Source organism: Aquarana catesbeiana, linkage group LG10 (genome assembly GCF_042186555.1).
Source record: "Aquarana catesbeiana isolate 2022-GZ linkage group LG10, ASM4218655v1, whole genome shotgun sequence".
Classification (NCBI taxonomy): Eukaryota; Metazoa; Chordata; class Amphibia; order Anura; family Ranidae; genus Aquarana; species Aquarana catesbeiana.
In genome coordinates, this window is record NC_133333.1 from 57,996,679 (window position 1) to 58,068,767 (window position 72,089).

The window sequence follows — 72,089 nt, forward strand, 5'->3', positions numbered from 1 at the left end:
CACCACTGCCTTGCTAAAGAAGCTGAAGGTAAAGGTGATGAACTGGCCAAGCATGTCTCCAGACTTAAACCCTACTGAGCATCTGTGGGGCATCCTCAAACGGAAGGTGGAGGAGCGCAAGGTCTCTAACATCCACCAGCTCTGTGATGTCGTCATGGAGGAGTGGAAGAGGACTCCAGTGGCAACCTGTGAAGCTCTGGTGAACTCCATGCCCAAGAGGGTTAAGGCAGTGCTGGAAAATAATGGTAAATAATAAATTAGAGGTCCGCACTTAGGAGATTAAAGGGTTGCAGCCTCCCCCTAATTGGTTCCAACTGGGACCTATTTGAGTATAAAAAGGGAAAAATTGGGATATGGCGCTACCCTGTAGTGATGCAATTTATAAGTTTAAATTAAAATAAAAAGATAGAAAGTAAACAAATGGTGCACAACCCAGTGCATCTATACACTCTAAGGTGCAAATCTATATGAATAAACAGGTTTTTGAGTAAGTGGTATATAAGTGCATGAAAATATTATAAGCATACAATACGGGACATTCAGGTCACAGGACATTCCATAAGACGTAGAGAGAAGATTGCAGGTTTTGGCGGCAGAGGAGGAGAGGACTGATTGGTGGTGCTAAGATATGGAGGGGTCCAGGTCTGGAGCGTATGCCAGGAGCTCTGATCGCTGGTGCAAGCTTGCGGAGGAGCGGAGTACAAAGCGGGACATCCAAGGATCCAAGGGGACATCCATCCAAAGCCACCCACACTATGCCTATTACCCCTGTAGGGGTGACTACTTCTGGTGAGTGGGGAAACACTGGGGGAGCACCTGGAGTCACCAGTTTCTATGAGCACAGAAGTCACCGTTCTTTATCATTTATTTTTTCTCTGGATTGCACATGTTAGGAAGATACCCTTGTAATCCTGGCTTGGACTTTTTAATACACTTTATATGAGCTAATTAGTGGTTTAACTATATAATTGTATACATACACGCATTTTTTGGCATAAATTTTGTATTTGTTTCACAGTTAAGCTCACCAGGAGCAGAGGGAATTGGACTAAATGCATACATTGATTACACACTCAAGCATTTTCTGTCACCGCTGTTTGTAATAAGGGTGGATGCACTGAAAATTTTTTTTGTGATTTAGCGTTTTTTGTGACTTAGCGTATTGTATGCTTATAATATTTTCATGCACTTATATACCACTTACTCAAAAACCTGTTTATTCATATAGATTTGCACCTTAGAGTGTGTATAGATGCACTGGGTTGTGCACTATTTGTTTACTTTCTATCTTTTTATTTTAATTTAAATTTATAAATTGCGTCACTACAGGGTAGCGCCATATCCCCATTTTTCCTTTTTATACTGGAAAATAATGGTGGCCACACAAAATATTGACACTTTGGGCCCAATTTGGAGATTTTCACTTAGGGTTGTACTCACTTTTGTTGCCAGCGGTTTAAACATTAATGGCTGTGTGTTGAGTTATTTTGAGGGGGACAGCAAATTTACACTGTTATACAAGCTGTACACTCACTACTTTACATTGTAGCAAAGTGTCATTTCTTCAGTGTTTTTACATGAAAAGATAGAGGAAAAGATTTACACAAATGTGAGGGGTGTACTCACTTTTGTGAGATACTGCATATCTTATACTTTGCCCATTATTCCTCAACAGCTAGTAGATAACAAGAGCTATGCTATAAAATTCTCACAAGGTGGTACACAGTTCTTACATTATTACAAAAAATGTATCCGGAGAGGGCGAACACTTGCTGGCAGTGTGGAGAGTCAGAGGGCAATATGCTCCAAATCTTTTGGTCATGTCGGAAGTTAGTGTATTTCTGGTCTAGAGTGCGAGACACTATAGGACAGTTAACAGATAATGACTTGGGGTCTGACCCAGCAAGATATCTTCTTAATTTCTCTGACTTTTCAAAACATAAATATCGGAACTTGCTCATCACTCATCTTTTGAACGCGGCAACGGCCTGTATCCCGGCTATCTGGAGACAGGAGTCACCCCCTTTGATCTCACTATGGTTCAAAAAAATAGCAGATATATATGCCATGGAAAAAGGTACTGCAATCATGCAAGGTAATGAGGAGAAATTTAATAAAAAATGTAAGCCATGGTCTATTTTTGTATGTACTAGGGAATATGGCTGTGCGCTTGGGGAGCGATGCAGGTGGGGTCTTAGGGGGAAGGAAGAGAGTGAGATAATTTAATTATCCCTGTAGAAAATTCTTTCTCCTCCTTTTTTTTTCTTTTCTTTCTCTCCCCTCTCCTTATTGTTTTTCCTGGTAAATAGTATTTGTCTATAAGTGAGAGGTGGTGGAGGTGGTGGTGGTGGTGGTGGTGGGGGGGGGGTTAGGAGGGGAGAGTAGAGAGAAAATAAAAATATACATATGAATGATGGAATGGATATACAAGTGAGAGGAACCATTTTTTCTTCCCTTCCCTGTATGTCTTTTGTTTTTGTTTTTGATTTTGTCTTTGTTTTTGTTTTTGTTTTTGATTTTGTTTTTGTCTTTGTTTTTGTTTTTGATTACATATATGGGTCTGTATGTTAGATAATAAGCTACATATATCTATGGAAAATAGAATTACTGTGCATTAAGTTATATTTTGTGATATGCTAGCAACAAAATGTCTTTGTTTATATGCTATAAAAAAATTTTTCTTGAAAAAAATAAAATATAGAATTTAAAGAAAAAGAAATGAAACAAAAGCAATGAAACTAATACGAATCGTTGCGCCTGTGGATACGAATTGGACTGTAGAGTGTGAAATAAAATTAAATGAAACCGATATGAATCGTCGTGCCGCTGATGTGACCGGACTCGAATTGGACTGTAGAGTGTGTGAATTGAAATGAAACTAATGCAATAAAACTGATACAAATCGTTGTGCCGCTGATGCAGCTGGACTCGAATTAGACTGTAGAGTGTGAAATGAAATGAATTGAGACCGATATGAATTGCCGTGCCGCTGATGTGACTGGTCTCGAATTTTGGACTGTAAAGTGTGGAATGAAATAAATGAAACTGATAGGAATCTTTGTACCGCTGATGCAACTGGACTTGAATTGGGCTGTAGAGTGTATGAAATAAAATTTAACGAACATGGGGCGAAAAACCGATACGAATCGGTGCCGCAATTTGCGACTAGACTCGGATCGGACTGTAAAGTGTATAAAATTAACTGAAATAACGAGAAGTGAAGTGAATGAAATCAAACCTGATATGAATCGTAGCGCCGCTATAGTGACTGGATTCAAACTGGACTGTAGAGTATATGAAATGAAATATAATGAAAGGATGAAATGAAACCGATACAAACCACGGTGTCGCTAATGCGACTGGATTCGAATCGGACTGTCGAGTATATGAAATTTAATTAAATGATTGAAATGAAACCGATACGGCTCGTTGTGTCGCTGATGCTACTGGATTCAAACCAGACTGTAGAGTATGAACTGAAATTAAAAGAAATGATTGAAATGAACCGATACGAATCATTGTGTCGCTGATGCGATTGAATCCGAACCGAACTGTAGACTGTATGAGATGAAACCGATACGAATAGTTGTGCCGCTGACACAACTGGATTCGAATCGAGCTGTGGTAGAGTGTTTAGGGTTGGCCCATCACCCCTCCAAAACCAAACACCTACCAACCACCTAACCCCCGAGGCTAATCAAATGCAGACAAGGCACCAGGTGGGTCTAATTACCACCTTGATCAGCCACAGAGCCTGTGAATCAATACCTGCTCGGTTCCCAACCCCATAGACTATGAATCCTGTAACCAGCGAAGCTTGGGCCGGGTGATGTCGGCCAACGACCAACAGCGGCTCGGTGGCTTTGATCTACGAACAAATCGTATGTACATATATGGGGGATAAACAAGGCAGAGGGAACCTACAAATTCACTAGGCCTGTGCGAATGATGTCGGGACACGACCAGCAACGACTCGGAGGCAGCTAGCTACGAAAGGGATGCGGGATAGGAAACTTAATGAAACGCAACTTGTGTATGATATGAAAAGGTTCGAATCCTACCTGCAACAACGAGCGAGAACCGCCGATGAAGACTACGAATGGAGACGCCGCAACACACTGAAAATTGAATGCACAGAACCATGAGGTGAGCTGGGAAGAGCCGACCTAGAGATGTGAGGTTTCGTGCACCGGAACCGACAAAAACCACAGGTGAGTGGTCTGCTTAAATACCCCCCAGACTCCTCCTATAAATTCAGGCCACCATGCCGGCCTTCTTATATGTTAGAACAGTGTTTCTCAACTCCAGTCCTCAAGGATCCCCAATGGGTCATGTTTTCAGGACTTTTCTCAGATGAAAGGGCTGTGGTCATTACTAAGGCAGTGAAACTGATCAAAATACCTGTGCAAAATAATGGAAAGTTTAAAAACATGACCTGTTGGGGCGCCTTGAGGACTGGAGTTGATAAATCATGTGTTAGAAGGCTGGCCTGAGGCTGGATTTGTGGGAGGAGTTTGGGGGGAATATATCCCTCCTCCTCTGGCAGGTCCTGCGTCGACTCGTCTTCCTGGTTCCTGTGGTAACAGTCGGCAAGCATCATTTCCGGTGCGACTAGTTGATATCACTTCCGGTTTTTCATGCAAACAGGGGAAATCGTCTGTTGTGAGACCTCGCTTCCCCCGCTCTCATCGCAATGTTTCAGGTATCTTTGGGAGGGCCGGCTACAGGCGGGGGCCACCCGCAGTCTGGCCTGTTGGGCCGGGCTCACAGTGGAACCTTCATTTCACAATTACATCGCCGTTAAATGGCCAGGGGGGGGCGCAGCTGGCCAGTCGGGTTTGCGTGGGGGTGTTTCATGGGGGCGGGGGGAGTCTTAGGTGGGTGGTCAGACCATGGGGCTGATTCAGAAATCAGATATTGGGGGGGGTGCTGCAGGTTAGTTTATTTATGTAGGTTGCCATTTCTAGTTATTTCAGGGGTGTTTCTTTAGCCTGAGGATTTATTTACCATGGGCGTTAAGACAGCAAAGTTGTTTGTGTGCTAGTGATCAGCTCAGGCTTCATAGCCCCCCCGATGCTTTATACCCTTCATTGCTTCTGCTGATGGGTGGGGGGGTGCTGTTATCATCTCGGTGGGGATTATGGATTACACAGGGATATATTCATTATTTGTTTGTTGTCATCATCATGGTTATCTGTCCGCAATGAAATGTGCTAGACTAGTGTTTGGGGAATCATCCAGTTATGCTGTCTGCCATGCGGTTTTCATCGTGGGTTAATTTCTTCTGTTCTGTGGCTTGGCAAGATCGCGGGCTGGTCTTCAGGGGTTTTGTGTCACCATTAGGGTTGGGGGAAAGGGGGAGGGCAAGCTTGCTAGATGTTGCGTTGGGTCTTGTAGTTCCACAGGCTGCTTATCATGTGGCCATGGTTGGTGGATGTAGGGGCTCAGTCTGCATAGAACCATTTGCCTCAACTGTGGGGGGAGTTCCCTTCATCCTGCACCTCGCTATGTTGGCTGGTGCATGGGTTGGTTCTTTCTCAGCCATGCACGATGGGCATTTCATGGTATTCCATCATTGAGTATCCAGTACTGCGCGTCACTCGGTATCCTTTCCATCCGCTTTCATTTTATGTTCATTGTACTTTGTCGTTCGGTTGCTTTCACTGCATGTACATGTGATATTGTTTCAGGTGGATTTCAGAGTTCGGGTAGAGTCGGCAATGTGCGTGTGTATGCCTCTTCTTTCATGGTTTCAGTTAGATTTAGTCACATTTCAGGATCTGTCACATCTACAGATTCATACGGGGTGAGGTTTTGTTTTTAAGTGATTGTTGGACCACAATCTTCTTGTCCGTATACCATAGGTCATACGATGCACTCTCATTCATTATGTTCATATATACCCACCACGGACTGTGGGTATCGTAGCCCTGAGTGTTCATTTTCAATTGCCTGTCTTTGCACTGCAGGTTTCTGGGGCTCACTCATTCCATACACTTTAGGTAGGTTTGGTCACTGGTTGCATTTCACGCGCTGTTGGTCCGTCATCAACACACTCACACCTTTGTAAGACACGTTCTTCGTCATGTTCATTGTCATGTTGGAAGGTAAACCTTTGGCCCAGTCTGAGGTCCCGAGCACGCTGGAGAAGGTTTTCTTCCAGGATATCCCTGTATCTTTCCCTCAATTGCAACCAGTCGTCCTGTCCCTGCAGCTGAAAAACACCCCCACAGCATGATGCTGCCACCACCATGCTTCACTGTTGGGACTGTATTGCACAGGTGATGAGCATTGCCTGGTTTTCTCCACACATACCGCTTAGAATTAAGGCCAAAAAGTTCTATCTTGGTCTCATCAGACCAGAGAATATTATTTCTCACCATCTTGGAGTCCTTCAGGTGTTTTTTAGCAAACGCCATGCAGGCTTTCATGTGTCTTGCACTGAGGAGAGGCTTCTGTCGGGCCACTCTACCATAAAGCCCCAACTGGTGGAGGGCTGCAGTGATGGTTGACTTTCTACAACTTTCTCCCATCTCTCAACTGCATCTCTGGAGCTCAGCCACAGTGATCTTTGGGTTCTTCTTTACCTCTCTCACCAAGGCTCTTCTCCCCCGATAGCTCAGTTTGGCCGGATGGCCAGCTCTAGGAAGGGTTCTGGTCGTCCCAAACGTCTTCCATTTAAGGATTATGGAGGCCACTGTGCTCTTAGGAACCTTAAGTGCAGCAGAAATTTTTTGTAACCTTGGCCAGATCTGTGCCTTGCCACAATTCTGTCTCTGAGCTCTTCAGGCAGTTCCTTTGACCTCATGATTCTCATTTGCTCTGACATGCACTGTGAGCTGTAAGGTCTTATATAGACAGGTGTGTGGCTTTCCTAATCAAGTCCAATCAGTATAATCAAATACAGCTGGACTCAAATGAAGGTATAGAACCATCTCAAGGATGATCAGAAGAAATGGACAACACCTGAGTTAAATATATGAGTGTCACAGTAAAGGGTTCAGTTTTTCTTTTTTAATAAATCTGCAAAAATGTCAACAATTCTGTGTTTTTCTGTCAATATGGGGTGCTGTGTTTACATTAATGAGGAAAAAAATGAACTTAAATGATTTTAGCAAATGGTTGCAATATAAAAGAGTGAAAAATGTAAGGGGGTCTGAATACTTTCCGTCCCCACTATATACCGTATTTATCAGCGTATAACACGCACAGGAGTATAACACATCAATGCCCATCTGCAGCCTCACAAGTGCCATCAATGCAGCCTCATCAGTCCACATCAATGCAGCCTTACCATTGCCATTAATGTAGCAGCCTCACCATTGCCATCAATGTAGCAGCCTCACCATTGACATTAATGCAGCAGCCTCACCATTGCCATCAATGCAGAAGCCTCACCATTGCCATCAATGCAGAAGCCTCACCATTGCCTTCAATGCAGCAGCCTCACCATTGCCATCAGTGCAGCAGCCTCACCATTGCCATCAGTGCAGCCTGATCAATGCCCATCTGCAGCCTAGAGGGGACAGGGAAGGGGCCGGGACCAGCACCGACAGATTACATACAGTGAGAATGTCCTATGATAGACAGAACAGTGGTCCAATGGCGGCCCAGGAGACGGGACTTCCTATTACAGAGGCCGCCAAGTAAACAGGAGATTCTCACTGTATGTAATCTGACGGCGCTGGTCCCGCCCCCCTCTCCGTCCCCTCCGAGGCAGCTAAAATTGAGGTATCGGCATATAACACGCACACGCTATTTGCACCCAATTTTCAGGGTGAAAAAGTGTGTGTTATACGCCAATAAATACAATATATATATATATATATATATATATATATATATATATATATATATATATATATATATATATATATATATATATGTGTGTATGTGTGTATGTAAATATATATATATATCATACTTACCAACTGTCCCGGATTCCCGGGATTTGAACTCTTTTCCCGAGTTTATTGTCTCCTGGGAAATATCCCGAGAAATCAGTTTTTTTACGAATTTCCACCACCGCCGCTAGAGGTCCGCGGCCGGCGGAGACATTGTCTCCGCCGGCCGCCATTTTTAAGGAGACCAGGAACGGCTGGGCGGCTAGACGAAGCACCTGCGTCGCCGCCCACCCTGCGCCCCGCTCCGCCTCGCCCCTCCTACCCGCCCCGCTGCCGGTCTGCTACAGAAAGGTAAGGGGGGGCACTGCTGGGGACACCTAATGTTGGGGGGGCACCGCTGGGGACACCTGATGTTAGGAGGGGGCACCGCTGGGGACATCTGATGTAAGGGGGGGCTCCGCTGGAGAATCCTGATGTGAGGGGGGCTCCGATGAGGACTCCTGATGTGAGGGGGCTCCGCTGGGGACACCTGATGTGAGGGGGGCTCCGCTGGGGACACCTGATGTAAAGGGGGGCTCCGCTGGGGACTCCTGATGTGAGGGGGGCTCCGCTGGGGACTCCTGATGTGAGAGGGGGCTCCGCTGAGGACTCCTGATGTGAGAGGGGGCTCCGCTGAGGACTCCTGATGTGAGGGAGGGCTCCGCTGGGGACATCTGATGTAAGGGGGGCTTCGCTGGGGACACCTGATGTTAGGGGGGGCACCGCTGGGGACATCTGATATAAGGAGGGGCTCCGCTGGGGACTCCTGATGTGAGGGGGGGCTCCGCTGAGGACTCCTGATGTGAGGGGGCTCCGTTGAGGACTCCTTATGTGAGGGGGGGCTCCGCTGAGGACTCCTGATGTGAGCGGGGGCTCCGCTGGGAACATCTGATGTAAGGGGGGCTCCACTGGGGACTCCTGATGTAAGGGGGGGCTCCGCTGGGGACTCCTGATGTGAGGGGGGCTCCGTTGGGGACTCCTGATGTGAGGGGGGCTCCGTTGGGGACTCCTGATGTGTGGGGGGGCTCCGCTGGGTACTCCTGATTTGAGGGGGGCTCCGCTGGGGACTCCTGATGTGAGGGGGGCTCCGCTGGGGACACCTGATGTGAGGGGGGCTCCGCTGGGGACACCTGATGTAAAGGGGGGCTCCGCTGGGGACACCTGATGTGAGGGGGGCTTCACTGGGGACTCCTGATGTGAGGGGGGCTCCGCTGAGGACTCCTGATGTGGGGGGGACACCTGATGTGAGGGGGGCTCCGCTGGGGACTCCTGATGTGAGGGGGCTCTGCTGAGGACTCCTGATGTGAGGGGGTTCCGCTGAGATCTCCTGATGTGAGGGGGGCTCCGCTGGCGACATCTGATGTAAGGGGGGGCTTCGCTGGGGACACCTGATGTTAGGGGGGGCACCGCTGGGGACATCTTATATGAGGAGGGGCTCCACTGGGGACTCCTGATGTGAGGGGGGCTCCGCTGAGGACTTCTGATGTGAGGGGGCTCCGTTGAGGACTCCTTATGTGAGTGGGGGCTCCGATGAGGACTCCTGATGTGAGCGGGGGCTCCACTGGGAACATCTGATGTAAGGGGGGCTCCGCTGGGGACTCCTGATGTAAGGGGGGGCTCCGCTAGGGACTCCTGATGTGAGGGGGGCTCCGTTGGGGACTCCTGTTGTGAGGGGGGCTCCGTTGGGGACTCCTGATGTGTGTGGGGGCTCCGCTGGGTACTCCTGATTTGAGGGGGGCTCCGCTGGGGACTCCTGATGTGAGGGGGGCTCCGCTGGGGACACCTGATGTGAGGGGGGCTCCGCTGGGAACACCTGATGTAAAGGGGGGCTCCGCTGGGGACACCTGATGTGAGGGGGGCTTCCCTGGGGACTCCTAATGTGAGGGGGGCTCCGCTGAGGACTCCTGATGTGAGGGGGGGCTCCGCTGAGGACTCCTGATGTGGGGGGGACACCTGATGTGAGGGGTGGCTCCGCTGGGGACACCTGATGTGAGGGGGGCTCTGCTGGGGACACCTGATGTGAGGGGGGCTCCACTGGGGACTCCTGATGTGAGGGGGGCTCCGCTGGGGACTCCTGATGTGAGGGGGCTCCGCTGAGGACTCCTGATGTGAGGGGGGCTCCGCTGAGATCTCCTGATGAGAGGGGGGCTCCGCTGGGGACATCTGATGTAAGGGGGGCACCCCTGGGGACACCTGATGTAAGGGGGGGCTCCGCAGGGGACATCTGATGTAAAAGGGGGCTCCGCTGGGGGCACCTGATGTAAGGGGAACTCTGCTGGGGACATCTGATGTAAGGGGGCTCCGCTGGGGACATCTAATGTAAGGGGGGCTCCGCTGGGGGCACCTGATGTAAGGGGGGGTTCCGCTGGGGACATCTGATGCAAGGGGGGCTCCGCTGGGGGCACCTGATGCAAGGAAGGACTCTGCTGGGGGCACCTGATGAAAGGACGGACTCTGCTGGGACACCTGATGCAAGGACAGACGGCTGGTGGCAGGCGACGTGGCAGGTGACACGCTCAGGGATCCCACTGATTCAACATTATGGTGAGTTGAATGATTTCATTTTATATTACAATGTAATAATATAAATAATGCACTTCAATCATCCTGACACCATAACAGCCATGGTGCCGGGATGATTGAAGTGCTAACACCAGGTGTTTGGAGTATCTTTATCCGCTGATTGTTAAACTTTCTAGAATACACATATTTCTATTGTTGTGTAGGATCTGGGGCTGCTGTCCCTCCATCCCTCTCCCCCCCTTTCCCTCTCCATCCCTCATTCATCTCAGACTCTAACCACACCCTCTTTGAGCCATGCCCATTTAAGACACGCCCACTATTTCACATAAACCACGCCCATTGCTCGCCGCGGCTTTGCACGCCGCATTTTTACTTTCCCCCTGTGCCACGTCCACAAATGCATGCCCCGCCCCCTAATTATAACAAGACTCCGCCTACAGCCAAAAAAGTGTCCCCTAAAAATGTTTTTACAATGTTGCCAACTATGTTATATATATATATATATATATATATATATATATATATATATATATATATATATATACATATACAGACACCACACACACGTGTGTGTGTGTGTGTGTGTGTATGTAAGTGGATCCTCTGTTTTCATCTGATGTTAGTTTTCTTTCTGACTTAGGTCTGTTAGGAGTTATACATATTTTCTAGAGAGCAAGACTAAGAAATCTGATGAGAAATCTGGATTGTGCCTTTGTAATGAGCTACCCTTCCAATATACAGTTGCACGAGTAATTATAAATGGATGAGAAGCTTGATTCCAACCCTCTCTTCACATGAAGTTTTATTGCCCTAGTTTCTTGTCTGTTGCCATTCCAATGTCTGAGCCTGCATTCAGTCTCACCTTTGCTATTTATGTGTGTTTTCCATGAGCTGAAACTTGGACAATCTTTAAAATAACAGGACATGAAAATAGCTGCCTGTGGCTCGAGAAATTGCAGGCCTCAGAGCATGAGATCAGAATTTAGCTTGATGGGTGGCAGCTCACTGTAGGATTGACAAGACTCAACAGTATAGCGCTGTGAAAATGTATTTACTAATTTGGTGTTTGAACAGACCAATGAGATATTTTAACCTAAAGATTTTTCATTCTCATAGGCACAGTAGTAATACATGTACAAAATGCACAGATGTATTATTTCATATGTTTTTGAATCTGGGCAAGTCTTAACCATGATGCCCTGATTTGGTCACCTGTTCATATTATAATGTAGTGGAGGAGGGGAGTGGATTTTTTACAGACCAGAAGATTTTCCCCCTTAGACCCCTTTCACGCTAGAGCTGCCTGCCGCGTTAGCGGTAAAGCGCCGGTTTTAGCGACGCTTTACCGTAATTTTAGTGGCGGTTTTCGGCCGCTAGCAGGGCGCTTTTAACACCCGCTAGTGGCCGAAGAAAGGGTTAATAGCGGCCATGTAGCGCCGCTGCTGAAGCGCTTTGCAGGTGCTTCGGCAGCGGTGCCCATTCATTTCAATGGGCAGGGGCATTGGAGGAGCGGTGTATACACTGTTCCTCCACCGCCCAAAAGACGCTGCTTACAGGACTTTTTTTTTAACGAGCATTGAGAGATGTTTTACAGGCGCTATTTTTAGCACTAAAACACCTGAAAAATGCCTTCAGTGCGAAAGGGGTATAAATGACAAGGCCAGTTTTTGTGATAATGCACTGCGTCGCTTTAACTGACAATTGACGTCATGTGACGCTGTACCCAAACAAAATTCACATCCTTTTTTTTTCCACAAATAGAGCTTTCCTTTGGTGGTATTTGATCACCACTTTGGTTTTTATTTTTTGCGCTATAAACAAAAAAAAGCGACAATTTTGAAAAAAATAACAATTTAGTTTAGGCCAATATGTACTCTACATATTTTTGGTAAAAAAAAAACAGAAATCGCAATAAGCATATATTGATTGGTTTGCACAAAAGTTATAGCGTCTACAAAATAGGGGATAGATTTATGGCATTTTTATTTATTTATTTATTTTTTTATCAGTAATGGCAGTGATCTGCTATTTTTAGCGGGGCTGTGACATTGTGGTGGACAGATCAGACACTTTTGACACTTTTTTGGGACTATTGACATTTATACAGCAATCAGTGCTATAAAAATGCACTGATTACTGTGTAAATGTCACTGGCAGGGAAGGGGTTAACACTAGGGGGTGATCAAGGGGTTAAATATGTTCCCTGGGAGGTGTTTCTAACTGTGTGGGGGATGGGACTGACTTGAGAGATCGCTGTTCTTAATCACTAGGAATAGCAGATCTCTCTCTCCTCCCCTGTCAGAACGGGGATCTGTCTGTTTACTTTGACAGATCCCCGTTCTGGCTATTTCTCGCGATCGCAGGTGGCCGGCGGACATTGCAGCCGCCGGCCACGCGCATCGGGTCCCCCGCCGTGCAGCGGGCGCGTGCCTGTTATGACTTTTAACCACTTGCCAACCAGGTCAATTCTGACATTTCTCTCCTACATGTAAAAATCATCATTTTTTGCTAGAAAATTACATAGAACCACCAAACATTATTTATGTTTTTTTAGCAGAGACCCAGGAGAATTCAATGGCTGTCATTGCAACTTTTTATCTCGCACAGTATTTGCACAGCAATTTTTCAAACCCGTTTTTTTGGAAAAAAAAAAGTTTCATGCTTTAAAAAAATAAAACAGTAAAGTTAGCCCAATCTTTTTGCATAATGTGAAAGATGAAGTTACGCCGAGTAAATAGATACCTAACATGTCACGCTTCAAAATTGCACACGCTTGTGGAATGGCGCCAAACATCGGTACTTAAAAATCCCCATAGGCGACGCTTTAATTTTTTTTTTTACTGGTCACATGTTTAGAGTTATAGAGGAGGTCTAGGGCTAGAATTATTGCTTTTGCTCTAACATTCGCGGTGACACCTTACATGTGTGATTTGAACACCGTTTTCATATGTGGGCGGGGCTTACGAGTGAGTTTGCTTCTGCGTGTGAGCACACGGGTACAGGGGCACTTGAAATTTTATTTTAATTTTTTTTATTGTTAATCTTACTTTAATTTTTTAGTTTGACACTTTTGAAAAAAAATTTGTTTTGGTCACTTTTATTCCTATTACAAGGAATGTAAACATGTAATAGGAATATGGCATGATCGTTCCTCTTTACAGTGAGATATGGGGTCAATAAGACCCCATATCTCACCTCTAGGCTGGGACAGCTGAAAAAAAAAAAAAACAAACAAAAAAAACTATTTCAGCTTCCCAGCCGAGGTGGCGCCGTTTGTTTGAATGCAGAGGCGTGACGTCATGACATTGCACCCAGCCTCCGAACGATCATAGAGACTCCGGTGACCATCTGGTCCACCGGAAATCTCTATGGTAAACATCCAGGGCCATGGATCCATTCTCCCACTCACCGATGGCAGCAGTCGATAGAAGCACCGGAGGGCGGTGGGAGGGGCGGTGGGAGGCCCTTTTGCCGCCCATAAGAATGATCAAGCGGTGGAATATGATCACTATGATCATTCTTATGGTATAGGGAATCGCCGGCTGAAAAAAACGATATCTGAATGATGCTTGTAGCTGCAGGCATCATTCAGATATACCCCCACAAAGTCAAGGATGTCATATGACGGCCAGTGGTGGGCAATTGGTTTAAAGGAGCCGACGTACACCTACAGCGGTTTGTGGGAACAAACTGCAGTATAATGACGGCGGCTGGTCGGCAAGTAGTTAAAATTCACAATTTCCACTAATTCACACGAGTGGCCAGAGAGCGATAAAAGCATTTGGTTGAGCCCAGTTTTACTACCCTCTAACCACCCACTAAGGAAGGGCATGCAGCCTTTCAGGGCTGTACACATGCCATGGCTGTGATGCTTTGCCCCATGTCGCATTCTAAATGTGGTAGATTTAGTGTAGCACCCTGGTGTTTAGGCAGGGTTGCTAACAATTCTAGTTTGCCAGGTAGTAATTGTCCTGGCTAATTGTTAGGAGATCCACTAATTTCCCCCTAATTCTGGAATTGCTGCACTTTTCTCTTGTCACTAGGTGGCATTGTAGCTGGTGACGTTAGATAGACAAGGGGATAGCAAGGACAGATTATGAATGGATGAGGTGTCTCAGCCAATGGATAAGAGTTTCTTTAAGCCCCTTGGCCTGATGGGAGAGCCTATTTATTTGGGTGGAGTCAGGTGATCGGGGTTCTGTGCCACCTGGATGGCTGTCAGGGTGGATGTGTGGTATGTCGCCCTGGGCTGCTAGGCCAGAAGCCTGAGGCCCGGGGGCGTTGCTAGGTCTGCCAAAGATCTGGGGCTAGAGCCCATAACAGCGGTCACCAACAGGCCTGGGGGTGGGCATGCCGGTGGTAAGCAATTTTTCGCGGGCAAAGCCTGATATTGGCATTTCAATCATCATGGTACCATAGTTGATATATTGTCAGGGTGATTGAAGCGCCTTGTTTCTATTGTTATATTCTAATATATAATGAAGTGGTTCAACTCACCATAATGCAGAATCAGTGGGAGCCCTGGGCGTGTCACTTGCCACATTTCCTGCCACCAGATGCAACATGTCACTTGCCACCGTCGCCTGTCACCAGATGCAGCTTTTTAACTTGCCACCGTCACTTGCCACATCACCACCAGATGCAGCATGTCACTTGCCACCGTCGCCTGTCACCAGATGCAGCTTTTTAACTTGCCACCGTCACTTGCCACATCACCTGCCACCATTTGCAGATTGTCACGTCACTTGCCACCATTTGCAGATTTCCACTTGCCACATCACCTGCCACCACTTGCAGATTGTCACTTTAATATAATTAAACAATATTTACACAATATATCTGACTTGAGATTTTTTGATTTCGACTGAGATCTGTACCCACATATGTGACTGAGGAAAATAGAAACCTAACTGTTAGCCACCTTTACCATATATAAATTTCATATGCAGGAAGAAAATAAAGCAAGAATCATTTGCTTCAGTTTTTTTTTTTTAATTTAAAATAAAATTGCCAACATAATACTTAAGAAAGGAGATCTATGAATAAACATATGTAAACAATGGTCTTACATTTGCATATGTTGTACACCCCAGTCAAGAGATTATGATGATATTTATTTATATATATATATATATATATATATATATATATATATATATATATATATATATATATATATAAATAAAATATGTTAACAATATCACACAAATGTAATAAAACAATTCTCAGAAAAACGTTTTCATAAAAAGGTGTTTTCGGTTCCAAAGTTAAGCAAATGTCAATACTTAGACATAACATTAAACACACACATAAAATAAATATATTTTAATATCTTTAAACAGTCTGGTATAGGGGTAGGCAACCTTTTGAGGACAGTGTGCCGAAAAATGTTTTTGAAAAAATTGAGAGTGCCGATTTTCTAACAAAAAATGTCAACTTCACACTCTCTATCATGAATATGTTTTATAAAGTAAATGCTGTAAACTACTTTAGTAGTGAGAAATTAACATTCTGCACTCTCATGCCTCAGATCAGCCCCAATTCATGCAGCTTCACACCTCAGATCACTATCCCCCTGCAAATGTGTCCCACCACTGTATCACCCTGCTCATCTGTCTGACCACTGTAACCCCCTGCTCATTTGCCCCAACACTGAACCCCTCTGCTAATCTGGCCCAACACTGAACCCCCCTGCTCATTTGGCCCAACACTGAACTCCCCCTGCTCATCTGGCCCAACACTTAACCCCCCCGCTCATCTGGCCCAACACTGAACCCTCCTGCTTATCTGGCCCAACACTGAACTCCCCCTGCTCATCTGGCCCAACACTGAACCCCCCCTGCTCATCTGGCCCAAACTGAACCCTCCTGCTTATCTGGCCCAACACTGTACCCCCCTGCTCTTCTGTCCCACTGCTGAACCCCCTTCTCAACTCTTCCACCCCTGTACCTCCCCTGCACATCTGCCCCTCTGCTGTACCCTCCTGCTAATCTGTCCCACCTCTGAACCCCTCCTGCTCATCTGCTCCACTGCTGTACCCTGTTCTCATCTATGATATGCACAGTAGTGAAAGGAAGTAGAGATGAGACACATCTACCTGTCCTGGCACACTCATCCTGCTGATACAACTCTCGCATCCAGCCCGCGTGCTTGTATGTGATGTATGTGATGTCACATACAAGCATCTGGAATGGATATGCAATGATGAGCTCAGGTCAGGGGCATTTTCTGAAAGCAGTGGGCCTGTGTGCAGGATCATAAGTTGGGCCCCCGCAGCTGAGAAAAAGTGCGGCGCTCTGCACCACAGGAAAAGTTGGGTGTGATTTTCATTGCACTGAATACTGGCTGTGGCTTAAAGGGACACACAGTGCAGGGGGTTCAGAAGTAAGTGAAGCAAAGGTTCAGGAATAATTTCAACAAAGTTCCCAGAAGCTCAACAGTATTTCCACAAACTGTCACCTAATTGTGGTTTTCTCAATCACAGTGAAATCCCTTCTTTCTGAGATTGGTAGTGGCAACCAAGTGAGTCATCTTCCTCCAGATGGTGGGTGGGGCTAGCAGGACTGTGATTGGCTTTAGCAGTGGCCAATGACAGTCCTCCTTCTCCTGGAAACAGGGACCACCACCCCCCTAGCAGAACTGCACCCAATCTCTTCCCCATCACAAAAGCTAACGATCGCAGCTACAGCAAAAATTAGAGAACCAAACAATGTTTCCTATCTTTTACAATGTGTGGGGACACAGTGCCTCCCCCTCAGTGCAGATGCAGCATGGAGAATTCTGAAATTGGAATGCATTAGTGTCTCACTGACACTTCCCTGCACTGCTCTGCTGATGGGGAGAGAGTTGAGTGCCGGCAAAATAGACTTTGAGTGCCGCTTGCGTCACCAGCGCCGGGGGTTGCCTACCCCTGGTCTGGTACAAACAACTTAAAGCGGAGGGCCACCCTGGAAAAAAAAATGCCACCAAAATTCCTAAAAAAATTTAAAAAAAAACATTTGGAAAAAAAATGTTATACTTTCCTAAACCCTTGTTGCTAGGCAGTCTTCCTAATCTGCCTCTTCCTATTCCGCAGCATGTTCTTCTCCTCGGTGAGCGGCCCCGTTGTCTTCTGGGAACTGTGTGTGTTCCCAGAACACCACGGGGCCATTCACAGATCGCTGCGCCGTTCGCGCGTGCGCAGCAGGAAACTGGCAGTGAAGCCGCAAGGCTCCACTGCCTGTTTCCCTTACCTAGGATGGCGGTGCCAGGACCTGAGAGCTGAGGGACGGGTCGGCCTCGGGCGGCCGACAACGCGGGCACCCAGGACAGGTAAGTCTACTTATATAAAGTCAGCAGTTACAGTGTTTGTAGCTGCTGACTTTAAAATTTTTTTCTAGCTGGCCGGAATCCCGCTTTAATTTGTAGTGCAATTTAAATTCTTGAGGTAACATGTAAACAAAAAAATAGTGCAAAATAATGAGTATCGTCATCAGAAACAAATTTAGGTGAAGGGCTCTATCACCTAGACATTGTTTTTACTGTGAATGAAGAGGAAAACAATTATTGTAAATTATACAGTGCCTTGCAAAAGTATTCACCCCCTTGGCTTTTTACCTATTTTGTTACATTACAGCCTTTAGTTCAATGTTTTTTAATCTGAATTATATGTAATGGATCAGAGCACAATAGTCTAAGTTGGTGAAATAAAATTAGAAAAATATATACATAAAACTATTTTTCAGAAATAAAAAAAATGATAAATTGGCATGTGTGTATGTATTCACCCCCTTTCTTATGAAGCCCATAAAAAGCTCTGGTGCAACCATAGGAGGGTAGGTGCAGTGTCTTATGTAGCTACAAAAGTCTCTGACCCACTCTTGCATCATGTCCATAGTCTCTGACCCTCTCTTGCATCATGTACGCAGTCTCTGACTCTCGCTTGCATCCTGTCCGCAGTCTCTGACCCTCTCTTGTATCATGTCCGCAGTCTCTGACCCTCTCTTGTATCACGTCTGCAGTCTCTGACCCTCTCTTGTGTCACGTCTGCAGTCTCTGACCCTCTTTTGTATCATGTCCGCAGTCTCTGACCCTCTCTTGTATCACGTCTGCAGTCTCTGACCCTCTCTTGTGTCACGTCTGCAGTCTCTGACCCTCTCTTGTCCGCAGTCTCTCACCCTCTCTTGTATCATGTCTGCAGTCTCTGACCCTCTCTAGTATCATGTCTGCAGTCTCTGACCCTCTCTAGTATCATGTCTGCAGTCTTTGACCCTCTCTAGTATCATGTCTGTAGTATCTAACAATCGCCTGTAGTAGGTCTGCCGTCTCTGATCATCTCTTGTATCATGTCTGCAGTCTCTGATCCTCTCTTGTAGTATTTTGGGGTCAGTCATTCTGGAGCTTCTCTTTAAGTTGTCTGCTGTGTTTACACTTTGCTACATTGCATGCAGCAAAGTGTAAACACAGCAGACAACTTAAAGAGAAGCTCCAGACTGACTGACCCCAAAATACTACAAAAGAGGATCAGAGACTGCAGACATGATACAAGAGATGGACAGAGACTTTTTTAGCTACACAAGACAATGCACCTACCCTCCTATGGGTTCCTCTTACAAATCCTTGCACAAAGACTACCACTGCTGGCAGCTGTTTACTTAAAGTGGTGTAGGAGATCTATAACAGCTCACAACATTTGGATCCTTGCACAAAGACTACTGTTCATCTGACTATGTATGTAGTATATTATACAGGGGTAGGTAGGCTCCCAGCACCACACAGCCAACCCTTTATCCCACTTTTCATGGTCACAAACGATAAGACTTTGGTGCTTTCCTTCACATGCCCAGTCCACTCTTTAAGCCACAAGAGATAAGATGGTGCTGTGCTGTCCACAGGAGACAGCCAATTCTTTATACTATAATAAGATGGTGGTTGGTCCCAAAGTACCTGATGATGATGTCCGCAGCAGCAGCCTGTGAGGAGGACTGGAGGACAGAGGACAACTGCGGCCGTCTGGCAGCCTGTTGTAAAGAGGACGGAGGCAGCCTGTGGAAGGCTCTGGGGACCGGGTCATGACTCATCGGGAGTTGGGAACACTCACCCCACGTGTCTCACAGCAGCCAGCTCAACACGGTGACGCCGTGTGGCTGGGGATGACGTCAGTGGGGGGCGAGAACAGAGGCATGGCCAATGCCCATGGCTCCTTCGGCTGCTTTTGGTTCAGTTCAGACTCAGAGGCAGGGCATATAGCAGCGCACGAGTGACGTCATCAAAAATCGAATGTGCCAGTCGTAGCATTGATGCTGCATCCTGGGTGGTCGAATCGTGATGCATCAATGCTACAATTAATTTCAACACTCCTAGGGACAATGTTGTTGAGAAGTACAAGTCAGGGTTAGGTTATAAGAAAAATATCCAAACCTTTGATGATCCCTAAGAGCACCATCAAATCTATCATAACCAAATTTAAAGAGCATGGCACAACAGCAAACCTGTCAATAGACGGCCGCACACCAAAACTCCCTGACCGGGCAAGGAGGGCATTAATCAGAGAGGCAGCACAGAGAACTAAGGTAACCCTGGATGAGCTGCAGAGTTCCACAGCAGAGACTGGAGTATCTATACATAAGACGAAAATAAGCCGTACGCTTCATTGATTTGGGCTTTATGGCAGAGTGGCCAGCAAAAAACAAAATGGCACTTTTTGAGTTTGTGAAAAGGCATGTGGGAGACTCCCAAAATGTATGGAGGTAGGTGCTCTGGTCTGATGAGACTAAAATTGAACTTTTTGGCCATCAAAGAAAATGCTATGTCTAGTGCGAACCCAACCCAACACATCACCCAAAGGACACCATCCCCACAGTGAAACATGGTGGTGGCAGCCTAGTAACTGTTAGTGCATGTCTTCTTGTTTGTTTACGGCCAAAACGATCAATTATATCTTCCTCCTTTTCCTATTGAAAATACTGCAAGATTGTTTAATCTGGCCTGTCCCATTGTACATCTCAACCAATTGTGAAGTCGCTTGAGCGCACTGAAAGATCTCTCACAACTGCAACTACTCACAGGAATAGATAGAACAATTTGAATATTTTTTTTTACAGTTGGGAACATTAAAGGATCTAACTGTTGATAGACTTGATCCATTGACATTTGTTCACCATCCAGTTGTTTCCGTGCAAAGAAATTTTTGGCAACAAGCACTTCCTCTCTTTTTTAGTTGAATTTTGTAATGCCTAGCAATCTCAGCTAAATCCGGATCATACAAAAAGTTTGGGGAAAGTGGACTGCAGGCCTGAATCCCTCTTATCAGTTCTTTTTTGATGCTAGAAAATCTATGGTCTAGTTCAGATAGCATGCTATCTACACATGAAAAAAATATCTTAGTTCTGAAGTCATCTTTGGAACTAACATATTCACGAGAAAAACTAGGTTCAGTCACATAGTCTTCCATGTGCTTTTGTTTTTTCCTTTGCACAACCACTTCTTCACCTTCAGTGTTGACACTAGCCAATAAGATTTCAGCTTTCTGAAGCAGCTCTGAGGCTTTTTCAGTTGTGTGCTTGGGTTTTAAAGTACTGCAAACTGCCTCTTTAAGGTCAACTGCTTTGGCTAAATCTAGATTCTCTTTTTGGAGTGTTTTATGGAATCCCTCTGTTGTGCTCAATAAAGTTTGGAACATAAAAAGACAAAAAATTACAGAGATTTTCTTTAAATTTGACAACAGACCAAATGCAGTACTTGATTTTATCTCTGAAAGGCACTTGTAGACAGGAACAAAATTGGTAATCAGTGCATTCACAGAGCGTATCTGGCAAGACCAGCGGGTATCTGATAGCTGAACTAGTTCACCTGGTTTCAAGCCTAATGTGGATTGCACATCTTTGAACTTTTGATAGTGAATTAGAGATGTGCTAAAAAATGTATAGAGATTTTCCATTGAATGGAAAAAATCCTTGGCTTCTTTTATTGCTTTGCAAGTATGGCACAATACAAGATTGAGTTCGTGAGCATAGCAGTGCACATATATAGTAAGTTTGTGCAACGCATTAAAGACTATCTAGCCCAGGGGTCTCAAACTGGCGGCCCTCCAGCTGTTGCGAAACCACAAGTCCCATCATGCCTCTGCCTGTGGGAGTCATGCTTGTAACTGTCAGCCTTGCAATGCCTCATGGGACTTGTAGTTACCCAACATCTGGAGGGCCACCAGTTTGAGACCTAGCCCATAATCTTTCAAACACTCCTGCAAAGATTCAGTGATTGAATTCACACAGAAATCTTTCAATTCCTTCAAAGAAAGAAAATGTTCTTTTATTGCACCATTTTCGGGTAAAACGTAGCGGATACATATGGCTAATTGTTCTTTTTGATGATCTCTTGCCTCATCTGCCATTACCAAATAAAGACCAGAAGCCTTTAATTCACTGACTATCTTACTGCTAACTTCCTCAGAGCAGCACTGAATAATTGCATTCTGAGATGAAGGAGAAGTATAGGTAGCGTTTGCAGGTGGTGAATAATTTTTGAGGAAGCTGTCAAATTTAGAAATCAAATTTAAACATTCCTTAAAATTTCCCCTATTCTGACTATTTTCTGATTCATCTTGACCTCTAAATGAAAATCCTTGTTTACTAAGGAACGTTGCAACAGCCACAAGACGTTTAAGATAATCTCTCCTTTCCTGAATTTGAACCTCACTACCTGTTTGGATCCTCTCAAGCACATTACCACGGAGTATACTATCTTTGTATGCATTATAAAATAAGGGATGGGGTAGGGGAAAGGGAGGGGGGAGGAGCAGGCGACACCTGGTGGTGGTCGAGTAAGTAACGTGACCAGCTAGATCATACGCCTAATCGGTGTCTGTTGCTGTAACCATATGCATACATGAAAAAGAAAAGGAGGTACCCGGTGTAGAGGAGCCGAGTAAGGGGTTACTTTAGCAACAAGTATTGATCAGACCAGAAAATTCAAAATGGTTCAAAAGTATGAACAAGAATTTATTGAATATGTAGCTTTACAAATATCAAATATTGAGGAGTGAATAGTTAAAAAGTAGTATCAAAAAAACTACTAATCAAGTCCAGGATTGGACCTTGAAACAATTATCATGAGCTAATTAAACAAACAGGACAAAACATAAAACAATACAAAACAAAACAACCTCAGACACCGTCCGGACGCATTGAGTTGGCAAGCAGTCATTTAGGTAAGTGCAAGTTGAATTTGAAGGTTGGGGAATGAGGGCCCCCGAATCCTAAATAAGACCGATTGATTGCTTGCAAATCCAATGGATATGGGGAAAAAAGGGGGATGGGAAGGAGGGAGCGGAGGGATGCGAGCTGCTCGGTGGGCTGGATGGACACAGCCTGAGTGGACTGCGGTGGTAATAGTTGGCTGCCTAAGAGAGTCAATAAGGAGGGTATTCAAAAAGTCACAAACAAAATAATGGAATATCAGGTGGTATTGATGTTAAGAATACTAGAGTTCCTCGGTGGCAAGATATTAGCTGAAATTTCAATAGGTCAAAAAAGATTACTCATGTGTGGAAGATAACACTGACAATCGGAAATGGATCATAAAGAGGATGTATGATAATGGAATCACCAGACTTTACCATTTGAAGTCTTCAACCGGGTGGGATAATTCCTAATAGACTGAGTCAGTTGGTGCAGAGAACGCTTCATATGCAGGGGAAAAACAAATCACTCACGTACTCATCTGCTCAGCTGTAGAATGGCTGGATACACAGTATCATCATAGGCTGCAGGGGTGGCGGGAAATCCGAAGCTCCAGTGACTTACTCCCTCCATGATCAGATGCCGTGATGAAAGGTAAGTAAAGTGTGCAGGTTGTTTAGGAGTGCATCCCGGTAGAAATTGAAATATTTGAAATATCAATCTGCTATAGACTTCAGATGGTTCGGTGTGATCGTACAGCCTTAGCTCGTCAGAGCATAGCTCACAGCGCTCGCCTCGCTTCCCATACACCGGCGTCCATGACAGGCCTGCGTTGATGACGTCAACGCGTTTCGCTGGGTCTAATGGCGTAGCTTCATCTTGGACAATACTTGGGCTGGTAACCACGCTCCCTTATATCATTACGATTGCGTTCGGTCACCTCCCAAGTGTGTTTGGATATTAAGGGGACAGTTGTCCATGAATAAAAAAGATCATGTTTTGTAATTTCTTCACAATCAAAAGAGTTTTTTACAACTACTTGACACATAAAGATCATGATACACATGAGAAAGAAAATCAATAGTCTCATTAGTATGTCAAGTAAGTTGAGAGAGTCCTAATGATAACTTTGGGTATGTTTGTGGAAAAAGGGACAAAGGGGAAGGACAAAAAACGAGGACAAACAACGCTAGTAATATACATATTAAACATAACAGGAAGTATGAGAAACATTAGTAATCAAGGCCTTTTGCATATGTATATGTGTGCATGTGCATACCTATTAAGCACATGCATAGATGCGTATATAGGCAGGGAGTGGGTGCCTAAAATGAATAGGTCTGTTAACCCACCAGATCACAATCACCCTAACAAAGAGGAAGGTATTTCAAAAGAAATAAAAACCGCAAGCTTTGAAAGGAGTTTTAAGTAGGTAAAAAGGCCTGCAGGTTTAGTTCTGTGTTCAATCCGACAGGTGTAAGGGACTTTAATGGATACACCCACCACTTTTCTTTCTGCAGGAGCATACGATCAAAGTCACCACATTTAGAGGGTAGTTTTAGGGCATAAATGCTCTTCACTTTCATACCCTGGGAGCTCCCTCCGTGGTATTGGGCAAAGTGTTTGGCGAGGGGCTTTTCTGGAATTTTGCTTTTATCATTAATTTCACGCAAATGTTCACCTATGCGGATCCTTAACTGTCTTTTTGTTTTGCCCACGTATATTTTAGGGCATGGACATGTTATCATGTAGACTACACGTGAAGTGGAACAATTAATTAAATCCCGTATTTCACATGTTTCCCTTCCATGTGCATCCGTGAAAGTTGAAGTCCTATACACCAATGGACAGATCTGGCATTTATTACAAGGGAACATACCTAGTGACCATGGATAGTTGGATAGCCATGAGTTGTCTTGTTTACGGATGAATTCTGATTGAATCAGCATGTCACCCAAGTTTTTGGCACGACGTGCTACCAACTTGGGTGAGCTGCCCACGATCTTGGCCAACCCAGGTGAGTTGGTCAAAACACCCCAATGTTTCTCTAAAATTGATCGGACGGTGTTCCACTGGGATCCAAAAGTGGTTATTATTCGTATTGGATCATTGGTATTAGAGTTGGGTCTTGTTGGAACACCGGATGGCTCAATTGATAACAATCTTTGGCGGTCACGGGCTGCTGCTTTCTTTTTAGCTTTTTTAATTTGTCGATGCGAGTAACCACGCTCTCGGAATCGAGCGTAAAGATCCAGGCTCTCGCGTCTCTAGTTACTTGCTTTTGAGCAGTTTCTTTTAATGCGTAGAAACTGTCTCACTGGTATACCATTTTTAATCCAATAAGGATGATGGCTAGTTGCGCAGAGGAAGGTGTTCGCTGCAGTGGCCTTGCGAAAGGTGAAGGTACAGAATTGACCATTTTCCAAAGTTATTTGCAAATCTAGGAAAGACAATCTTGTCTAGTCAAACGTATAGGTTAAGTGGATATTGTATTGGTTGATGTTAAGCTCATGAATGAACTGTAACAGCTCAGTTTGTGTACCCCTCCAAATCATGAAGACATCGTCGATGTACCGCAACCACGTGTGAACGTGGTCACGGCACATCGACGAAAAGAAAACAACCTCCTCCTCCCACAGACCCGAATGCAGGCAAGCATAGGATGGCACCCATGCCACCCCCCATGGAGGTGCCCCGAATTTGTTGGTAATAGGTGGTTAAGAACTGGAAAAAATTGTTGAGTAGCATAAATTCCAACAAGTCAATCAGGAATTCATTTTGTGGTCCTGATTCTGGGTATGTAGTGTTCAGAAAAGTCTCAACAGCTTTTATTCCACAAGAGTGGGGTATCGAGGTATACAGTGACTCAACATCAATACCAACGAGCCAAATTTCACCAAGTTGATCTAGATCCTTAAGCTCTGAGAACTTTGCTAAGACATGTCGAGTGTCCTGTACAAAGGATTCTAGACTGCCAACCATGCCCTTCAAAAGGGAGTCCAAGTACCTACCAATTTTTTCAAAAGGGCCTTGACAGGCGGAGACAATAGGTCTTCCGGGTGGATTTATTACATTTTTATGTAACTTAGGAATTATATAGAAGGTGGGTACATTGAACTCCCGAACGGAAAGATGTTGAAATTCACAAATGGTTAGCAGTCCCTCGTCCTTGGCAAATGTAAGTCTGATTTAATTCCTGAATCACTGCAGGGAAAGGATTGTAGTTAAGTTGACGATAAGTACTCTCATCGGACAGCAATCGTTTTGCTATTCTCTCATAGTGTTGTTCATTTAGCAAGACCACATTGCCCCCTTTGTCACTATTTTTTACTACTATGTTTTTCTTTTTTTTTATTTCATTGAGGGCATTTCTTTCACCGGAGGTTAAATTGTCAGTGGTCTTTTTAGACCAATTGATTTTTTCCAGATCAGATTGAACCATCTCCAAAAAGAGGTTTAGCCACCTATTTTTAGATAATGGGGGCATTTTTTGAGATTTAATTTTTAAATCGACCTGCCGTCTTGTCGAAATTGAGGGTTCCTCGCTAGGTCCTAAATTTTCCTCTAATAATGAGTTCAGTATGTCCAGGACCTTTTGGTCATCCACGTCCAAAGTGACAGTGGCTATTAGCACTTCACCTTTCTCTTCGTGCAGGGAACGTAAAAAGACCTTCCTTAGGAAGAGTACAATGTCCTTATACACAGTGAACTCTTCCATTTCTGCTGTCGGGGAGAAGGACATACCCTTTTTAAGGAGGCTAACGTGGTCCGGACTAAGGTCAATGTTGGATAGATTTACCACCTTCAGGTCATCAGGTCTCTGAAGGTCGCACATAGAGAGTGGCACAGTCAGTGTCTCTTTTGGCTCCTCGTGTATGTTCGTTCACTGGTCGATTTTGGTTGTTTCTTGTTTTGAGGTCCAGTTTTGGTCTTTGTTTTTGGAGGTGGGGCTTGTGTAGTTACTGGCTCCACCCCCTCTTGATCTAAAAAAATGACTGCCTTAGTCGTCTCGTCGTCTGAGTCACTATGTGATTTATTTTGACATTGTCTTGACTGTTGACGTTGCCCCCCCCCCGTGATTTGCTCCGTCCTCGTCGGATGGTCAGGTCAAACACCTCGTCTCTTTCAAAGTCAGCTATGTCACGTTTGAATTTGCTTTGTTTTGTTATTTTAAGGTTTAGTTGTGTCTTTTCAATTTCTTTTTTCAAAATATAATTTTGTTTAGTAAATTCCTCTAAATGTTTTAATGCCTCTAAGCCTCGAGCACTTTCCTCTATTTGGACCTGTATTGTTATCAATTGAGCTTTTTCCTCCTCAACAATTAGCCTCATCACGGCTAAGCCGTGATTAATACAAAGTTCTTTCCACTTGGGTAGGAAACTTTCTGTATGTAAATGTTCAGCTGGTATAGTCCTATCACGTAATCCTCTTGGTACTATTCTATGTGAGATATATGTTTCCAGAGAGGACACGTCCCATTTTCTGTTAAGATGCCTAATCAGGAGTTTTTTATGCTCTTTAAATTTGTTCCTGATTTTGTCATCCTGATTAAAGGCTTGGGGGGGTGTCACTCTGGAATGCAGTCCTAATCTCAAGGTCGATGTCCTCTCCCAACATAAAGGCCATTCCCCCAAAGCTCACACTGGGGACAAATTAAAGATACTACTTTAAGTTTATGTAATGGTGTGCTTGCTGGAAGTGACCATAAGGGGATCACAATAAACGTATTATAAAATAAGGGATGGGGTAGGGGAGGGGGGAGGAGCAGGAGACACCCGGTGGTAGTCGAGTAAGTAACATGATCAACTAGATCATACACCTAATCGGTGTCTGTTGCTGTAACCATATGCATACATGGAAAAGAAAAGGGGTACCCGGTGTAGAGGAGCTGAGTAAGGGGTTATTTTAGCAACAAGTATTGATCAGACCAGAAAATTCAAAATGGTTCAAAAGTATAAACAAGAATTTATTAAATAAGTAGCTTTACAAATATCAAAAATTGAGGAGTGAATAGTTAAAATGTAGTATCAAAAAAACTACTAATCAAGTCCAGGATTGGACCTTGAAACAATTATCGTGAGCTAATTAAACAAACAGGACAAAACATAAAACAATACAAAACAAAACAACGTCATACACCCTCCGGACGCATTGAGTTAGCAAGCAGTCATTTAGGTAAGTGTAAGTTGAATTTGAAGGTTGGGGAATGAGGGCCCCCGAATCCTAAATAAGACCGATTAATTGCTTGCAAATCCAACAGATATGGGGAAAAAAGGGGGATGGGAAGGAGGGAGCGGAGGGATGCGAGCTGCTCGGTGGGCTGGATGGACACAGCCTGAGTGGACTGCGGTGGTAATAGTTGGCTGCCTAAGAGAGTCAATAAGGAGGGTATTCAAAAAGTCACAAACAAAATAATGGAATATCAGGTGCAGACCATGCAAGCATACCAGACTTATGAGCTGAAGATTTTTCGTGCTCCTTAAATGAACCTAGAGCTCTTTTCCAGTTTTTGTATCCACTTTTGCACATAAGTGAATCTAAGTGTGACCTACCTTGTTTTGTACCAAACTTTCTGCAGGTAAAACAGAATAAGGCATTTTTTTGTATTGAATACTCCAACCAGCTGTATTTTTCTAACCAATGAAACAAAAATGAACGTTTTTGTGTGCCAAAATAGTCATAAGGATATTGTGCTAGTTTAGGCTGTACTGGCCCCTTTTCAACATCCCCTAAATCAGTAGCCTCACATACTAAACTCAGATTTACAGAGCTACTCCCTGCTCTTTCTGGCAGTTCTTCACGGCTTCCTAGACATGATGACCTTGAACCTTCCTCAGCATCTAAGGGATCATCATCAAAATCATTAATTTGTTCAGAGGTAAGAGATTCTTCTTCCTGCTGATACTGCTCTGACGGTGATGATTCTGCTGCTGAAACCTTGGTGAGGAAAATTTTTTGAATATCCATGACCTATAAAAATTAACATCAAAAAGATCCCGTAACTATTCGCTTCCCAATCAGCATTTTAATTTGCTATAGAACATTTGCTATAGACTGTGTGCCATTGTCCCCTTCCCACCCCCTCTATATATTTTAATCCCAGGACATGTGTTTGGTCAGACATGGTACAGGAGAGAGGCCAGACAGAGGCTGCGAAGGGGTCTGGTCTTACCTGGCCGATGCAGCCGTGATGTGAAGACTGGCGCATGCCACCGCTGAGACGAGCGCTTTGTCGCCCTGGGACAAATGGCGCCGCCCAGCACCTTTACGTCACTGCGCATGCGCCAGCCTTCCGAAAATGGCCGAGCATGTACGAGCTTTCCAGAGACCGCCTAGCCTTGGAATGGCACATGCCCACAAAATTTCCGGTAGGCCAGTCCAGTCCTGATTCCAGTACATTGGCGATCATCCCACACCCCAAATATTTCTGAATGGCTTAAATGCATCTGTAAAATCATGGAGATGGAAGATTTGATTCATAATGCTAGTGATTCCACAGCCAAATTATCACACATTTGGGCATGCTGGAATCATTTCCAAACCACGGACAGATACAAAGCTTTGATAGAACAGAATCCAGTTGGAGCTACACAATAATTAGTTGACTATATATAAAAGACCCTTTACCTGTACCCTTTCTCACTCTGTGGACAAAGGGCCTCCCACCCCTAAACAAGGGTTGAGTCTGGGAGGACCTCTGTCAAGAAAAATGCCTTAAACAGATTACTGCTACTATTCATGTTTATTAATTTTCCAATCAACACTCCCTCTGTTGGTTGGTTTTGAACTCTTGCGGCAGAGACGATCTCTCGCCTACCTTCCCTTTTTCCCCATTCCCTACTTATCACCCCCTCTCCCCAGCCACTTTCCCCTTAAATACCGATATTTACCAGTTATGTATCTTAGGAATCACTTTAGCCTAACCCTTAGGCCATTACCCTCACATCTGGCACTATAGTCAAAGTGGAACTTTAGTAGGAAAATTAGGTCCCACTAGATCACTTTCTGCTGCCTTTTTTGCAGGTATAGCTATATGTAAAACATTGAAAATAAGTACCTATACTGTATAAAATCCAGTAATACACTACACATGCTGAGTTGCTCTCCATTTTTAGGCACTGCTGAATTTGTAGAGGCTGATCTGCTGACAGCCTTAATTAAACCCTCCTATCTTTACAGCCAAGCAAGCTGCTTCTGTTTGATCTGCAACTACCATGGTGCTGCAGATGATAGTTATGACACCAGCAATTTGATGTAAAACAGTTTGGTTGAGGACACAAGCAAATGTGACAGTTTAGCAATCCTGGCATTACTGTAATGTAACTGTTTTTAAACCATTAAATTGATGGGTTTAGTTCTGCTTTATGATTTACTGCTCAGACTCTGGGCTTCAGCAAAATGGCCGCGTCCAGCAAGAAGAAACAGGAGCAATGCTGGAGGCAATTTACAGCACACACTAATTTTGGTAGCATAATTATTAATGTGGAATATATGTTCCTTGCTAAAGAACTATATATTTTATCAGGTTGTTATGGGTAAAGTTACACTTTAAGGATTTATTTTAAGGGAATATGCTTAGGAGAGGCAAAGCTAAAGCAAACTGCAATGGTGTGATATGGGTATCCTCAGCATGCCGTTAGTTTATACTCCTTTGTTATTATTACATATTACTTGTGAGCTCTAACCAACAAAAAAAATAAATAAAAGAGTTGCAGGAGAAACTTTAATTGTTGTAACTGTAAATACAGAGAGTTATTATATACAGAGGACTTGGTCTTTGCACTGAAAGTATTCTGGACTTGAACTGCAGATTATCCTAATGGAGCTCTGAATGGACAGCAAGATACAAACATTTGGGCTGTTTTATGATGTCCTAAAGAAGAAATGCCGGGTCAGTTGGAGTGCGCAGCGCGATTCGCGCATGCGTAGTTGTCCCCGGCAATGGTGGAGGCAGTACCCGACAGCTGATGGAAACATCGGCTTCGGTGCCGACAATCGCTGGACTCCAGGACAGGTAAGTGTCATAATATTAAAAGTCAGCAGCTACTGTATGCGTAGTAGCGGACTTTACATTTTTTGAAGGGGAGACCGGAAAACACTTAAAGTATGGCAAAATGATCTGTAACTGGAGTACTCCATTAATATCCCAATAGTCTGTTTAGGCATTCACAGACAAACCAAGAACAAATTATGACATCTACACAAAAAGAATACTGTAAATCTTAACATGATCAAAATGGTTCTTTACGTTGGCTCAGGCTTACTTTATTTACTTACTCCAAGTCTGGACTGTCACAGTTATAGACAAAGAGACTCCTCTGCTGCAGATCCTGGGGCACTCTCCCCAAACGGACCATGGTCCCCAGTCTCTATCAATGCTTTTTGGCCAGGTCTCAAAATTGACACATTCTCCCAGATAACACCACTGAAAAGCAATTCTGAGACACATTTAGTTTAGGATTATGCAGGGCTTTATTTCAGGGGGAACTTGGTGGAACTCAGTTCCACCACCTCTGGCTCAGCCCCTTTGGTGCCTGCTCACCACAATCACTTGTAAACACAGAAGTCTGGTTGCTGTGTTTACAAGTGACAGCTCTGCACTCTGTATGTAATGCAATCTTGGTATTTAATGCCCCCTTAAGACCCTCCTACTGTTTTCATGAAATTTGACTGAACACACCCACTATTTGATGTGATTTGGAGGGTGTGTGTAGGGGGAGGGGTTTTGTGGGGCCGTGGTTAAAGTGGAGTTCCACCCACTTTTACAACTCTTCAGCATCCCTCACTAAAATGTGCACTGTAAACAATTTGGATATTTTTTATTTTTTTTTCTCAGCACCTACTGTATATATGCTGTATTCATTTTTCACTTCCTCCTCCCTGGCCGTGGCCCATCGCATCATTTCCTGTTTGCAATGCCTTCTGGGAAGGGGGGGCAACTTCCTCTGACACTGCCATTGCTATGGAAACCTGACCTGAAACCTATTACACTGCTTGTGCTGCACTGAGCATGTGCGAGATCTGCAAAGATGAGATCCAGGAAGAAATACAGTCTGGCTTCAGATGCCCACACTTAAGATGGCCACGGCCTGCTGTAAGTTTATAAAATAACAAACTACTGCTATAAACTAACAAAACAGACCTTGGTTTACAGGCTAACTTTACTAGAATACATTAAGCTTGTGTATTATAGGGGTATTTTTATTTAAAAAGTATAATTTTGGCCGGAACACCACTTTAAGTTCCAGCACCTATTGTTTGAGAAAAAAAACCCTGGGATTATGTAAATCCTGCACATGTGCTGAGACAGAAGTTACAGTGTTCTAGAACCCATCCCATCTTGAGTCCAGAGTGAACATTGCTCAGTGCATGTGCATTACAATGTACACAAAGAAATAAAAAAAATTGCTGCACCATTGCCCTTCACACATGTCTGGTTTATCAAGATTTTGGAGGTGTTTACTCTGTATATATACACCTTAATGCCCATCCCCTTTTATAGGGCACATGGTGTATAGGGACATACAATATAAAACATGGTTGCATTTCCCCACCCAGGGAAAATACAACTGGGTGCAATGCTCTGCAGGCTCCGTAGAAATAAATACAAATAAATGCCCCATCGAATGCAGCCACTGTGCGCCATCAAATGCAGCCACTGTGCCCCATCAATTGCAGCCACTCTGCGGCATCAAACGCAGCCACTGTGCCACATAGTTACATAGTAGGTGAGGTTGAAAAAAGACACAAGTCCATTAAGTCCAACCTATGTGTGTGATTATGTGTCAGTATTACATTGTATATCCCTGTCAAATGCAGCCACTGTGCCCATGAAAAGCAAGAAAATCAGAGAGAGGGAGAGAGACTTATTTTATTTACTTACTCCAAGTCTGGACTGTTACAGTGTCTTATAGATGAAGAGACTCCTCTGCTGCAGATCCTGGGGCACTCTCCCCAAACGGACATCCCCAGTCTCTATCAATGCTTTTTGGCCAGGTCTCAAAATTGGCACGTTCTCCCAGATAACACCACTGAAAAGCAATCCAGAGACACATTAAGTTCAGGATTATGTAAATCCTGCACATGTGCTGAGACAGAAGTTACAGTGTTCTAGAACCCATCCCATCTGGAGCCCAGAGTGTACATTGCTCAGTGCAGAAATATAAGAATTGCCCGCACACCATTGCCCTTCACACATGTCTGGTATATCAAGATTTTGGAGGTGTTTACTCTGCATATATACACCTTAATGCCCATCCCCTTTTATAGGGCACATGGTGTATAGGGTCGTACAATATAAAACATGGTTGCATTTCCCCATCCAGGGAAAATACAACTTAGTGCAATGCTCTGTAGGCTCTGTAGAAATAGATAAAAAGAAATGCCCCATCAAACGCAGCCACTGTGCCCCATCAAACGCAGCCACTGTGCAGCATCAAACGCATCCACTGTGCGGCATTAAACACAGCCACTGTGCCCCACCAAATGCAGCCACTGTGTCCGATCAATTGCAACCACTGTGTCCCATCAATTGCAGCCACTGTGCCATCAATTGCAGCCACTGTGCCATCAATTGCAGCCACTGTGCCCCGTCAAATGCAGCCACTGTGCCCCGTCAAATGTAGCCACTGTGCTATCAATTGCAGCCACTGTGCTCTGTCAAAAGCAGCCACTGTGCCCCGTCAAATAAAGCCACTGTGCCCCGTCAAATGAAGCCACTGTGTCCCGTCAAATGAAGCCACTGTGCCCCGTCAATTGCAGCCACCGTGCCCCGTCAATTGCAGCCACTGTGCCCCGTCAATTGCAGCCACTGTGCCCCATCAATTGCAGCCACTGTGCCTGTCAAATGCAGCCACTGTGCCCGTCAAATGCAGCCACTGTGCCCATCAAATGCAGCCACTGTGCCATCAATTGCAGCCACTGTGCCCCGTCAAATGCAGCCACTGTGCCCGTCAAATTAAGCCACTGTGCCCATAAGTTGCAGCCACTGTGCCCCGTCAAATGCAGCCAATGTGTCCCGTCAATTGCAGCCACTGTGCGATGTCACATGAAGCCTCTGTGCCCGTCAATTGCAGCCACTGTGCCCTGTCACATGAAGCCACTGTGCCCCGTCAATTGCAGCCACTGTGCCCGTCAATTGCAACCACTGTGCCCCGTCAAATGAAGCCACTGTGCCCGTCATGTGCAGACACTGTGCCCCGTCAATTGCAGCTACCGTGCCCCGTCACCTGAGGCCACTGTGCCCCATCAATTGCAACCACTGTGCCCCGTCAATAGCAGCCACTGTGCCCCATCACATGAGGCCACTGTACCCCGTCAATTGCAGCCACTGTGCCCCGTCAATTGCAGCCACTGTGCCCATCAATTGCAGACATTGTGCCGTCAATTGCAGCCACTGTTCCCCGTCAATTGCAGCCACTTTGTCCCGTCACATGATGCCACTGTGCTCGTCAATTGCAGCCACTGTGCCCCGTCACATGAAGCCACTGTGCCCGTCAATTGCAGCCACTGTGCCCTGTCAAATGAAGCCACTGTGCCTGTCAATTGCAGCCACTATGCCCCGTCAAATGAAGCCACTGTGCCCCGTCAATTGCAGCCACCGTGCCCCGTCACATGAGGCCACTGTGCCCGTCAATTGAAGCCACTGTGCCCCATCAATTGCAGCCATTGTGCCCTGTCAATTGCAGCCACTGTGCCCCATCATATGAAGCCACTGTGCCCCGTCACATGAAGTCACTGTGCCCGTCAATTGCAGCCACTGTGCCCCATCAAATGAAGCCACTGTGCCCATCAATTGCAGCCCCTGTGCCCGTCAATTGCAGCCACTGTACCCCATCAAATGAAGCCACTGTGCCCATCAATTGCAGCCCCTGTGCCCGTCAATTGCAGCCACTGTGCCCCGTCACTTGAAGCCACTGTGCCCGTCAATTGCAGCCAGTGTGCACCATCAATTGCAGCCACTCTACCCCGTCACATGAGGCCACTGTGCCCCGTCACATGAAGCCACTGTGCCATCAATTGCAGCCACTGTGCACCATCAATTGCAGCCACTCTACCCCGTCACATGAGGCCACTGTGCCCCATCACATGAAGCCAATGTGCCATCAATTGCAGCCACTGTGCCCCGTCAAATGAAGCCACTGTGCCTCGTCAATTGCAGCCACCGTGCCCCGTCAATTGCAGCCACTGTGCCCCGTCAATTGCAGCCACTGTGCCCCATCAATTGCAGCCACTGTGCCTGTCAAATGCAGCCACTGTGCCCGTCAAATGCAGCCACTGTGCCCATCAAATGCAGCCACTGTGCCATCAATTGCAGCCACTGTGCCCCGTCAAATGCAGCCACTGTGCCCGTCAAATTAAGCCACTGTGCCCATAAGGTGCAGCCACTGTGCCCCGTCAAATGCAGCCAATGTGTCCCGTCAATTGCAGCCACTGTGCGATGTCACATGAAGCCTCTGTGCCCGTCAATTGCAGCCACTGTGCCCTGTCACATGAAGCCACTGTGCCCCGTCAATTGCAGCCACTGTGCCCGTCAATTGCAACCACTGTGCCCCGTCAAATGAAGCCACTGTGCCCGTCATGTGCAGACACTGTGCCCCGTCAATTGCAGCTACCGTGCCCCGTCACATGAGGCCACTGTGCCCCATCAATTGCAGCCACTGTGCCCCGTCAATTGCAGCCACTGTGCCCCATCACATGAGGCCACTGTACCCCGTCAATTGCAGCCACTGTGCCCCGTCAATTGCAGCCACTGTGCCCATCAATTGCAGACATTGTGCCGTCAATTGCAGCCACTGTTCCCCGTCAATTGCAGCCACTTTGTCCCATCACATGATGCCACTGTGCTCGTCAATTGCAGCCACTGTGCCCCGTCACATGAAGCCACTGTGCCCGTCAATTGCAGCCACTGTGCCCTGTCAAATGAAGCCACTGTGCCTGTCAATTGCAGCCACTATGCCCCGTCAAATGAAGCCACTGTGCCCCGTCAATTGCAGCCACCATGCCCCGTCACATGAGGCCACTGTGCCCGTCAATTGCAGCCACTGTGCCCCATCAATTGCAGCCATTGTGCCCTGTCAATTGCAACCACTGTGCCCCATCATATGAAGCCACTGTGCTCCGTCACATGAAGTCACTGTGCCCATCAATTGCAGCCACTGTGCCCCATCAAATGAAGCCACTGTGCCCATCAATTGCAGCCCCTGTGCCCGTCAATTGCAGCCACTGTACCCCATCAAATGAAGCCACTGTGCCCATCAATTGCAGCCCCTGTGCCCGTCAATTGCAGCCACTGTGCCCCGTCACTTGAAGCCACTGTGCCCGTCAATTGCAGCCAGTGTGCACCATCAATTGCAGCCACTCTACCCCGTCACATGAGGCCACTGTGCCCCGTCACATGAAGCCACTGTGCCATCAATTGCAGCCACTGTGCACCATCAATTGCAGCCACTCTACCCCGTCACATGAGGCCACTGTGCCCCATCACATGAAGCCAATGTGCCATCAATTGCAGCCACTGTGCCCCGTCAAATTAAGCCACTGTGCCCAGTCAATTGCAGCCACTGTGCTCATATGTCTGTTTCCCAAAGACAACCTCTGGATATGACGCTGAGCATGTGCAATCAACTTCTTTGGTCGACCATGGCGAGGTCTGTTCTGAGTGGAACTTGTCCTGTTAAACTGCTGCAGCTCAGTTTCAGGGTCTTGGCAATCTTCTTATAGCCTAGGCCAGTGATGGGGAACCTTGGCACCCCAGATGTTTTGGAACTACATTTTCCGTGATGCTCATGCACTCTGCAGTGTAGTTAAGCATCATGGGAAATGTAGTTCCAAAACATCTGGGGTGCCAAGGTTCCCCATCACTGTCCTATGCCATCTTTATGTAGAGCAACAATTCTTTTTTTCAGATCCTCAGAGAGTTCTTTGCCATGAGGTGCCATGTTGAACTTCCAGTGACCAGTATGAGAGAGTGAGAGTGATAACCCCAAATTTAACACATTTGATCCACATTCACACCTGAGACCTTGTAACACTAACGAGTCACATGACACCGGGGAGGGAAAATGACTAATTGGGCCCAATTTGGACATTTTCACTTAGGGGTGTACTCACTTTTGTTGCCAGCGGTTTAGACATTAATGGTTGTGTGTTGAGTTTTTTTGAGAGGACAGCAAATTTACACTGTTATACAAGCTGTACACTCACTACTTTACATTGTAGCAAAGTGTCATTTCTTCAGTGTTGTCACATGAAAAGATATAATAAAATATTTACAAAAATGCGAGGGGTGTACTCACTTTTGTGAGATACTGTACATAGTTACATAGTTAGTCAGGTTGAAAAAAGACACAAGTCCTGCTAGTTCAACCATAAAAATAAATAAATAAAATCATACACTCCCATATACACAATCCTATAACCAATATAATAATAATAATAATAATAATAATATAATAGTATAGTCCTTCATTGTATAATATAATCCGTCATAGTATAAAGAAGAACTGGAACCTCTGCAGGTGATTTATTTCTGTTTGGGTTAGATTCCTTTTCACTCCCTGGCCCTTTTAACCCTTTACCGCTGCAAAACTTTTTTTCTGAATTTACTCTTAATGTTCCTGAAAAAAATCAGTTTTTAGAACCCTGCATTACTGAGTTATTTTGCCCATTTTACACATCCCGCTCTAACCTCTCCCCATCCTTTGTTCCATGTTCCACTGTAGTCCAGATTTCCGATAGAAAAGCTAAACCTTTCAATGGCCTTGACACTAATCTGCATTTTTTGCTTGAACTTCTTTGTATAGCAGAAAACGAAGCACATACTTCTGTTCTTACTAGGACACTTGAAAATCTCATCAAGTGAAAACAAACCCACGCGAGTAACGGGGATTCAAACATTCCGTACCAGAACGCGCAAGACAATGCCTGAAACTAAAAAAGGGACAACCTTTGTTCCGAAAGGCAATCTGGTAGAAGAGAGGAAGGAAAGACACAATTCCATCAGGAAAACATGTGAGAAAAGATTAGGAAATTGGACTTTACAGACATTTTTATAATTTAATTATCCTGCCCATTCTAAACAGAAGTCCTATTAGTGGGAAATGCAAGGAAATAGGGGATTTATTGTCTGGTACTCCCAACCATGTAAAAATGTTTGATATTTGCTCTTGTTGTCTGCTCTTTTACAGAACCTTTGATTTGTATAACACTAAATATATACTTATATTGAAATCAATAGATTACATTATTGAAAATAGAAGCTAGTACAAATTACAAGTCTACTTGAAAGGCAAAACTTTTTTTTTATTTTGGATAGAGTAAAGCTGACAATATACTAGTATACGTTTGTTTGAAATTACTTATTTTCTGAACATTTGTTTAATTTTCTAATCATTGCCGGGAGATAAATTATCATTTGTTTTTGACCACAGTGACACATAATTCAAAGTTGCATGATGGAGATTTTTTCTTACAGTTTCTCTCAAACAAATTTCAGTTTCCGTTTTTTGTTCAGGAAAATACATTCACTCCAAAATCTTGTGCTAAAAGCACATTTAATTTTGACCTAGGTCACCAAGTGTACCAAGACTTTTCGTATAAATGTTTATTCAAAAATCTACTAGTGTATGCCAACTTAAGGGATATGTATAACCACTGTCAGTTTTTTTGCCACTGTCAGTATTTTTTGCCATCTGTGTCCCATTGGAGAGATTCCCCTTGACTTCCTGTCCTATAGCCAAAAAAGGAAGTGAGAGGAAATCCCTCCAAAGTGAGGGAGTCCTAGGTCATCAACAGAGTCACCAGAATTAATGTCCCATTTGGTAGATTTCCGCTCTATTCCTGTTTTGGTGACAACAGAGGCACAGACAGCAATAAAAACCTAGTCTCTCTCCACTCTATCCAAAATGAAAAAAAAAAGTTTTGCCTTTAGTTTAAATAAATTTTAGTGCACATAAGCACAATTTAATACCATTTTTGGCAAAATATAAAAGATAATGTTGCATAGATTAAATAGATACCAGACATGTCAAGATTTAAAATTGTTCATGCCTGTGGTATGACAACAAACTGCTGTACCTAAAATTGTCTATAGGCGATGCTTTAAAAGCCTTTACAAGTTATTAGCTTAGAGGTAACTTAGAAACTATCAAGCACAAGTAGGTACAATTAAGTCTTCAAAGAGTGTAATTCAGTAATTCACACTGCCATAAAAAACACATTTACCAGCATTTTTTGTTTATGGATCTGAACGCAGCTGCATTGTTTTCAATTCACACAGGTATGTAAACATGCATTGTGTTTTGATCCATTACACAAAATCCTAAAATCTGCATCTGGGGACATGAAAAAAATAAAAAGACAATTTTACGCAAGTATTTATTAATTATCTAGAAACTTTTGTACTAGAAAAAAACATGCGTAATAAGATCAGTAAAATTCTTACACCCATGTGAATGTAGCCTAAGAGCCCATTCACACCATGTTCTGTTACCTGAAATTTTTTTGCACTGGATACATGCCAGCTACTGCAAGTGCACATACTGTAGAAATCAATACTTTTCTATGTGCTTTGTTCACATCACAACACACATTAATGCACATAAATGCTACACAGCATGCATAAAAACAAACTCAAATGCACAATACTGCACATGCATTTGCATTTGCATTCATTTTTATGTGAAGTATGGTATGAAAGGACCCAAATACCTTTGCAAGTAAGTACTAATCATCAAAGTACTTTAGTGAAGATTGTTTGAGGAACATGCTATATGTGAATACTAGTGGGAAAGCTTGAGTTCTGAATTTGGCAATGTGGTCAAGAACAGATTTTGTGCCGCCTTCACCCCAGCACATCATTTCTTTGGAAGTTGCCAATACCAACTCACCCCGTGTGAGCTGTCCCAAATGTACTAAAAAACAGAATTCCTGAAATAATGCAACTAGCAAAAAAGAGATTCAAAACCACTATGACACAAACATTTCCACAGATACACAGTCAGTAATGTACTGACACACCAGAAACATGTTTTCAGACACAATCAGTACCACACTGACGTCACCAGCAAGCAAAGGAGCAAGGTGGAAATTTGCTGGGGACAAGATCATGGAGGCTGGGTTCACACTGCCTTGCGGAGCGGCTCACAGTAGGGATCCGGTGTGTCCCTGTTCACCGTTTAGGTCCGATTTTGGTCAGAATTTTTGGCAGAATTCGGACCTGAAATGGACCAGAAGACGCACAGGACTCCTGTACAATTTGCTCCGGAGCTATCTCAGAGCTATGTGAAGTGGCTCCATTGAGAGCCGGTCACAGTCTCCTGACATGCGAATTGGATGCAGGGTAACCCGCATCAAACTCAAATGCATTTATGTGATCCGAGCCTAAGAGAGCACTCAGTTACTTCTACAGCATCACTCTTTTCCTTTCTGAACCAGAGAGGTGGCATTCCAATGCTGCTTTCTTGCTGGTAAGCAAAATTCTGCAGCATTTTGTCCAATGAGGGAGTGGCTTCATAGCAGCAGGTAGGAGCTTTGTTCAGCAATCTTGTTAGTGTGGGTTAGCAGACTTGAGATTCTGTTGCTGGTGACAAATTGCTAGAAACATGATTGCTAAAAAAAACCTTACTCACCTATTTCTACAGTGTTGCCTTTTGCTGGCTTCACATTTTTCTTCACCAGTTGAGGGAATGATGTCAAAGAAGCAGGTGAGTGCTTTTTTAATGTTCTTTCACCTCATTAACAATCCTGTCACTGGGGAATTGTTGCCAGCAGCAAGATTGCTAGTTTGACATAAGCCTTATGCCCCGTACACACGGTCAGATTTTCCAACGGAAAATGTGTGATAGGACCTTGTTGTCGGAAATTCCGACCGTGTGTGGGCTCCATCACACATTTTCCATCGGAATTTCCGACACACAAAGTTTGAGAGCTTGCTATAACATTTTCCGACAACAAAATCCATTGTCGGACATTCCGATCATGTGTAACACAAATCAGACGCACAAGGTGCCACGCATGCTCAGAATAAATTAAGAGACGAAAGCTATTGGCTACTGCCCCATTTATAGTCCCGACGTACGTGTTTTACGTCACCGCGTTTAGAACGATCGGAATTTCCGACAACTTTGTGTGACCGTGTGTATGCAAGACAAGTTTGAGCCAACATCCGTCGGAAAAAAATCCATGGATTTTGTTGTCGGAATGTCCGATCAATGTCCGACCGTGTGTACAGGGCATTAGGGCCCATTCAGACTGTCCATTGCATTAGTGCTGCATTTTTGGACACTAAGGCACGTTGTGTTAAGGCATCCCATACATTTTGACCTGCAGTGCATAAAAGAATATACCTGCACAATTTTTTTTTTCAATGTAGTGCAACACAATGACAATGATAATGCACAGAATAGTGCCATTCACAACAGTCATATCCAGCAAGAAGCACATCCAAAGTGGTTCACACAGCTGCTGAGACTGAGTTGCAATGGGACAAGACCATCTAGTTTTTGGCCCCATTAGCTCACACCGCCTCTCTACCCTCTGACTTCTGCTGAGGTTTACACAGACGCTAAAATCTCTAGCATGGCAGCATCCATCACCAAACCCCACCCTACATCTGCTGCTGGCAGAGAGGACTGCATCCAGAGTTACAGCTCACAGCTCCTTCTGGATGCACCACTGTGCCTGCACCCACCCTACTACTACTGCACTAACATCCCTGCTCCTTCCTGTCACCCCTATGCCTGCAATCCCCACCACTACACCTAAAACCTACACACATGTGAGTTTTCGCCACAAACATTGGAGTGGGTGCAATAATACTAGCACAAAGCTCACAGTCATCTCTAACCTGAAAAGTAATAGAGGCGTTTAAAGCATCGCCTATGGAGTTTTTTGGGTACCATAGATTTTTGCAATATCACAGACACAAATTTTAAGACTTGACATGTTGACTATTTACTTGATGCAACCCCATCTTTTTTACCAAAACATATGGTATTGTATTGTCTGTGTTTGCACTAAAATACTTTTATTTATATTTTTTCCTGAAAATATGCATTTGATAAACACTTGCAAAAATATCATACAACATAAAAAAATTGCAACTACTATATTTCTTATTCTACCAGACCTCTGCTTTCAGAATATGTATATAATGCTCTGGGGTTTTAAGTAAGAGTAAGTTAAGGTTTATAGCCAAAAATACAGATTTTTACATATGGAAAAAGAATATGAAAAAATTTCTCTAAAGCCGAAGTGGTTAAATGTAATTTATATTTCTTTGTAAACATAATTTTTGCCATAGTAGGTTACTGTATAAATATCGTACAGATGCACCACGTCACAGTCAGATAATGTGCCACGTCCCAGACACATTATTTAACCACTGTTACTTTAACTGACGATTGCGCAGTCATGCAACACTGTACCCAAATGAAATTAATATTATTTTTTTCCCACAAATAGAGCTTTCTTTTGGTGGTATTTGATCACCACTAGGTTTTTTATTTTTTGTGCTATAAACGAAAAAAGACCGACAATTTTGAGAGAAAACTATTTTTTTACTTTCTGCTATAAAAGATATCCCATAAAAAACTCTTAATAAATTTTGGCCAAAATGTATTCTGCTACATGACTTTGGTAAAAAAAAATCCCAAAAAGTGTAAGGGTAGTCCCCGAGTTACAAACATCCTACTTACAAATGGCTCATACTTATGTAGCGGTTGCTCTGTATACTCACTGCATTGCCAAGCTGGCCAGGTTTCTCATTGAGCACAGACACAGCTTGTCAGCTCTGAACGAGGGACTTTCCCGCTTCCTTTTTCTCCTCACAGACATGTTCACAGGAAGGACAGCCCACTCTGCCCTTTCCCCTGGTTTTTCATAGGCATAGAGTCGAGTCGGCCTATCAAAAGAGGACTGAAAGTGTTACAAGGAATTCTGGGAGATGGAGTTTGCAGCACAGACTCCTTGATTGTAATTGACCCACAGAGAACTACACATCCCAGGAAGCACTCCTGCATGGGGGAAGTTTGACCCTAGAGATTTGCTGGGAGGAAGCCAGAGCTACCACGAGGGAGACAGGAGTCCGGATGAAGGAACAGAGTGCTGTGGCCTTAGATCTGGGGGATTGCGCCTGCCATAGCCAAGGAGTCGGCGACAGGCATCCGGAGCTAAAGGAGGATCCCGATTGCATCCCCAGGCATCCTGATCAGCAATGTTCCTAGGAGGAGGTGTCAATCGGCACTCACACAGACAGTATCTTCTCCCTGGGCCTCTGGACACAGGAGTCAGTGAGAGGGCTTCAGCCCAATCCTTCCTAAGCCAGAACTCTGAATTATCTCTGTTGCTCTGCTTTTCTTAGTTATACCCTGCCTGGCAGTGAACATTCTTATACACTACCTTATAGGATTACAATACCAAGCCCTCCTGGATGTACTGTGTCTACCTTGTGACAGGTGATCAATAAGTACACTGCCTTAAATTCACCTGACGTCTTAAGGGCCCCATCTGTGTTCAGATAATAAGGGAAAAAGTGCAGCCCTAAATTAAAAATGAACAGAGATGATTGAGTAAATCTTACAAATGATACATACAAGTAATGTAGAGCTCTAATGCGATAAATCCTCAGTGATTTTGTATGAAGAAATAAACAGAAAAACAAATAAACATTGAGTCCATAGGTGAAGTGAAAAACGTAGTGAATCTGGATTGCTCTTGCAGGGACATTCGTCAAGTGTTCATAACATATTTAAGACATCCGAAAATGGTGAATAAATAATAAAACAATATGTGAATATAGTCCACCACTGATAGGATGAAGGCTTACCAGATGGTTTGAACTCAAAAGGACATACGTCCTGTGAGTCAAACAGGCTTGTATTGGCAAATGCCAAAATTGGAGACATCCGATCTGGAGACCTTTGACACGGAAGTCATTGGGGTAAGAGTCTCCATAGAGGGTATTTCATAAGAAAAATGGATAGTTTCTCCCATATGTTCATATATATATATATATATATATATATATATATATATATATATATATCAAGGAAAGGAGAACAAAAAAGGGCCACATAGCGTAATTCTGTATAAAAATTAGAAATTTAATAAGGTTAAAAAACTCACATTTTTGAGAAGAGGAAACAGCGCTTAAGAAATGTGTATGGCAGCAGTGGAGCATGTTCCGACACGTTTCATCTAAATAGACATCATCTGGGGTGCCAGTCCACTGTAGCCATTCTGATTATATAAGAAATATGACCCCAATAATGAGAAACAGACCTGTGATGCGTCATCAATCTCGGAAGTGCAAATCAGCAATCACTTCCTGTAAAACAAAGATGGGGAATCAGCGTGCATACCACGCCTCGCATTGGAACATTAAAACTGAAGAGTGCATATGTGTGAAGACATGCGCTCCACGCCTCGATCTAAGGAAATTGAATGGAAAAACTAGATGCGCGTCCAGCCTATCACTGAATGGCAAGGCGCACATACAGCCGAAGAACGTCACTTCCTTTAAAAAAACAAAAATGGGAAAGACATGCATCACGCACCTCTCTCACGCACCTCTCTCAGAAGGAGAGGCGTACACCAAATCACCCACAATGGGAAGGTGCGATGATGTCCGCACCACGCCCCCCACAGGGGGGAGTGAGGACATAACGTCCAAACATGCCTTAAAGTGCCTGTACTAATAAAATTCAAAAACATATAATAAGAAAGGGGGTGTGAATAACGGTCCAACAATTGTTGATACTAAACCCAAAAACTCCAAAAAAGGACAGTAAACGGCCAAAACCTACAACAGCATGTCCACAGTCTCTGATGGGTAATTTGTGGATAGGTGTAAACCGGCCCCATGTAATAAAAAAAATGGGTAAGAACCCATATATTGTTCGTTACATATAACTGACCAATCAGCCACATGAAATGCAAGAAAAATAAAAACAAATGTATTTAAGATACAACACCAATAGGGTGGATATGTGGTGAATATAATTGAATCTAAATGCAAGTTATGACAGTCCAGCGGGGCTGACACTCAACAACTATACATATTGTACAGCACAAGCCAAAACAGATCATTGGAAAATGATAAAATCAAACATAATAAATAACAGAAAGGAGAAGAAAAGGAAAGCCCAAAATACCACATGAATGTTAGCTTTAAATCCTTGGATTATTTAGATTTTTAATTTTTACGCCCTATTGATAAATGCATTAATGTCCCACTCCACGTTCATTCCGAGCGGCAAGTGGGACTGTAACTTGTAAATCCAGGTCTCTAAATGTGAAACACCTCTTGTCATGGCACCTCCCCTCCACGAGGGAATGTACCTCTCGAAGACTAAGAATTCAGTCCCTTTGGGATCTCTGTTGTGACACTGTCTGTAGTGTCTAGGCACACTATGTTTGATGTCCCGCTTTTGATCAAGACAATGTATTCGCTGACTCTGATGGAAAATGTTCGAATCGTTCAGCCAACATATTGTTTGCCACACAGGCAGGTGATCAAATACACAACATGTTTGGTTGCACAAGTGCAAAAATGTTTGATGGGATGCACGTGATGGAGGATTTAAACTCTACTGTTTTGCGCCTTCCCAATAACTTGTGTTGACAAACACCACATTTTTTGCATGGAAAAAAACAATCAAATTGTGAAAAAAAGATGTACATATAGGTGAATTAATGATTAATGTTAGGTGCTATTCTACTTTGTAGAGAAGGAGCCCCCATGAAAATTACCTTAGCTTGGTCAGGCAGTGCAGTACCAAGAATACGGTCACTCTTATGTATATTCCAATGTTTATTCATAATCATTTTGATTTGTTTATGTTGTGTCGAGAATGAGGTCACCATAGACCATTTATAATTATCATCTGGCTCGCGCCGAGGTTTTACGGCCAATAGAGAACTCCTCTCGACATCTAGAATATTCTGTAATTCAGAGTCTACTTCAACTGGATCATAACCTTTGTCAGGGAACCTCTGCCAAGAACCATGGCTTGCATCTTGAAGGTCTCTGTTTCCGTACAGTTCCTGCATAATCACAGAAACTGGCTACGTGGTACAGAGCGAAGCCAAGATCTCTGATGGCAACTGTCGATAGGGATGCAGCCATTACAGACGGTAGGTTCTTAATTTCAATTTCAAGATCTAGAAAATGAATTTTACTTTGACTGGATTTGTATTATAGGGAAATGCCTCTATCATTTGAGTTCAGAGAGACAAAAAACTGTTTCAAAGAATTCTCAGTGCCATTCCATAGGAGGAGGATGTTGTCAATGTATCTGGCTCATAAAACCAAAGATGGTGTATCTTGGGCATAGACGATATCCTCTTCCCTTTGGCCATAAACAAATTGGCGAGGCTGGGAGCGAATTTAGCTCCCATTGCTACGCCTCTCTGCTATAGATAAAAACGGTTGTCAAACCAGAAATATCTGTGTTTAGTAGCAAACTCTAAAAGATTGATAATGTAATTACTCAAGAAATCAGTGAGGATCAATTCCTGACTCAAAAAATGTCAAACTGCAGCTATCCCCAGCTGATGGGGTATGCTAGTATACAGGAAGGCGACATTGGCGGTAGCCATGATATAATCACCCTGTATATCCAAACTTTCCAATAGTCTGATGGTATCCCCTGTGTCTTTAAGATATGAGGGTGTCCGTCTGACCAGAGGTTGTAAGTTAAAAATCGATGTAACAGCCTATACATGAGGTGACTGAATCGATGCCACTCACGATAGGCCACCCGGGAGGGTGTAGTGGATCCTTGTGGATTTTGGGCAAATAATATATGGTGGGTATTCTGGGTGCCAGTGGGATTAAAAATATTATTTCCTTCTTGTTTAAAATATTAAGATTATATCTCTTCATGATGATGTCCCGTAGTTCCCTTTTGTACGAAAGGGTTGGATTATTAGGTAACTCCTGATATGTATCTTGATCATTCAATATCTTAAACGTTTTTATCTCATAGTCAGTTTAGTCTAATACTACAATACCTCCACCTTTGTCAGCAGGGCGAATCACTAGGTCCTTCTTCTCGCACAAGGACCTAAGCCCAGATTGTGACAAGGAATGGTGGTAAGTCCGCTTCACAGGTAGTTTGGCTAGATCTTTAAGTATCAACTCCTTGAAGATGCTAACAGCTGGAGCAGCCGGGACAGGTGGGTTAAACAAAGATGGATTTGACAATCCAGAATGGACAGTCCCAAAAATGGCAGCTCTGGCCGAATTTTCACAAGGATTAGAGATTAGATATCATTGTATGTTAATTTTGCGGATATATTTTTGTAAGTCGATAAGTGTAAAGGCTAGCCAGAGGCTAGCCTGTATTTGTGGGAGGAGTCTGAGAGGGCTATTTAAGCCTCCTCCTCTGTCAGGCCAGGGCTCGTCTGCGTTTCTGGGTTCAGAAGGGGGTGGAGCCTACACGTCACTTCCGGGTCCTTGACAGGTGTTGAGGGGGGGATGTTCAGCCAGCTGCCTGATCCTCTCCTCCACGGGGGGGCCGCCCGCCTGCTTCTCTCAGCGATCACGCCGGGGACAGGGAGGGGGGCCATCCATCCATCCTTCCTCCACCACCCTCCTTCTCCTCGGCTGCATCTGGTCAGGGTGCTGCCCGCCCACTTCTCCTGTCGATCGTGCAGGGGGAGGGGGGGCGTCCATCCATTGCCTTAGCCGCCGCCCGCTTCTCCCCTTCATCCATGTGCCTGCCGGAGCTGTCGGGGCCGCCCACTTCTCCCGACGCTCGTGCGGGGGGAGGGGGGGGAATCCGTTCATTAACTTAGCTGCCGCCCGGGATTTCTGTCAAAGTGCTTCTCCCTTTCAGCCTTGCGTGACTGTCAGAGCTGTGGGGGCCGCCCGCTTCTCCCGGCGCTCATGCCGGGGGGAGGGGGGGCGTCCATCCATCCATCATCCATGGCTTCCTCTGGCCAGCATGCTGCCTGCCCACCTGCTTTTCCCAGCTCCCATGTGGAGGGGCGTCCATCCATCCATCTCCGTAGCTGGGCGCAATTACGCATAGTCGGGGGAGCACCGCCCGGTTCTTCCTTTATCCCTCTGTACCTAACAGCGCCGTAGGGGCCGCACGCCCGCTTCTCCCGGCACTCATGCGGGGGGGTCTGTCCGTCCGTCCGTTCATCCTTCCTCTAACCACCCACTTGCCACTCGCCCGCCTGTTCACCTCCCTGGTACCACGCCGTGCATCGTGGAGGGGACGCCCGCACGCTTCCCAGTTCTCATGAGGGGGGGATCACTCGACCGCTCACCTCCCGGCATTCACGTGGGACATCATTTGGGGGGGGGATCCCTGCACGCCTCCCGGGCATCCACCGTTTCAGTCACAAGTGTTCATATCGTGGCATTTGGCCCCAGGATTTCTGTCATAGCGTTTCTGGTCAGGCGTTTAGTCTCAACACTTGTTTTTCTGTCATAGCGTTTTTCTGCCTCAGCATTTCTGTCATGGTGTTCGGCCCTATTATTTCTGTCATGGTGTTTTTGCCCCAGCCTTTCTGTCGTAGCGTTCAGCCTTTCTGTCTTAGCGTTCAGCCTTTCTGTCGTAGCGTTCAGCCTTTCTGTCATAGCGTTCAGCATTTCTGTTGTAGCGTTCAGCATTTCTGTCGTAGCGTTCAGCATTTCTGTCGTAGTGTTCAGCCTTTCTGTCGTAGCGTTCAGCCTTTCTGTCTCAAGCGTTCAGCATTTCTATCTCAAGCGTTCAGCATTTCTGTCTCAAGCGTTCAGCATTTCTGTCTCAAGCGTTCAGCATTTCAGTCGTAGCGTTCAGCATTTCAGCCGTAGCGTTCAGCATTTCAGTCGTAGCGTTCAGCATTTCTGTCATAGCATTCTGCCCAGCATTTCTGTCATAGCATTTGGGATTTCTGTTATAGCGTTCAGGATTCTGTCATAGCGTTCAGCATTTCTGTCATTAGCGTTCTGCCCAGCATTTCTGTCATAGCATTCGGGATTTCTGTCATAGCGTTCAGGATTTTTGTCATAGCGTTCGGGATTTCTGTCATAGCGTTCTGCCCAGCATTTCTGTCATAGCATTCAGGATTTCTTTCGTAGCGTTCGGCATTTTCTGTCATAGCGTTCTGCCCAGGATTTCTTTCATAGCGTTCGAGATTTCTTTCATAGCGTTCGGGATTTCTGTCATAGCGTCCGGGATTTCTGTCATAGCGTTCGGGATTTCTGTCATAGCGTTCAGCATTTCTGTGGTAGTGTTTCTGCCCAGCATTTCTGTCATAGCATTCAGGATTTCTGTCATAACATGCGGCATTTTCTGTCGTAGCGTTCAGCATGTCTGTCGTAGCGTTCTGCCCAGCATTTCTGTCGTAGCGTTCGGGATTTCTGTTGTAGCATTCGGGATTTCTGTCGTAGCGTTCAACGTTTCTGTCGTAGCGTTCAGCATTTCTGTCTTTTGCATTTCTGCCATCAGTATTTCAGTCTCAGCGTTTCTGTCATTGCGTTCGGGCATGGCATTTCTGCCTCAGCGTTTCTGCTTCAGGATTTCTGTCACCGCGTTTCTGCCTCAGCGTTCTGTCAGTGCGTTTCTATCCCAGGATTTTCCGTCATGGCATTTCTGCCCCAGGGTGTCTGTCATTGCATTTCTGCCACAGGTTTTTCTGTCATCACGCTTCTGTCGCAGCATTAGTTCAGCATTTCGGTCATAGCATTTTCTGTCATAGCGTTGCTGTCCTTGTGTTTCTGCCCCAAGATTTCTGTCATAACGTTTCTGCCTCAGTGTTCAGCCTCAGCATTTCTCAGAGGGGCATTGTTGTTCAGTCACGGCATACTTTGGTAGCTGTTTCATCTTCGTTGTTTGTCATGTCTCATCGTTTTTTGTTCATGTTTGTACCTGTGTCAGGTAGCTATACGATGCACGTTCATTCACCACACCTGTACGATTACCCACCACGGTCTGTGGGTATACCAGCCCTGAGTTTTCAGTTAATTACCTGACTCTGCGCAGCAGGTTACTTGGGCTCACTCACACGAGGGGGGGGCGGGTCCATCATCAGGTTCATTCACGCACAGTGGTCTTGACATTTCATGTTCTCATACTTAGGTAGGCACAGAGGGGCGTTGTTGTTCTCACGTCTTGTCTGTCATTTCTCTTGTGCATGTTTTCAGGTTGGGCTGTATTGGCATTCATCATCCCCTTGTTGGTCCTTAAGTGGTAGGTTTGGGCAAACGTCGTCATGATTCTGGATTCCACTCTCGGCTCTGATTTCTTGTCTAGGATGTGGCCTGGAAGACTGCTCAGGGACGTCATTCCAGTCATCTTTTCCGCTCCCCAGCCGGTTCCAGGTAGGGGGTTTTTCGATTACTTTGGGTATGACTTTTTCATGCCATGGGACTTTTTCCCTGGGGTGGAGTTTGGCCTTCCTTCCTCGGTTCAGGTTTCAGACTCGGTTGCCAGGTCACAGGCTGAAGCACGACCCAATCGTATCAGGTGGGACCAGTATTCTGTGTATGGCATGGTTCTCCATGTTGTCAATGCTTATTGCCATAGTGCATAGGCCTCATCCATCTACTCCATCACGTCCTTCAGGTATTTAGCATTTTGAATTCCTGCCAGTTGACCTTTGGCACTCACCCTCGCACTTCCCCACACCAGCATGCCTAGGCCAGGGCTTGGGAGGGGTTTCACTGAGCACTTCACTGGTGTCCATTTGAAGTTTCGATTTTCGCGGCTATCATTTTGCAGGGGCTCCTCGGGACAGCCATTTATCCCCTTCCCCCACGCATCCTCATTCACAAGCAGTTCATTCTCATGTCTGGGTCGTCTCGGGCTTCAGGCTCTGTCCAATCGTTCACAGGAAGTTTAGTAGGGTTCTGGGTAGCTTTGCAGGTTCTGTGGGGGATTCTGTCTCATCACCAAGTCAGGAGTCGGGGGGGGGTTTCTCCGGTCATAGCGGACACTTTTCGGATACATACTGTTGCCATCCGGGCACGCGCTACTCCACTTGATGGATTGTTACCTTCCTTTCTTCACCTAAATTTGTGTCTTTTTTGCCCTCTTTTCAGGCATACTGACCAGTCAGGCCAAAGCACACCTCAGGCCTTGGTGCTTAGGAGTATCACTTTCTCACTCGAAGACTCTGACTACAAGTGTAAAGGCTAGCCGGAGGCTAGCCTGTATTTGTGGGAGGAGTCTGAGAGGGCTATTTAGGCCTCCTCCTCTGTCAGGCCAGGGCTCGTCGGCGTTACTGGGTTCCCACCCACCCGTTTCCCCCAATCTTCATACATACTCATATTACTTTTTCTGACATTCAGGGTATGCCCTCTTTTCAGGCATACTGACCAGTCAGGCCAAGGCACACCTCAGGCCTTGGTGCTTAGGAGTATCACTTTCTCACTCGAAGACTCTGACTACAAATGTATTAAATTTATCGAGTTTTTTCAGAGGGGTGAATTTGAGGCCCTTGTCCAAAACTGAAAACCACCAAAAGAAGGAGAATCTAATGGGCCAAGGTGTTTTTGATCTTAGTACAAAAATACTTATTGACGATGAGCAATCAGAAATGCATTTGTTTTTATTCTCCTTGCATTTCATGTGGCTGATAGATTGGTCAGATATATGTAATGAACAATATATGGGTTCTTACCCATTTTTTTATTACATGGGGCCGGTTTACATCTATCCACGAATTAAGCATCAGAGACTGTGGACATACTGTTGTGGGTTTTGGCCGTTTACTGTCCTTTTGGGAGTTTTTGGGTTTAGTATCAACAATTGTTGGACCGTTATTCACACGCCCTTTTTTATTATATGTTTTTGAATTTTATAAGTACAGGCACTTTAAGGCATGTTTGGGCGTTATGTCCTCTCTGTGGGGGGACGTGGTGCGTGCGTCATCGAGCCTTCCCATTGCGGGCAATTTGGTGTACGTCTCTCCTTGTGAGTGAGGTGCGCGAGTGAGGTGCGTGACACGAGTCTTTCCCATTTTTGTTTTTTTAAAGAAAGTGACGTTCTTCAGCTGTATGTGCACCTTGCCATTCAGTGATAGGCTGGACGTGCATATAGTTTTTCCATTCACTTTCCTTAGAGCGAGCCATGGAGCGCACGTCTTCATGCATATGCGCTCTTCAGTTTTAATGTGATTCCAATGAGAGGCGCGGTATGCAAGCCGATTTGCCATCTTTGTTTTGCAGGAAGTGATTGCTGATTTGCACTTCCAATATTGATGATGCATCACAGGTCTGTTTCACATTATTGGGGTCGTATTTCTTATATAATCAGAATGGCTACAGTGGACTGGCACCCCAGATGATGTCTATTTAGATGAAAAGGCGTCAGAACAGGCTCCACATCCACCATACACATTTCTTAAGGGCTGTTTACTCTTCTCAAAAATGTGAGTTTTTTTAACCTTATTAAATTTCTAATTTTTATATGGAATTACGCTATGTGGCCCTCTTTTGTTCTCCTTTCCTTGATATATATATGAACATATGGAAGAAACCATCCATTTTTCTTATGAAATACCCTCTATAGAGACTACTACCCCAATGACTGTGTGAAGACCTAGCTTCTGTGTCAAAGGTCTGCAGATCGGATGTCTCCAATTTTGGCATTTGCCAATACAAGCCCATTTGACTCACAGGACGTATGTCCTTTTGAGTGTAAACCATCTGGTAAGCCTTCATCCTGTCGGTGGTGGACTATATTCACATATTGTTTTATTATTTATTCACCATTTTCGGATGTCTTAAAGATGGTGAATGTCCCTGCAAGGGCCATCCAGATTCACTACGTTTTTTCACTTCACCTATGGACTCAATGTTTATTTTTTTTCTGTTGATTTCTTCATACAAAATCACTGAGCATATATCGCATTAGAGCTCTACATTACTTGTATTTATTATTTGTAAGATTTACTCAATCATCTCTGTTCATTTTAAATTTAGCGCTGCACTTTTCCTCTTATCATCATCGTTTAGGGTTAAACCTCTTTTCTTCTAATTGTAATGAGTGGCCACGAGTCTTATTAAACTCTCTTCTGCGAAAAAGTTTTATCCCTATTGTGGGGTCACCAGTACAGTATTTGTAAATTGAAATCATATCCCCTCTCAAGTGTCTCTTCTCCAGAGAGAATAAGTTCAGTGCTCGCAACCTTTCCTCATAACTAAGATCCTCCAGACCCTTTATTAACTTTGTTGCCCTTCTTTGTACTCGCTCCATTTCCAGTACATCCCTCCTGAGGACTGGTGCCCAGAACTGGACAGCATACTCCAGGTGCAGCCGGACCAGAGTCTTGTAGAGCGGGAGAATTATCGTTTTATCTCTGGAGATGATCCCCCTTTTATTGCATGCCAATATTCTGTTTGCTTTATTAGCAGCAGCTTGGCATTGCATGCCATTGCTGAGCCTATCATCTACTAGGACTCCCAGGTCCTTTTCCATCCTAGATTCCCCCAGAGGTTCTCCCCCCAGTGTATAGATTGCATTCATATTTTTGCCACCCAAATGCATTATTTTACATTTTTCTACATTGAACCTCATTTGCCATGTAGTCGCCCACCTCATTAATTTGTTCAGGTCTTTTTGCAAGATTTCCACATCCTGCGGAGAAGTTATTGCCCTGCTTAGCTTAGTATCATCTGCAAATACAGAGATTGAACTGTTTATCCCATCCTCCAGGTCGTTTATAAACAAATTAAATAGGATTGGTCCCAGCACAGAACCCTGGGGAACCCCACTACCCACCCCTGACCATTCTGAGTACTCCCCATTTATCACCACCCTCTGAACACGCCCTTGTAGCCAGTTTTCAATGCATGTGCTCACCCTATGGTCCATGCCAACGGACCTTATTTTGTACAGTAAACGTTTATGGGGAACTGTGTCAAATGCTTTTGCAAAATCCAGATACATCACGTCTACGGGCCTTCCTTTATCTAGATGGCAACTCACCTCCTCATAGAAGGTTAATAGATTGGTTTGGCAAGAATGATTCTTCATGAATCCATGCTGATTACTGCTAATGATATCATTCTTATTACTAAAATCTTGTATATAGTCCCTTATCATCCCCTCCAAGAGTTTACATACTATTGATGTTAGGCTAACTGGTCTGTAATATCCAGGGATGTTTTTTGGGCCCTTTTTAAATATTGGTGCTACATTGGCTTTTCTCCAATCAGCTGGTACCATTCCAGTCAATAGACTGTCTGTAAAAATTAGGAACAACGGTCTGGCAATCACCTGACTGAGTTCCCTAAGTACCCTCGGATGCAAGTCATCTGGTCCCGGTGATTTATTAATGTTAAGTTTCTCAAGTCTAATTTTAATTCCGTCCTCTGTTAACCATATAGGTGCTTCCTGTGTTGTGTCATGAGGATAAACACTGCAGTTTTGGTTACTGAAGCCCCCCGATTCACTCGTGAATACTGAGGAGAAGAATAAATTCAATACCTTTGCCATCTCCCCATCCTTTGTAACCAGATGTCCTTCCTCATTCTTTATGGGGCCAATATGGTCTGTCCTCCCTTTTTTACTGTTTACATACTTAAAGAATTTCTTGGGATTTTTTTTGCTCTCCTCCGCTATGTGTCTTTCATGTTCTATCTTAGCCGTCCTAATTGCACCCTTACATTTCTTATTGCATTCTTTATAAAGTCTGAATGCTGAGGATGATCCCTCAACCTTGTATTTTTTGAAGGCCTTCTCCTTTGCTTTTATATGCATTTTTACATTGGAGTTAAGCCATCCAAATTTATTACCCAATGGGATACATTGGCTAATGCCCTTATTTAATATGCTCTTAAAGCAAACCCATCTCTCCTCCGTATTCTTTGTTCCTAATATTTTATCCCAATTTATGCCTTTTAGCAAGGGTTGTAGTTTAGGGAAGTTGGCTCTTTTGAAATTCAGTGTCTTTGTGTTCCCTTCATGTTTCTTATTTGTGTGATTTATACTGAAACTAATTGACCTGTGATCGCTGTTACCTAAATTGCCCCGTATTTCCACATCTGTGATCAGGTCTGTATTGTTGGTAATCAGTAGATCCAGTAATGTTTTATTTCTAGTTGGTGCGTCTACCATCTGACCCATAAAATTGTCCTGCAAGACATTAAGGAACTGGCGAGCCTTAAATGAATGCGCGGTTCCCTCCGCCCAGTCTATGTCTGGATAATTAAAATCCCCCATTATGATAACACTTCCCATCCTTGCTGCTAATCCAATTTGTGATAGGAGATCCGTCTCCACTTCCTCCCTCAGGTTAGGGGGCCTATAGCATACTCCCAGTATTATTTTCCCCTTAGCTTCATCCCTTTGGAGCTCTACCCATAAGGATTCCACCTCCTCACTAGCTCCCTCAGTGATGTCATCTCTCACATTCACTTGTACAATATTCTTGATATATAGGCATACCCCTCCCCCTTTTTTACCCTCTCTATCCTTGCGGTATAGGGTATACCCTTGAATATTTGCCAGCCAATCATGAGAGCTGTTGAACCAGGTCTCTGAAATTCCCACAAAATCCAAATCCTCCTTGTACAACAGTATCTCTAGTTCACCCATCTTGTCCGCCATGCTCCTGGCATTGGTGAACATGCCACATAGTTTAGACCGGTCGCATATTGTCCTCGTATTGGGTGTTTCAAGATTGCAACTAGGACTTGCTACTATACTCACCTTGTGTTTTTGTGCTTTGGTTAACCTATCACTAATGCCCCCAATACTACCCTCTGGAATATCTTCCGCGCTGGCTATCACTGTCTCTGGACCCTCCCCCCCATCGCCTAGTTTAAAAACCCCTCTAACTTTTTGGCCATCTTCATTCCCAGCAGATCTGCACCCTCCTCATTTAGGTGCAGTCCGTCCCTTCTATAGTACTGGTTACCGACTGAGAAGTCGGCCCAGTCCTCCAGGAACCCAAACCCCTCCTTACTACACCAGCTCTTCAGCCACTTGTTTACTTCCCTAATCTCCCTCTGCCTTTCTGGTGTGGCTCGATGTACCGGTAGTATTCCTGAGAATACTACCTTGGAGGTCCTTTTCCTCAATTTAGCACCTAAGTCCCTAAAATCGTTCTTTAGGACACTCCATCTGCCTCTGACTTTGTCATTGGTGCCAACGTGCACCATGACAGCCGGGTCTTCCCCAGCCCCTCCCAGTAATCTGTCCACAAGATCCGTGATGTGCCGAACCCGAGCGCCCGGTAGACAACATACTGTTCGGCGCTTCAGGTCTTGGTTACAGATTGCCCTCTCTGTCCTTCTAAGAATTGAGTCCCCTACCACCAGAATCTGTCTTTCCTTTCCCTTTGCTGCCCCCCCACTCTCACTGGAGGAGTTCTTCCCCTGGCAGCTAGGAGAGTCCCTCATCTCCAGCAGTGCTGGTCCCTGACTGGTTTCACCAATGTCACTCAATGGAGCGTACTTATTGGGATGCTCCAGTCCTGGATCGGCCTCTCTGGCACTTCCCCCTCTACCCCTCCTGACTGTCCCCCATCTACTCTTTGCTAGTGCCTGCACCTCTTTGTCTCCACCCGCCTCTGTGCTGGCCCCTGCCGGCACCTGCCGTGTACGTTCCTGGCTCACCTTTAGTATGGAGGGACTTCTCAGTGCTGACAGTTGCTTCCCCAGATTCAGAACCTGGGCTTCCAGGGAAACAATGTGCTTACATTTTGCACAGCAGTATTTGCCCTCGATCGGATGATCAAGGAACGCATACATGCGGCAAGATGTACAAAGAGTCGCCTCTCCACACCCGCCTGGCATCGTACCTATTAAATATAGTGAGGATTTGGGAATTTTACCCTGTCCAAATTACCTAACAGCTAGCTTCCTGGCACTAATACTCAAGACAATACACAGGTACACAACAAGACAATACACAGGTACTCACAGACCTACGTGCAATCGCAGGACAGTCGCAGACCTACGTGCACTCGCAATACTCAAGTATACAGTACACAATACACAAGTACTAACGATCCACACACACTACTCAGACAACACTCAGATACTCACACTACACAGGTACTATGACCCCTGTTATAACCTCCTGTTTTAAACTCTGGTTTTTAACTCCCACTTATACCAGCTCCACTTACACCGAGTTCCACAGCCTCAGACTGAGCACGCTCAGACTGAGTCCTACACCCAGTTAAATAGGCACCTGTGAGCAATTAACCACCCCCCTTAATTGATAGACTGATGAAACCAGCGAAAAAAAAAAGCTATTTAAAAAGTGACAGCAAAAGGCAAATGAAAAACTAAAAGGAAAAGCCCCAAAAATGCAACCCAGCAAACAAACAGCAAACAAACAGCAAACAAAGAAACAGCAAACAAACAGCAAACAAACAGCAAACAAACAGCAAGCAAACAGCAAGCAAACAGCAAGCAAACAAACAGCAAACAAACAGCAAGCAAACAAACAGCAAACAAACAGCAAACAAACAGCAAGACTTGTACACTCTAACTGTGGTTTTTAACTCCCACTTATACCAGCTCCACTTACACCGAGTTCCACAGCCTCAGACTGAGCATGCTCAGACTGAATCCTACACCCAGTTAAATAGGCACCTGTGAGCAATTAACCACCCCCTTAATTGATAGACTGATGGAACCAGAGAAAAAAAAAGCTATTTAAAAAGTGACAGCAAAAGGCAAATGAAAAACTAAAAGGAAAAGCCCCAAAAATGCAACCCAGCAAACAAACAGCAAACAAACAAATAGCAAACAAACAGCAAACAAACAGCAACCAAACAAACAGCAAACAAACAGCAAGCAAACAAACAGCAAACAGCAAACAAACAGCAAACAAACAAACAGCAAACAAACAGCAAACAAACAGCAAACAAACAGCAAGCAAACAAACAGCAAACAAACAGCAAACAAACAGCAAGACTTGTACACTCCAACTCTGGTTTTTAACTCCCACTTATACCAGCTCCACTTACACCGAGTTCCACAGCCTCAGACTGAACACGCTCAGACTGAGTCCTACACCCAGTTAAATAGGCACCTGTGAGCAATTAACCACCCCCCTTAATTGATAGACTGATGGAACCAGAGAAAAAAAAAAAAAAAAGCTATTTAAAAAGTGACAGCAAAAGGCAAATGAAAAACTAAAAGGAAAAGCCCCAAAAATGCAACCCAGCAAACAAACACCAAACAAACAAATAGCAAACAAACAGCAAACAAACAGCAAGCAAACAAATAGCAAACAAACAGCAAACAAACAGCAAGCAAACAAACAGCAAAAAAACAAACAGCAAACAAACAGCAAGACTTGTACACGCCAACTCTGGTTTTTAACTCCCACTTATACCAGCTCCACTTACACCGAGTTCCACAGCCTCAGACTGAGCACCCCACAGCCTCTAGGTTGATTCAGTACACTGGGACAGGTATTGTGGTTAAGCAAGCCTGCTGGGACTGTGGTGCTGGGGTGAAGAAGGGAGAGGATCGACAGACAAAACAAGGTCATTCCTCTATCTTCCTCCTGCCTGGACTCATACAACCCAATTCAATTGAGGTTGTCAGGTGCTCTATATTGGAGTTAATGTTACATTCTCTGAACTTTATTCTCATGTTTTTTACTTCTGCTTTTGGAGTCATTTCATTTAAAGAGTCCCCTAAGAGCAGACAAACCTGATCCTGTTTATTTTTCCTGTAACTTTTGTCCTTTGTTATACTTTATTATGCCTGCTTACTGCCTTATACTACTGTGACTGTGTGTTTCATTCTCTTTAAGCATGCACACAGTAAAAGTTACTTTCTGATATCACCATAACCTGTGTTCTTCACTGTGGTATTTACACTACACTACTGCCAGGTGTGCCAGTGGGGTTGAGTTTGTTCTTGGGGTTGAAGAGGCAGAGTAGAAAACCAACACGTGGGGGCTCGTCCAGGATACCCGCTTCTCAACAAGACTGAATTTCGGTTGGTCCAGCCAAATACACAGGACACATGTCCAACAAGTTCGTATTTCTTATATAATCAGAATGGCTACAGTGGACTGGCACCCCAGATGATGTCTATTTAGACAAAAAGGCGTCAGAACAGGCTCCACATCCACCATACACATTTCTTAAGGGCTGTTTACTCTTCTCAAAAATGTGAGTTTTTTAACCTTATTAAATTTCTAATTTTTATACGGAATTACACTATGTGGCCCTCTTTTGTTCTCCTTTCCTTGATATATATATGAACATATGGAAGAAACCATCCATTTTTCTTATGAAATACCCTCTATGGAGACTACTACCCCAATGACTGTGTGAGGACCTAGCTTCTGTGTCAAAGGTCTGCAGATCGGATGTCTCCAATTTTGGCATTTGCCAATACAAGCCCATTTGACTCACAGGACGTATGTCCTTTTGAGTGTAAACCATCTGGTAAGCCTTCATCCTATCGGTGGTGGACTATATTCACATATTGTTTTATTATTTATTCACCATTTTCGGATGTCTTAAAGATGGTGAATGTTCCTGCAAGGGCCATCCAGATTCACTACGTTTTTTCACTTCACCTATGGACTCAATGTTTATTTTTTTTCTGTTGATTTCTTCATACAAAATCACTGAGCATATATCGCATTAGAGCTCTACATTACTTGTATTTATTATTTGTAAGATTTACTCAATCATCTCTGTTCATTTTAAATTTAGCGCTGCACTTTTCCTCTTATCATCAGTATTGCAATTGTCGGTCTGCTGTGTTAGCTGCTTTTTTCTAGGGCGCAGCACAGTATTATATCTATACTTTCCAATTGTGTTCAGGACATTGATCACTTACAAGTGGATCCACACTAGGGGTTACATAGTTACATAGTTACATAGTAGGTGAGGTTGAAAAAAGACACAAGTCCATCAAGTCCAACCTATGTGTGTGATTATGTGTCAGTATTTCATTACATATCCCTGTATGTTCAGGTCATTCAGGTAATTATCTAATAGTTTCTTGAAGCTATCAATGCTCTCCGCTGAGACCACCGCCTGTGGAAGGGAATTCCACATCCTTGCCGCTCTTACAGTAAAGAACCCTCTACGTAGTTTAAGGTTAAACCTCTTTTCTTCTAATTGTAATGAGTGGCCACGAGTCTTATTAAACTCTCTTCTGCGAAAAAGTTTTATCCCTATTGTGGGGTCACCAGTACAGTATTTGTAAATTGAAATCATATCCCCTCTCAAGTGTCTCTTCTCCAGAGAGAATAAGTTCAGTGCTCGCAACCTTTCCTCATAACTAAGATCCTCCAGACCCTTTAATAACTTTGTTGCCCTTCTTTGTACTCGCTCCATTTCCAGTACATCCCTCCTGAGGACTGGTGCCCAGAACTGGACAGCATACTCCAGGTGCAGCCGGACCAGAGTCTTGTAGAGCGGGAGAATTATCGTTTTATCTCTGGAGTTGATCCCCCTTTTAATGCATGCCAATATTCTGTTTGCTTTATTAGCAGCAGCTTGGCATTACATGCCATTGCTGAGCCTATCATCTACTAGGACCCCCAGGTCCTTTTCCATCCTAGATTCCCCCAGAGGTTCTCCCCCCAGTGTATAGATTGCATTCATATTTTTGCCACCCAAATGCATTATTTTACATTTTTCTACATTGAATCTCATTTGCCATGTAGTCGCCCACCCCATTAATTTGTTCAGGTCTTTTTGCAAGATTTCCACATCCTGCGGAGAAGTTATTGCCCTGCTTAGCTTAGTATCGTCTGCAAATACAGAGATTGAACTGTTTATCCCATCCTCCAGGTCGTTTATAAACAAATTAAATAGGATTGGTCCCAGCACAGAACCCTGGGGAACCCCTCTACCCACCCCTGACCATTCTGAGTACTCCCCATTTATCACCACCCTCTGAACACGCCCTTGTAGCCAGTTTTCAATCCATGTGCTCACCCTATGGTCCATGCCAACGGACCTTATTTTGTACAGTAAACGTTTATGGGGAACTGTGTCAAATGCTTTTGCAAAATCCAGATACACCACGTCTACGGGCCTTCCTTTATCTAGATGGCAACTCACCTCCTCATAGAAGGTTAATAGATTGGTTTGGCAAGAACGATTCTTCATGAATCCATGCTGATTACTGCTAATGATATCATTCTTATTACTAAAATCTTGTATATAGTCCCTTATCATCCCCTCCAAGAGTTTACATATTATTGATGTTAGGCTAACTGGTCTGTAATACCCAGGGATGTTTTTTGGGCCCTTTTTAAATATTGGTGCTACATTGCCTTTTCTCCAATCAGCTGGTACCATTCCAGTCAATAGACTGTCTGTAAAAATTAGGAACAACGGTCTGGCAATCACCTGACTGAGTTCTCTAAGTACCCTTGGATGCAAGCCATCTGGTCCCGGTGATTTATTAATGTTAAGTTTCTCAAGTCTAATTTTAATTCCGTCCTCTGTTAACCATGTAGGTGCTTCCTGTGTTGTGTCATGAGGATAAACACTGCAGTTTTGGTTACTGAAGCCCCCCGATTCACTCGTGAATACTGAGGAGAAGAATAAATTCAATACCTTTGCCATCTCCCCATCCTTTGTAACCAGATTTCCTTCCTCATTCTTTATGGGGCCAATATGGTCTGTCCTCCCTTTTTTACTGTTTACATACTTAAAGAATTTCTTGGGATTTTTTTTGCTCTCCTCCGCTATGTGTCTTTCATGTTCTATCTTAGCCGTCCTAATTGCACCCTTACATTTCTTATTGCATTCTTTATAAAGTCTGAATGCTGAGGATGATCCCTCAACCTTGTATTTTTTGAAGGCCTTCTCCTTTGCTTTTATATGCATTTTTACATTGGAGTTAAGCCATCCAGGATTTTTGTTCGCTCTTTTAAATTTATTACCCAATGGGATACATTGGCTAATGCCCTTATTTAATATGCTCTTAAAGCAAACCCATCTTTCCTCCGTAGTCTTTGTTCCTAATATTTTATCCCAATTTATGCCTTTTAGCAAGGTTTGTAGTTTAGGGAAGTTGGCTCTTTTGAAATTCAATGTCTTTGTGTTCCCTTCATGTTTCTTATTTGTGTGATTTATACTGAAACTAAATGACCTGTGATCGCTGTTACCTAAATTGCCCCGTATTTCCACATCTGTGATCAGGTCTGTATTGTTGGTAATCAGTAGATCCAGTAATGTTTTATTTCTAGTTGGTGCGTCTACCATCTGACCCATAAAATTGTCCTGCAAGACATTAAGGAACTGGCGAGCCTTAAATGAATGCGCGGTTCCCTCCGCCCAGTCTATGTCTGGATAATTAAAATCCCCCATTATGATAACACTTCCTATCCTTGCTGCTAATCCAATTTGTGATAGGAGATCCGTCTCCACTTCCTCCCTCAGGTTAGGGGGCCTATAGCATACTCCCAGTATTATTTTCCCCTTAGCTTCATCCCTTTGGAGCTCTACCCATAAGGATTCCACCTCCTCACTAGCTCCCTCAGTGATGTCATCTCTCACATTCACTTGTACATTATTCTTGATATATAGGCATACCCCTCCCCCTTTTTTACCCTCTCTATCCTTGCGGTATAGGGTATACCCTTGAATGTTTGCCAGCCAATCATGAGAGCTGTTGAACCAGGTCTCTGAAATTCCCACAAAATCCAAATCCTCCTTGTACAACAGTATCTCTAGTTCACCCATCTTGTCCGCCATGCTCCTGGCATTGGTGAACATGCCACATAATTTAGACCAGTCGCATATTGTCCTCGTATTGGGTGTTTCAAGATTGCAACTAGGACTTGCTACTATACTCACCTTGTGTTTTTGTGCTTTGGTTAACCTATCACTAATGCCCCCAATACTACCCTCTGGAATATCTTCCGCGCTGGCTATCACTGTCTCTGGACCCTCCCCCCCATCGCCTAGTTTAAAAACCCCTCTAACTTTTTGGCCATCTTCATTCCCAGCAGATCTTCACCCTCCTCATTTAGGTGCAGTCCGTCCCTTCTATAGTACCGGTTACCGACTGAGAAGTCGGCCCAGTCCTCCAGGAACCCAAACCCCTCCTTACTACACCAGCTCTTCAGCCACTTGTTTACTTCCCTAATCTCCCTCTGCCTTTCTGGTGTGGCTCGATGTACCGGTAGTATTCCTGAGAATACTACCTTGGAGGTCCTTTTCCTCAATTTAGCACCTAAGTCCCTAAAATCGTTCTTTAGGACACTCCATCTGCCTCTGACTTTGTCATTGGTGCCAACGTGCACCATGACAGCCGGGTCTTCCCCAGCCCCTCCCAGTAATCTGTCCACAAGATCCGTGATGTGCCGAACCCGAGCGCCCGGTAGACAACATACTGTTCGGCGCTTCAGGTCTTGGTTACAGATTGCCCTCTCTGTCCTTCTAAGAATTGAGTCCCCTACCATCAGAATCTGTCTTTCCTTTCCCTTTGCTGCCCCCCCACTCTCACTGGAGGGGTTCTTCCCCTGGCAGCTAGGAGAGTCCCTCATCTCCAGCAGTGCTAGTCCCTGACTGGTTTCACCAATGTCACTCAATGGAGCGTACTTATTGGGATGCTCCAGTCCTGGATCGGCCTCTCTGGCACTTCCCCCTCTACCCCTCCTGACTGTTCCCATCTACTCTTTGCTAGTGCCTGCACCCCTTTTCTCCACCCGCCTCTGTGCTGGCCCCTGCCGGCACCTGCCGTGTACGTTCCTGGCTCACCTTTAGTATGGAGGGACTTCTCAGTGCTGACAGTTGCTTCCCCAGATTCAGAACCTGGGCTTCCAGGGAAACAATGTGCTTACATTTTGCACAGCAGTATTCGCCCTCGATCGGATGATCAAGGAACGCATACATGCGGCAAGATGTACAAAGAGTCGCCTCTCCACACCCGCCGGGCATCGTACCTATTAAATATAGTGAGGATTTGGGGATTTTACCCTGTCCAAATTACCTAACAGCTAGCTTCCTGGCACTAATACTCAAGACAATACACAGGTACACAACAAGACAATACACAGGTACTCACAGACCTACGTGCAATCGCAGAACAGTCGCAGACCTACGTGCACTCGCAATACTCAAGTATACAGTACACAATACACAAGTACTAACGATCCACACACACTACTCAGACAACACTCAGATACTCACACTACACAGGTACTATGACCCCTGTTATAACCTCCTGTTTTAAACTCTGGTTTTTAACTCCCACTTATACCAGCTCCACTTACACCGAGTTCCACAGCCTCAGACTGAGCACGCTCAGACTGAGTCCTACACCCAGTTAAATAGGCACCTGTGAGCAATTAACCACCCCCCTTAATTGATAGACTGATGGAACCAGAGAAAAAAAAAAAAAAAAGCTATTTAAAAAGTGACAGCAAAAGGCAAATGAAAAACTAAAAGGAAAAGCCCCAAAAATGCAACCCAGCAAACAAACAGCAAACAAACAGCAAACAAACAGCAAGCAAACAAACAGCAAACAAACAGCAAGCAAACAAACAGCAAACAAACAGCAAACAAACAAACAGCAAGACTTGTACACTCTAACTCTGGTTTTTAACTCCCACTTATACCAGCTCCACTTACACCGAGTTCCACAGCCTCAGACTGAGCACGCACCCAGTTAAATAGGCACCTGTGAGCAATTAACCACCCCCCTTAATAATAATCCTGATGATTTCAGGAACTTTCTCAGGATGACGGACCCCGTATTTCACCGTTTGTTGGCTTCGCTGAGCCCCTATATCAGCAGGCAGGATACCTGCATGAGGCAAGCCATCACTCCGGAGCAGAGGTTGGTCGCTACCTTGCGGTATTTGGCCACAGGGAGAAGCCTGCAGGACCTCAAGTTCTCGACAGGCATCTCCCCCCAGGCTCTGGGGATCATTATCCCAGAGACCTGTTCTGCCATCATCCAGGTCCTACAGAAGGAGTATATGAAGGTAAGATTTTTATCCTTTTATATCACATTTTATTGTATTGAATGTTTGATAATATCTTGTATTTCTTTCCTCATTCCCTAATTACCATGATTGGAATATGCTGTGAATGTCCCCTTTGTCCTCATGCATGCTGGATTTTTATGTAATTATTATTTTAGGTCCTTCATACATATTTGCCCTTCAATAACCTCCCCAGCATGGTGTCTCCTGGCCTATATTCACCTCATGTAGTCACTTAACAATGTATTTTATCAGCTCCATAGTAGTGCTTTACCCCAAACACCCCCTAAAATGTTTGGAAATGTTATTTTTGATTTAAATTCAGGCAGAGGGCCAGAGGCTTTTTTTTGTGGTGTCCCCAAATTTTTGGTAACCCTCCCTCCCCCCAACTGCTAAGTCAGCTGATCCCAATTCTCTATCCTCAATTATCTATCTGCTGACTTTGCCAAACCCATACACACTATACCCATCTATTTTGTGCTCAGATTTATGGATGAATTCCCCAAAGCATGTAGTGCAAGCGCCTGCCTGTATACTTTCCAATGGTACTGTTTAAAGTTCTTGTATCCTATTATGATCTTGATAGGTAATAGCAGAATGTCCAAATGTGCTCAAATGTGTACAGTGTGTATTTATATCTTTGTATTATGACACTTCTTACCTGTCCAGTGGTCTGCCAATAGTGTAACTAAGGAGGGGCTGTTCCAAGTAATACCCTGTATTTAGGCATTCATCTCTCAATGAAGTGAAGAGGGTTACCTGTCCAAGAGTCCCCCCCCCCTATAATGTTAGAAATGGCCCATGAGAGGGGGGGGGGGGGGAAATATGATAGGTGTATACTTTGTTGTTGTTAAATTCCCCTTAATAAATGCTATCTGGAGGTTGACCCATAATGTTTGTGTCTAATCTGCTTGCCAGGTTTCTGTGAAAAAATAGTAATGTTTATTGTTTTTTCCTCAACAGTTTCCTTCCACGCCACAGGAATGGCAGACTGTGGCCTCCCACTTTGCCCAGCGGTGGGACTTTCCTAACTGCGGAGGGGCAATTGATGGGAAACACGTCCACATCGTCCCACCACCCAACTCGGGGTCGTACTATTATAATTACAAGGGGTTTAATAGTATAGTGATGTTGGCGGTGGTGTCGGCTAATTACGACTTCTTGTATGTGGACGTGGGGAAGAATGGCCGGATGTCCGATGGTGGAGTGATCGCCCAGACGGAGTTCTACAGGCATCTCCAGAATGGCAGCTTGGACTTGCCACCTCCAGAGGACAATGTTGAAGGTCTCCCATTTTTGTTCGCTGCTGATGAAGCATTTGCGCTGGGGGACCACCTGATGCGGCCATTCCCGATGAGGACCCTCACCCCGGAACAGAGGGTTTTTAATTACCGGCTGGCCAGAGCCCGAAGAGTGGTGGAGAACACATTTGGAATCCTGGCCAGCCGGTTCCGATTATTTATGACACCCATCCATATGGCGGAGTATAAACTGAACCATATAATACTTGCCTGCTGTGTTCTCCATAATTTTCTACGAAAACATTCAGCCAACTATGCTGGCTCAGTTGGGCCTGAGGCCGGAATCCCAAATACATCAACAATGACGGCACTTGAAAGCGGCCGTCCTGGCTTGCCCTCCCTGAATGCCCGTGATGTCCGGTTACGATACCTGGAGTTCTTTGCGGGTAGGGGGGCTATCAATATGCCAGACAATATGTGACACCTTTTTCAAATAAAAAACAACCAAAAGAAATTCTTGGTGGCCATTTACTGCTTGTGTTTGTTTTAGCTGACCCTGACAGAAATGTGTTGAGTGCAGAAAATGTCGTGATTGGATAACCTTATAAAAACAGTGTTGGCTGGTACTTCCTAAATGCAAAAACACATTTCACTACAAGTGCACTTGCAACTGCACTGAACCTGCACTTGTAGTGCAAAGAGGATTTGCCCTTAGGAAATAACCCCCATTTGTGCATAAAACAACAATTACATCACCCCAAAAGTGTTGTAGTGTTGAGACAATAATCCACACATTCTTGAGTAACGCACTTTTTTATACCTGCACAATCACATGCGCATTTACCAAAGGTTTTTAAAACAAACCAACATGTTTGTTGTATAACAATGTTTGCAGTAGCATTATGAAAAATCAAAATATCCATTTCAGATAAAACAGGCCTGTGTAAAACCAACAAGAAAGCCAAAAAACTTGAACTTACAAAGTTCACATTAGGTAAAACCTGAAGGCTATATCAGACATCAGTATTTAGGAACTGGGTTTGATATAGCGTTCAGATGGGGGGAAATCACCCCTGGAAAAGCCAAATTTGGAAGATGCACACCAATTTACAAATGTCCACATGTGCTATCTGCCATCATGGGGGATCAAGGGACGTGTTTGGGGGGAGCAAGCCCTTCCTCAACGCTACTTTATAATTGAGGAAGGGGTTGCCCCCCCAAAACGCGTCCATTGATCTCCCGTGATGGCAGATAGCACATGTTGGCACACTGTGTGCATCCTGCAAATTTGGCTTTTCTAAACATTGAAAAAAGTTTGGTACGATAAAACAGGTGATTTTGTGGGGTTTAAATTCGCCCCTAAACATCAATGATGTTATTATTTTTTTTAATAACATCACTGATTTGTTGATGTATGTTTTGCAATTGGAGATTACACCCCATGATCTCCCCGATCAGTATCTGGGCACTTTCAGATGTAAAGCGTTCTGGATCCCTCACATCACGATCACCTAAAAAGAGATAAAGAACAAAAAAAAAGGTCTCAAAAATCTGCCACCAGCCATCTCTTTTACCTGAGTCTGTGGTCGCAGACACTCACCTGTTGTGGTGCCAATCTCCACCACGTCTTCTTCTTCCTCCTGCTCTTCTTCTTGGTTTGGTATTTCACCTTCTTCCAGAGGTGGGGGGTCTCTGGTCTCCTGGGATGAGGGGTGTCCGAGTCTTTTCTCCCCTATGTAAAACAAAAATGGTATACTTAGCACACAGATATTTGATGGCAGAACTATAGAAATAGGAAACATTGCTTGGAAGTGGGGTACAATTGTCTATTTTAGCCGAGTTCCAAGATGTATATTTTTTATTGCCCTTTGTCAAGCTGCAATACTTTACCTGTTTGGTACAAGCTTCACAGATGGAGACCCCCCTATAGTATACACTGGAGCACCTGTGTGCCCCCCTAATAAAAATGGTGTTCTTGTGTCCCACACTAGTGCTCCAGTGTCCAGATGTGAAAACAGCTGCTCAGTGTCCTCTCCTTACACACAATCTAGTTTGCATTTCATTCTAGTAACAAACCCATCTACACAAACAAATATTTGGCATCCAAGTAGGCCCCCAAAAATGTGTGAAAATGCATATGGCCTAAACAATGGTGTTCTAGAGGCCGAAAGAAAAATGTTTGATACGAACGAATAATGTGCCCATGAACATTAAAGTTGACCTTTGGAAACGTTACAACTAATCAAAGCATATGGAGCAGAACGAACGTAATAAAGACAGAAAGAATAGGAACACAGCACAACTACTTACTTTTTTGCAGCACTCTCCGGATCTTTCGGTACTGCTCTGGCTCTCTCAACTTCAGGTCCGACCACCGCTTCCTGAGCTGATCTTTAGACCTTCGTACCCCGAAATTCCGCTCTGGACTCCTGACCACTTTCGCCATGATTTTGGCCTTTCGGATATTGGGGTTGGGGTAAGGCCCATATTTTCCGTCATAGTCAGACTTCCTCATGATGTCGACCATCTCCAACATCTCCCCAAACGACATATTTGTGGCCTTAAAACGTCTCCTTCTGGATCGGGACGTGCCTGGATCCGCCCTTTCCTCCTCCTCGTTGCTACAATTAGCCCGCACCTGCTGTATGTCCGCCATCATGCTCTTCCCCCACTGCGCCGAACGAAAAGGGGCGGGGAATACACTAGAAAGAACGTCAGGGGCGGGCGGAGTTACACGCATGCGCAGTGTATATAAAGCGTAACACGCGTGCGTATTACGTTTGATCTGTGAGCGGAGGAAGGAGCATTGAACGCGGCGATCGTAAGAACGAAGGTAAGAGACAAACTTGGGCCTATACTGCTTCTATAGATTGAGGCCTATATTGTAACAAGATTAGGAGAGTTTGGTGTGACATTAGGCTTTGTCTTGTGTTGTGTCTTGCAGTGAACATGGATATGGTACTGAAAGATCAGGACTTCATTTCAGTCTTCATAGAGATGCTAAGGGAGCTGCCCTGTCTGTGGGAGATTAAACACCCCCATTACAAGAACCAAACAAAGAGGAAGGCAGCACTGGAGCAATTGTGTGAAATTGTGAAGCAGGTGATCCCCACGGCAGACATCACTTATTTAAAGATATTAATTGGTGGCCTGAGGAGCACATATCTGAGGGAGCGCAATAAAGTCCTGGATTCGCAGAGAACCGGAGCAGCAGGTGACATCTATGTCCCCAGGATGTTGTACTACGACAGGCTGCACTTTCTGGCAGGCCAGACTGAACCCAGGTCATCACTCTCCAGTCTTCCTTCCACGCTTCCTTCCCCCCCGGCTGAGGCTTCTGACGCCCAACCTGGGCCTTCCAGGCCACATGTGGAGGAGCCCAGATTGAGCCAGGTATAGCATTCCTCTAAATATTTCTGCTTGTCCAATCAATGATGTGAACTAGATGTTAGTTGGGAATACTAATTTAGGATTGTGATTGATGATGCAAAAACTAAAACCATGTCCTTTTTCATACACAGGGAAGTCTCAGCCAGGAGGTGGCCGGGCCGAGCCGGCTGGCTGATCTGCAGGTCCCTCCATCCCCCCTGGAAAGAGAAAGTGGCAGTAGGAGGAGTACCCTAGAGGAGGCGGCTATCAGATTTTTTTGTAGGGCTACAGAGGTCCTGGGAGCACCACACCAGGCAGGAGAACTTTGCTGCATTCATAGCATATAAAATGCAGAGGATGGAGGAGGGCCAAAAAGCCATGTGTGAGGCCCTCATATCAGAGGCTCTGGCGAAAGGTATGAGGGGCCAAACTACACCTCAAACACACCTTCGCGATGGTCCTCCTCCTCCTCCTGCAGGTCCTACTCCTCCTCCAGGTCCTACTCCTCCTCCTGCCACATCTCCAACTGCACAGCCACAGCCCGGAAGGAAGTGTGAAAGGAAGACCAGACAGTGAGGACCCTGGATCCAGTCTGGTCGGCCAAAAGATGCAGCCTCTTGTGGTACCACAGCCTGGGGACACTGATGTCATCTGCTGCTATCCGGATCTCTGTGAATCCTGGACCAGACTGCCCTCCCTTACATATGGACTCCTCAGGCCACCAATTTTGAGGTTTAAGAATTGATGTCTGCCGTGGGGGTCCCAGGCTTCACTAATTTCTCCTGTTGATCCAGTGTTGCCTTCCTCTTTGTTTGGTTCTGAGCCCTTAATAAAGGATTTTTGTTTTGAATTATACTCTCCTATGTGTTTTACTTCAAAAACGATGGTTTGTTTGTGAGGATTCAGGTACATTTCTAATATACAATGTGAAATGAACAAGGGACACCAACAACAAAAAATCTCATGGAGATTAAATAATAAAAGATATCAATGGTGTTGGGGTAACTTGCCACACAAAACACACACAAAAATATTCTGGAGTAAAAATAAAAATAACATTGAATAAAGATCAGCCTTGGAAAAAATCCAAACATTAAAGAAAAAAAAAGGCTTAAAATCCAAAATAAAAAAAACAAAAAAAATATAAAACTGTCAGATGTGACAACTAATAACAATATATTGAGGGAATCCCACTAAAAAAACACAAATAAAACTTTGTGAGAAGTGTGTGTGAATATGAGCAGCAAAACTACTTAATTCTTGTCACATTATAAAGAAGAAGAGAGTGCGCTGTATTAAACCATTTTTTACATTGCAGCGTGACGAAAGTGCTGTATCCATTGCGAACGCTAAGTTTACCAGAACGAGCTGTCCCGTGTCGGAATTTCTTCTGAGCATGCGTGGCACTTTGTGCGTCGGAACAGGCCACACACGGTCGGAATTGACGCGATCGGATTTTGTTGTCGGAAAATTTTATCTCCTGCTGTCCAACTTTGTGTGTCGGAAAATCCGATGGAAAATGTCCGATGGCGCCCACACACGGTCGGAATTTCCGACAACACGCTCCGATCGGACAATGTCCATCGGAAAATCCGACCGTGTGTACGGGGCATAACTCTGGTTTTTAACTCCCACTTATACCAGCTCCACTTACACCGAGTTCCACAGCCTCAGACTGAGCACGCACCCAGTTAAATAGGCACCTGTGAGCAATTAACCACCCCCCTTAATTGATAGACTGATGGAACCAGAAAAAAAAAAAAAAAAAGCTATTTAAAAAGTGACAGCAAAAGGCAAATGAAAAACTAAAAGGAAAAGCCCCAAAAATGCAACCCAGCAAACAAACAGCAAACAAACAAACAGCAAACAAACCGCAAACAAACAAACAGCAAACAAACAGCAAGCAAACAAACAGCAAACAAACAGCAAGCAAACAGCAAGCAAACAAACAGCAAACAAACAGCAAACAAACAAACAGCAAGACTTGTACATGCTAACTCTGGTTTTTAACTCCCACTTATACCAGCTCCACTTACACCGAGTTCCACAGCCTCAGACTGAGCACGCTCAGACTGAGTCCTACACCCAGTTAAATAGGCACCTGTGAGCAATTAACCACCCCCCTTAATTGATAGACTGATGGAACCAGAGAAAAAAAAAAAAAGCTATTTAAAAAGTGACAGCAAAAGGCAAATGAAAAACTAAAAGGAAAAGCCCCAAAAATGCAACCCAGCAAACAAACACCAAACAAACAAATAGCAAACAAACAGCAAACAAACAGCAAACAACCCGCAAGCAAACAAACAGCAAACAAACAGCAAGCAAACAAATAGCAAACAAACAGCAAACAAACAGCAAGCAAACAAATAGCAAACAAACAGCAAACAAACAAACAGCAAACAAACAGCAAGACTTGTACACGCCAACTCTGGTTTTTAACTCCCACTTATACCAGCTCCACTTACACCGAGTTCCACAGCCTCAGACTGAGCACCCCACAGCCTCTAGGTTGATTCAGTACACTGGGACAGGTATTGTGGTTAAGCAAGCCTGCTGGGACTGTGGTGCTGGGGTGAAGAAGGGAGAGGATCGACAGACAAAACAAGGTCATTCCTCTATCTTCCTCCTGCCTGGACTCATACAACCAAATTCAATTGAGGTTGTCAGGTGCTCTATATTGGAGTTAATGTTACATTCTCTGAACTTTATTCTCATGTTTTTTACTTCTGCTTTTGGAGTCATTTCATTTAAAGAGTCCCCTAAGAGCAGACAAACCTGATCCTGTTTATTTTTCCTGTAACTTTTGTCCTTTGTTATACTTTATTATGCCTGCTTACTGCCTTATACTACTGTGACTGTGTGTTTCATTCTCTTTAAGCATGCACACAGTAAAAGTTACTTTCTGATATCACCATAACCTGTGTTCTTCACTGTGGTATTTACACTACACTACTGCCAGGTGTGCCAGTGGGGTTGAGTTTGTTCTTGGGGTTGAAGAGGCAGAGTAGAAAACCAACACGTGGGGGCTCGTCC